Source organism: Tachypleus tridentatus, chromosome 2 (genome assembly GCF_004210375.1).
Source record: "Tachypleus tridentatus isolate NWPU-2018 chromosome 2, ASM421037v1, whole genome shotgun sequence".
Classification (NCBI taxonomy): domain Eukaryota; kingdom Metazoa; phylum Arthropoda; class Merostomata; order Xiphosura; family Limulidae; genus Tachypleus; species Tachypleus tridentatus.
Window position 1 is genome coordinate 78,298,919 of NC_134826.1, and position 61,206 is coordinate 78,360,124.

At 34.8% G+C, this 61,206-nt stretch overlaps 1 protein-coding gene across 3 annotated transcripts; it reads left to right on the top strand.

Annotated features, from left to right (window-relative positions):
• Nucleotides 1-5,559: 5,559 nt before the first annotated feature.
• On the top strand, nucleotides 5,560-50,662 carry LOC143244298 (vacuolar protein sorting-associated protein 29). Of its 3 annotated transcripts, none has more exons than XM_076488697.1 (4): nucleotides 5,560-5,708; nucleotides 8,430-8,621; nucleotides 27,510-27,745; nucleotides 49,575-50,662. In XM_076488697.1, the coding sequence occupies exons 1-4, from the start codon at nucleotides 5,706-5,708 to the stop codon at nucleotides 49,690-49,692; spliced, it is 549 nt and encodes a 182-aa protein (XP_076344812.1). In that variant the 5' UTR covers nucleotides 5,560-5,705; the 3' UTR covers nucleotides 49,693-50,662. The 3 variants fall into 3 exon arrangements, with proteins under 3 accessions (XP_076344812.1, XP_076344811.1, XP_076344809.1); XM_076488696.1 differs by having other exon boundaries at nucleotides 5,644-5,697; XM_076488694.1 differs by lacking the exon at nucleotides 5,560-5,708 and adding an exon at nucleotides 6,049-6,126.
• The last annotated feature ends 10,544 nt before the right edge of the window (nucleotides 50,663-61,206 follow it).

Here is a 61,206-nt window from a genome sequence, read left to right on the forward strand (position 1 = left end):
TGAAAAAAGAATACTAAGATGCTCCATTGTTTTCTTCTTAATGGTAAGCCAATGCAACTTTTTCAGTAACCACCACCTTTTTGCTGGTGATTGCCCCATTTGTCAACCTCTTGTTTCAACACAACAAGATGGGTTTATACAAGCAAAATGCTTAGAACTTCATGATTACACACGATATCAACAATGTATACTAACAATGTTTTTAAAAATTAGTTGCTTACATAAAAAGTTTCTCCTTTACATTGATCCAGTATTGGTTGTATTGTTTTTTGTATGGTAAAGATCCCAAAGCCAAGCACTTTAATGTTAGATTTTAAAACCAAACGTCTCACAACTGCAACTTTTACAATTATTTATACCTTATTAAAACTTAAAAGAAAACTAAGAGATGGTAATAAAAAAAACTTTCATCAGAAATCTAAACACATGTTGATTCCAGAATTTTTTCTTATGTGAGAATTGAAGTTTAAACATGTATATGGGTTCATAAATTTTGTAAAGATAAGCCCATCAGATTTTGACTGTTAATTAATAGTGCTCACGAAACTGAAGCAAGGATTGTACCATGCATCATAAACTCAAAGAACTAATTTCAGCACCCATGTTCAAAACATTATTTTTTTCAGATGTATAGGCAAATTACTCAAAGTCTATATGTACCAGCCATCCCAAATACGAAATGATATCTATAGTTCTGTACCCAGGGCCGGATTAAGACCTTCATAGGCCCTAAGCACTGAAAAGATTATAGTGCCCCATATATATGTAATTTAAAATAAAACAATACTAAACTGCAAAAATAAATTTTCTTTCGAAATGAAACAAAACTTAGATTATGCTGAAATTAAAATAGATTCCTTATAGATTTTCTGATTGCAAAACCCTGGATAATTTCATCGAAGCTAGTCGACGAAACACGTTCCCTTCTTTACATAGTAGGGAAAGTGAATCAAATTTGTCGTGACACATTGCTCTTCCCTGACGGTTTTATTCTTTTCAGCTGAGAAGAAGAGCGTTCGCCAGAGAGTTAGTAATAATCAATGTTAGAAAACTACTTCGTGCGATATCTAGAATTGAAAATACACATTGTATCCTATCTTTCACCAGGGTCTCATGAAGATCAACGTCACTAAATTTCGTTTTTTCCTGTTTTATTAAACTCTGGGCGCATATAAAAGTAGAATTGCACAGTTGTCCATAGAGATTCCTGCTCAAGTCAACAAGGTATGAGTCAACTAGTTTTTCGGAACCTTGTGAATATTGTCTTGATTTTTCCCATCATGACAAATTCCATGCTTTCTTTGAAATAACAGACATTAAATTCTTTTTAAAAAAACTCAATTTTTTTCAAGCTCTAAGCTCGTGCTTAGTCTGCCAATTGGGTAATCCAGGACTGTTTGTAACTAAAGCTGACTCTTGAGCTATTCTTATATAATAGTGAGATTTAACCATCACACTTGTAATACACCTATGGCCGCAAAGTGAGTAAATATAAAACAAGATACCACCAAACATATGTAAAAACACAGTTTATTGGCCAATATTATAATTTCTGTACTGAACATTTGAGATGTTTAAGACAACGCAGTTCAAAGCACGTGTAACTAACATAATTAGAAAGTTGACATATACCTCTAAATTAGTTTGTTTGTTTTTAGACGTTGTACAAAAAACAGAACCATCTTGAACTCATAAATTAGAAAGAAGGTAACTTGTCATCAATTCTCACTCCAAGTTCTTAAGCTACTCTTCTCTGACTGTATAGTGGGGCTTGATTATCATAGTTATAACGTGCCTATGATTTCAAAGTGTGGACTGTATTTGCATAGCAACTGGGCATGACCTTTGATTCACGGTTTGGATATGCTAATGACCATAGTTATGCCTGGCCATACATGTTGATCAAGAGAATCTTTCTCTTGATACAATCAAGTCTAACTGCACTTACGTAGCTTGACGTAATAGGTGATGGCCTACATGGACGTTGAAGACTAGAAGAACTCATTCTCAAATCAAATTTATGCTTATTGAGATACACCTACAAAAGACCTATTTCTTCAGATCTCTAATTAGTAATTCTTGCCCAAATATATTTTTTGTTTGTTCAATATCACACAAAGCTGCCCGAGGGCTAACAGCACTTATTTGATTGCTATTGATAATGTATTTGGCTTTACTGATATCCAACAGAAAAATGAAAATGTTCCCCAAAATACAAGTTCACCGAAGATTAAATTGAACATCTCTAATATGCTGGTACAATACATTTTAATTCTTCGTTATTTAATATAAACTTTTCAAAATTACATATATATGTATCACGTTTTGTAGTTTTAAAATATAATGCTGGTCAAATAAACTATAAAATCCTTTCCATCATAGTTACCAATGTACAGAGTCTGTTTGTTTGTTTATTTTTTAATTTCGTACAAAGCTACTCGAGGCCTATCTATGCTAGCCGTCCCTAATTTAGCAGTGTAATACTAGAGGGAAGACAGCTAGTCATCACCACCCACCACCAACTCTTGGGCTACTCTTTTACCAACGAAGAGTGTGATTGACCGTAACTTATAACGCCCCCACGGCTGAAAGGACGAGCATGTTTGGTTTGACGGGTATTCAAATCTGCGACCCTCAGATTACGAGTCAAGCGCCCTAACCACCTGGCCATGCTAAGCTCCGATTATGGAAGAGTTCATGTAAAGGTACATCTGATTTTCATACAAGTATTAAAGTAAGTCTGCTTGATAAATATCAGGGTTGAACAGTGAATCTGAAGAATAACTGTGTCAGAAAACTTGACTGTGGTTTAAGCTTATGTGAAAAAATACTGGAGACTGGACAAGTTTGTTTACAAACGAGCACAATCTTTATTCATTGACAAACATAAAAATAAAACACAGAGTGCATACTTTTGCAGATATTTACATAATAACCTCTAGTGTCGAGACTGGATTCTGTCGAATTAAACATTAAGGTTACAAAAATAAAACTGAATAATAGCTAAAGTGTTGAGAGTGTAAGAAAGCATTGGTCATTTCTCTTTTTGATTGCGACATAGTTTGTTTCGTTGGTTTCTTTTGAATTTCGCACAAAGCTACTCGACGGCTATCTGTGCTAGCCGACCCTAATTTAGCAGTGTAAGACTAGAGGGAAGACAGCTAGTCATCACCACCCACCGCCAACTCTTGGGCTACTCTTTTACCAACGAATAGTGGGATTGACCGTCACATTATTATGCCCTCATGGCTGAAAGGGCGAGCATGTTTGAGGCGATGGGGATTCGAACCCGCAACCCTCGGATTACGAGTCGCACGTCTTAACACGCTTGGCCATGCCGGGCACAATTACGACATAGAGACGTCGTCTCTCAACCAGCAAAAGATGTAGTCGTTGGTAGTGTGAAACTAGAGGGAAGGCAGTTAATCATCACCACCCACTGCCAACTCTTAGGCTACTCTTTTACGAACGAATAGTAAGATTTACCGTCACATTGTAACGCCCCTACGGCTGAAAGGGCGAGATGTTTGGTGCGATTGGGATTCGAACCTGTGATCCTCAGATTACGAATCGAACGCCTTAACTCACATAGCCATGGCGGGTCTACTTTACTAACAGAAGGTAGAAAATGTATGGTATGTTTACATATCACAAATATACATATTAATACAAAACAGAAAACCCTGCAATAATATATTGTATTTATGTCCCCCCCAAAATACCACTTCCTACTTACCCTGTGGTGTTTTCAGTTACAATATTTTCTCAAAAGAGTAAATAAGGTAATTATACTATATAATGAGAGGCTTCAAAGGAAAAATGTGAATTCGAATTGAGTTTTGTTAAAATTAACTGAGTCTATGCCAAGAAGTAAGTGTACTTTACCAAAAGCGTGACACACAACGAAAGCAAACATTATTTAAACACAAACATAGACAATATGAATTGTTGTGAACTAATCAGATTGAATTAGTTCTTTCTGGATTTGTTTCCAAGCTAATGTATTAATTCAAGTGCTTTTCTAGACTGTGTCAGTAAAGATCTCATAACAAGTTGACAGACCTCATCCTCCTAAGTTCAATCAATAATGTCATACGTACCCAGAATACCTAGCCTATCCACAAGACTGATCAATCCCGTTCAAATATAAGGGAAGCTTTCACCTCTAGATATTACCTGATCTACAAATGGAGGACACTATTAGTAACATTTATGCACAAAGTGCAGATTTACTGACATATTTCCATATGGACAGACCAGAGGTTATCTTTATATGACTGGACTAATACCAAATTTGCTATTTTTTGGCATATATTATGCAGAAATTGCACATATCTAGAGTAAAAGAAAAGAAAAGAAAATGAAATTTTTTACATTAAAACTAAAGGTAGATGATACCTCATATTGCATACCATACCTTCATTGGAAATTTATTTTATGTTTTACGTTATTGTTTAAAGTCAATCAGTTTCTGTCTAAATATATTGCTAAATGTGATATTATATATTAATAACAACAATGTCATACTTTTCAGGATGCATGAGCTATCGTGTGACTGATAGTTATATTCACTTCAAAACTAGGGCTTTTGTGATCTTTGGTTACATCTCGACTTAGCAGGGAAACAAATTATTGTTGATTTCCATTAAGTATGATTTTTTCTTTTAGCACAGGAAAGTATATTTGACACTCTAATTGGATGCCCTAGTTTCATGAATAATTAGAACAAGTTAATAGCTATCTTTACCAACTTTCAATCTTAAGAATGCATACTTAATATGCATAGAAATTAATTTTTATATATATATAAACTAAGGGATACGAGACACGCGGTACGTCTGCACACCACAACCCGAATAAAGATATATTTTATATAATTATAAAACTCGTGAATATTGCAGACATTACTTGAATAAACATATGGTAATTCAAGAAATATAAATACTACGTGTTCAGTTATAAAACTGTAATTTCAATTTTGCCAATTTACCAAACTAATAGTAATATGCTGAAATTTATTCTATAACATTTGAGCCAGCAAAGCTTCAAGTTAAGGATTTCGATCGACCTAGAATTTACTCTCTCCCAAAAAAACGAACAGTTCATCTCTTTTGTGCTACATATATCGATATCGTTATCAATACAGTAGCAAATTCGTCAAACATTAAGCCAATCCTGGAGCTATATAGATGGTTTTATTTGTCACCCATTGAGCTAGAAAAAAGTATTTGAGAGTCAAGCAATTACTATTTGACTAGGAATGTTATTTTAGAACATTGTTCTAAAAGTTATAACCTTAGAAATAAGTTGACTCTTAATCAAGATAGCTTATATATTATAACGATATTTTTATTTTAAAATATAAAGCCCTAGCAGAAAGTATCAAACCCCAATTTTTGGCACTATAAGACACCAATCTTATTGCTGAACCATTAAGTGACTGACAGAAAGTGAAGACATAAGCAAAAACTATGTTGAAACTTGTTGAGGCTTACTCTCTTTTATCGTTGAATTGCAAGTTCATATTCTTATAACCATTTATATTCTAACATGTAGATAGAATCAATGTATCATTATTACTTTGAAGACCTACTGTAATGTTTGTTTGTTTTTTATATCGACGATAAAATGAATGTTTAAGACAATATATTTTCTAATATGCGACAGAGGGCGAAGATTTCTCGTGATTTGAAGAGGGTGAGAAGATGGTATTTATTAATTTAATTTGTTCACTTTGTTTATAAATGTTACTGTCAGTAAGAGTTCAAAATTTGCCCAGTAATATATAATTTCGCTAATAAACTCGTATAGAAACATGTTTAAGTATGTGTTCTTAACGTAGTTTGCAGATAGATATGATATTGAATTTTAATATGTTATTTGTATCCCTGAAAAGTGAAGTTGGTTCCTGATCGTTTGGTGTAGATCTTGAAAGTGATAGAAATTAGAATTGGAGCTGGAAGACTAAATCATCTTAAAACATTTCTCGTTATTTTACGTAACCTAACAAACAAAAACTTTAATCTTCGTGTTGAAAAAATAGAGTTTATTAGTTCATTTATAATGCACCTTAGTAATATTGTAGTTTATACTAACTTAAACTCGTACCAGAATGTATTTATTAACGTGAGTAATAATAATAGAAATACTAATGGTACAGGACATTTCTCTTTAAGTGTTTTTTTTATTATAATAGTGTCTCATTTTTCAATTTTTTGTAATCTTATTTGTGATTTCATGACATTGGTCAATTTGCTGAGCTATAGTGTTAGAAAAACCATTATGTTGTAAATATTTCTTCAGTATAATAATTTTAAAATTCTTGACATGTTCACCATTTTTATTGACTGTTTTCTTTTTTGGTATATTTAATGTTAACTTAAACCATACTCTTAAAGCTTCCCAAGAAAACATACTAAAGTGAGAAAAGCAGTGTATTCTAATTATTTGTGTAATAAGATTGTTTCCTTTTTTTTTTTGGCAGAGTTATTTCATAATTTATGTTAATTTCAAGGATAAAAGAAAATGTTGAGAAAAATTAGTATTGTACAGTAATCACATACAAACCTGATCCTGATTGAAACTGTGTTTTGAAACTCTTTAGCACATATGTTATAAAGTATACGAGGTGTATGAAAATGTGAATACTTAAGTTGTTTAAAGGCAGCAGAAATTAATTTTGTTACCTGTCATGGTCTTGAAACATAACCACTGGATGAGTACAGCCAATAATTTAATTTTCTTTGAACAGTATATATATAACATTATCAATTTCTTTAGGTTCATCAATACTAATTTTAAAATTAAGTCCATACCTTTCTAAACATTTACTGACTACTTATTTGCTTACAGAACAATTTATGTTGCAGTTAAATAGCAGCTATATTTTACTATTCTGTAACTAGAAAAGAACAATAATCATATGTATTAAACTAAATTGATAAAAGTTGTATAATCTGTATTTAGTTAATTGATATTTTTGTAAACACTACATTAAAGGCCATACACCTGCATTAATAGTGGTCATTCTGGAAAGGATTATAATTGATCCCATATCTGTGTAATTGCTCCCCTTCATTGTTAAGTCTTGTCCAAGATGATCGATGGGGTTGGGTCATGAACAACTTAGTATGAACAAGGGTTAATTGCGTATATAAATGGGAAACATAAAGAAATGTGGAATATTGCACTAAAATACTGTTACATATTATCACTACTGCTCTTGTTTTTATTTAACATAAATATGCTTTATTCTCTCTGCCTCATCAGCTAGATAATTTCAAATGACTATTGAAGCCAGCCAGAGTAAGGAAGAACACCATTGTTCTATCATCAGATTTCTTCATGAGTAAAAAGTTTGATTTTTATTTGATCACTTAAGATTTTATTTCTTGTGCTATTTGAGATGCTTATTTCAGATTATTTGTGACTCAACTGTTGGAAATCATTGTGTCTGAATATTGCTCATTTATAAATTTCAAGAACTGTTTTGATGTCATCATTTGGTATAATTTAAATAAACCACATAAACCAAGTTTAGTTTTTACAAACTAAAAACTCATACAATGAGAATTCTGAGTTTGATTTTGTAAATTGGATCATTTTAGTTCCTACCAAAGTTCTTTAAGTAGCAAGTAAAGACAACCATGTTAGTTTTAATATCATAAGTATCTGTACTAGAAATTTCTCTCGGTAGATATTCATGTTGCTGGCATTCATTTTTGTTGCAAATTCCTGCTAGTCAATGTGTATGCATACAATGCCAAAATAATATGGTAACAATTTTGTTTTCAGTCTAATTTTATTCAGGTTCATATATTTTCACATTTTTCTCTTTTTACATTGGTTGAATGTTGATTTAAATACTGATTGCTTTTTGCAGTTAAAACTTTTGTATTTTAGAATGATAACACTAGTTATTGAATTTTTGTGCCTAATTAAAAACTAAATCTTACTTAAGAAACTGTAACTTGTAAAAAAAAAAAAAAAAAAAAGTGTTTATGTGGCTATATACTCTGTAATGTGTTACCAGCCACAGCTGAACACATGCAGTTGTACTTCATACAAAATTTGTGCAACTTGTCTACTACAGACATTTTAGTGACAGCACTTATTAGCCAGTTACAAAAGCAAAATTTGTTTTCAGCTATTTTGGTACGAACATTTATCTTGTACAAAGTATCTTAAAAAAAAAAGGACCAATGAATATTTTTATAGCAGTTCAAATTTTCAAGTTCAGAGTTAAGTATATTACTGTTGATGAAGTTGAGGTTAGGTGTCAACATTATGCATGTAGTATGATTGTAATGCTCTTTTGAGTAAAGATCTGTTCTAGGATACTAGTCATTTGTCCGAGTTGAAATATGGTATACAGTACATAAAATAATGAACAAGTGTTATATATTTATTATTTACTCTATATCCTTTAGTTGGTGTTAGTTCTTGGAGACTTGCACATTCCACATCGGTGTCAAGGTCTTCCTGTCAAATTTAAAAAGTTGTTAGTGCCAGGAAGAATTCATCATATTCTATGTACAGGGAATTTGTGTACCAAAGAATCATATGACTACCTTAAGACCTTAGCTTCGGATGTTCATGTTGTTCGTGGAGACTTTGATGAGGTACAGTATGTAAAAATCATATTTTTTAAATTAAATTTGTTCATAGAGGCATTTTCAGTTAACATATAGAAGGATTTTCTTTGTTTCTTGAAGCTTTTCATTCACACTTTTTACCCATTTACTGGTGATAAGTTACATTTAAAGAAAATGTATGGCAGAGCAACAAAAAGTTTGGTTGAGACATAGATAAAAATGCAATTGAAATATGTACATTTTTATAGCTTTTTTAAACTTTTGTTTGCTTTTATCTGAGCTAAATCTGTCCAAATAAAGGTAGTAATTTCTGGACACAAAAGTCAATGTATTTACTTATTCTGATTTTTGTTTTATAGCTGTTAAATAGGATCAGTTATATTCTGATCCTTATTTTGTTGGTAAATGTAATATGATGTTATAAACAAATTTATAGTGGCATTTCAAACTGGAATAAAACTATAGTGTTTTCTCCTTATAAAATAGCAAAAAAATATAGGTGCTAGTTATCTTCAAAAGACGTGTAACACCCATGTAATTGGATGCTTACGTCTCTTTTTCTCCGTCCACACTCTTCTTACTTTTACATTATAATTTTAATATTCTGTATGATAGACATTCTCATAAATTATAACTACTGTTTCAAGGAGCAAATTGAAAGTTTACAACTAATGATAAAAACATAATTCCACCCATTTTCTTATCAAATGGTATTATAATAATACATATGAAATTTTACCCACCAATGATTAATAAGAGAATGCCATTCAAATTAAATAAATTGAAACCCAACTTTTTGTAGTTGATAAATCTATTTGTTCCTCTCAGTATTTAGGTAAGGGGTGTGTCATGATATAAAAAGCTGTTTAGTGTAGATATTATTATTTTATTTATTTTGTGAATGAATATTTTATTATTGTTTAGTTTTGTTCATAATGAGAGTTAGCAGCAATTATTTTAAAGTATATGTTACGAAAAGTTTAGTAGCATAACTCGGTAAGAGTTGTATCTTGTATTTGTAACTCATTGGTGTTGAAGTTATGAAACATTGTGTGAAATTTATTGATATTGAGGATATAGTGAGTAGACAATTGTTATAAATGTACATTACTTTGCAAAATTGTTAGGGCAGAGTCAAAAATTAGATTTCAGGTTACTTTCAAAGAACTGGTGAAACATCAAAATGTTATTAATCTTCACATTTTGAACAACAGAAACTCAGTGAAAATGCTTGAGCTCAGCAAACAGATAATATTTTGTGTGTTCTCTTTTGTTTTAATAACTCTCAGGTGTTGTTGCAACATATTTAATTGAAGTGTCCTTTGGAACTTTAATTCAGATGTTTTTAATACATTTCCATAAAGCTTATTTGGAAGTAACTTATGATTTATCAAGTTTTTGATTTGCTGAATTGGGTTCAGATAGCAAGTCTGTAGAGGCCATTGCATCAGTTGAATGACTCCAGCATCTTCTTTCCTTTCTTAGTTAAGTAATGACAGCATAGGTTGAATGAGAGTTTGTTGTTATCTTCTTGGTAGAAGATTCCTTTACCAATATGCAAACCACTGAAAATACCATCACCAGTCATAATCTGATGGTACTTGCACTGGTTCATTATTTCATCTATTTCACAAATATCTCTTGTTGCCTCAGCATAAAAACATTCCTAAACCATCTCACTGCCTCCCACATGCTTCATGGTAAGTATTATGCATTGAGGGAAGTATCTTTCACCTTTCTTCTGCTGTGTGTACAACCTACACTTTAAACCAAATATTTCAAACTTGGACTCCTCCATCCATAACATCATTTTCCAATCATCAACAGTCCAATTTTTGTAGTTTTTTAACAAATTTTAGTCTGTTAACAATATTTGACGATCAAAGTAAAGGTTTTTTAACTGCTAAATGACCAAATATTCCATTCTTATTGAGTTTTCTTGATATTGTTGATGTTGACACTTTCCTGTCATTTAGTACATGGTTGTTTATCCCATGCTTGAGATCAGTGACATTCTTCCTTCTGTCTCAAAGGCTGTACTAATAAATATACTTAACATCAGTATCATTGAGTTTTAATGTTCTATGTCTTTCCTATTTTCAACTTTATCTGTCGTATGATCTTGAGTGTACTTGACAGTGTTTGGGGAGCATTTCAAATCTGCAACAATTTGTTGAGTCCAAACATCATCACTTAAAAGCTTATATGCAAACTCTCTGCTCTGCTAACAATTATGTTTTTTTGGATTGTGGTATGACAACAAAACTTTATGTAGTGTAACTAAACACTGTTTTTATCAAGGTTTATTTATAGAGTACTAATAAATTGATTTTTTCTAGCATATATCAGTACGATATGCTAGCTTTTTGGTAGCATCTTTATGTTGTTAAGATACTGCATGGGATACCATGGCAGGTTTCAGATCCCAAATTTGATCAGTATGTTCATCCACGTGGAACCCTTCATTTGTCAAAATAAATAAGTGAAGCATTACTGTAGTGTTGAAATTTACATTTTCTTATGGCATGGAAGAATGATAAATGTTCTCTTGTGAAGTGAGAGGATTTGATAAACAAAGACAGCAGATAAGAAATAGTCACATAAAAGAGATATTTGGACAGAGAAGGAATGTGTAATGATTAATATAAGCTCAACAGTTGATATGTATTAGAGTGAGACTAATGGTTTAAAAAATGTACGAATAATCGCTTATTTTTTCAAAGAAAGTTGTAAAGTAAATGAACCTGCTGTTCAAAAAGCAGATGTTTATTGAAAGTAAGCTTACGTACGAAAAAGTAACACGATCTTAGAAGTATAAGATACAAGTGTGATAACTTAATGAAATGTTGGAAAACTGTATTCGGATAATTTGGTGATGGTAATAGAGAAAAATAGTTTGACTTCTCAACTGAAATTCTGTAGCAGTTGCATAGGCCTAAGTGGACGTTTGACAAAAAGAAGAGAACTGAGATTGTCTGTAGTGCGAAGAATAGGTTGTATGTACATTTAATACACACACACAGCATTTTTATTTTGTTTTGGGCTTGCTTTTGAATTAAAATAAATTTTATATATATACATAAAAGAAACTCTCAAACATTTTAAAATAAAATTTCATCACATTTTCCAGTCTTAATTCACAGGACATGACATTGCCGCAGACAGTAAGAGATGAGACATTGTGGGTGTAAGCACTCAACTCTGTACCCTTAATTAATTTTCCTTAACAGTTGACTTCTAATCTGCTTTTTGGATTTTGTCTGATAGTTGGGATATCCTCAATGTCATAGGCAATCTCTGTCATGACCTTTGCATTATAACTGGAAAGTGCAATGAAATTTTGTAATTAAAAAAAAAGTTTGAAATTTTCTGATGTTAAGTTTATTATTGTTTTATAATGCTATTTTGGATTGCCTATTGCAATTGACAATTAATGTAAATACTGTAATAGTTTGGAAGCTATTCCTTTCATATATATTATTTTGAAAAGAAATGAAAGGAGTGCTGCTCATTTAATTATTTCAAATTTACCACCAAGTTAGAGACACCTACTGTAGAAGAATCCTTATCCCAGTAATGGCACACAGCATATATTTTAACATATTATAACATAGAAAAGTAAGTGTCCTGACAGTTGGTGAGCTACAGCCAAGTTTATACAGTGGCAATAGAAGAAAATGTGAATGACAATTTAAGTAGGTCTGTATATGCACAGCTGTTGTAATATTGCAAATTATGTGAAGATTAGTCATGCTGTTAACCTTGTCAACTTTTGATAAATTGGTAGAAATTGATAAACACCTTGTGTTAAAAGACAGAAAACTATGAAAGTTTGGTAAACAAAAAAAACTACAGAGAGAAGGAAAAGACTAGAAATAGAGAAATATTAAGAGCACAAATTGAGAGAGCAAAAATTACTCAAACAAAAGAAGGATCCAAGAATGACAGTGGAGGCAGGACCAGCTGATCCAAGGTGTCAAAACTTGAACATAAAGATAACATGTACACTTTCCTGGAGAAGTATGAAAAGTTTGCCAAAGTTAAAACACAGAGTTATAGTGTCTTACATCCAAAGTTTTTTAAATTACTTTTCTTATCTCAGGACGGCTTGTATGGGTATTAACACTTGTACAAATAAAGCAGAGAACAACGTTTCATTCTTCTTGGGTCATCTTCAGGTTTATTAGTTTAGATTTGGTATATCGTAAACAAAAAGTAATTTGTTATACCAATTAGAATACATTGAAATCCTAAATTAATAATCCATATTCTAATACACAATAAGTTTTAAGTTCTTAATTCTTCAATGCACATAAAAAAATCTTGAATATTTCCTAATGTTATACATGACATTTTCTCCATGCATCTTCTCTATTTTATCCTCCACCCCTTGAAAAAATATGAAATTAAACAAAAATTACTCATTATAAAACTGTTAATGCTCAGACAAACCATAATTTTTACAGCCTTCAATTTTGTTTGGTTACACTCCTACCAAGTAGAAAATCAGACACCTACTGCAACGTTCTCTCTCTTTCAGGATTTGTTAAATGTTCTCTTTTAAATTTAATTATATATATTACCTATAAATAATAGAAAGGCAACATTGTACCTATAAGGGATAAATTTAAAGCTACTTAACATAAATGAATGAATTTTCATGCCACAATTTGAAGCCACTAAAGAACAAAAAAAAAAATGGGGAATTTAAATTTATTTAGATCATTTGTTGGTTATGAGATCTGTCAACTTAACCAACCCTGTTTTGGGAAAGGGTAGAGAAAAATAACAGATAATATTATAAAGATTTACTGAACAAAAATATTTGAAATGTATTCAAATGTATGAATTACACAAATGTTTGATTGATTGGTTGGTTTGGTGTTTTATGGCACAAAGCAACTAGGCTATCTGCACCAAACATCTGATAAAAAATTAAAATTAAAGTAAAAGTATTAAAATTCAAAAAGGAAATTAAGGTAAAACAAGTGAAAGTTTAATTTTTGAATTAAAAACATAAACAGCATTAAATCCAATTCTTACACCTAGTCTACAGTGGTAAGAGAAAAACTAAAGTAATACAAGTTGTAAAGGACTTTCAATAGCATAACTATAATTATCATAATTCACCAGGATGACTAATGGGTAAGTTCAAAAATCACCATTGGTAACCTGAAGTTGGTCTTTCCTGTCCTGGTTTTGAGTTGTTTGTTATGGTTATTTTATAATTTCAAATTGAAGTAGATGTACTTTGATTCTTAGAAGGGAATCACATTAAAAAAGAATAAATTAATTAAGAAGCTTAATTAGCATTAAAAAGGTTAATGGCCTTTAAAAAAACTAAAATTTGTAAGGTGGACAGTGTTACTATTGCCAATAACACTGTTTAACGTCACGAATAAACCATGGGAAAGAACATGTTTAAAATGGCGCTGTCGTTGAAAGTCGTAAGGATGGCAAGACAGGTAAATGTGGCTTATTGTGGCCTGAGTGTTATACAGGTAATACATTCATGCATCAGTCCCAGATAAAAGAAAACGATGAATTTAAATCCTGTGATCAATGCATAGTCTAATTAGAACAACTTCCTCTTTCCGAGCCTTACGGAAGCAAGGTGGCCAAAGTCCAATAGGGGGTTTTATTCGGAAAAGCTTGTTTTCACGTTGCTCACTCCAAGTTGACTGCCAACTGGCACAGAGCAAAGCCTTGAATACAGGACCATAGTCCATGTATGGAACAGGCACAGCAGTGATAGTGCCAGAGCAGACAGATTTATCTGCAGCGTCGGCAAGCTCATTCCCGCAAATACCAACATGGCCTGGTATCCATAAAAACTAGAGAGAAGTAGATGTTAAAAAGAAATGAGCCAGTCAGTTTTAAATATTGGCGAGAACAGGGTGTGAACTAACATGAAGCAATTCAAGGGCAGCAGAGAACTAAGAGAGTCAGAATAAGTAGTGTAATTTGAGTACTGCTTAGCTCATATGTTATTGAGGGCAAAAGAAATGGCATACAGTTCAGCAGTGAACACAAAAGCTATAAAGAGGATTCTGCATGCAACCACTCAATGACAACAAACCATGGCAGAGCCCATACAGTCACCTGATTTTAAATCAACTGTATAAATAGGAATGGAAGGATGGTTCGAAAGATGTTCAGTAAAAAACACACTGTATTTCCAATCGGGAGTGTCTACTTTTCTCAGATGACTTAAAGATAGGTCACGTTTGTGAACTGTAATAAGCCATGGTGGTATTGGCTGACCAGTGGATACATCAATGTTATCCAAGGACAGACCGAATTCATCCAACTGCGCCTGGATACGAAGGACAAAAGGATGATCTGAAAATCCATGGCCTGCTGAGGAAAAAATGCAACCCCATGTAGGATGCTTTGGTAAGGAATAAAGTTTTGAAGTATATAATAAAGACAGCTGCAAATGGCAGAGGTGCAAAGAAGGTTCATGAGACTCTGTGTATAAGCTCTGAAATGGGGAAGTGTGGAAAGCCCTGGTGCAGAGTCAAAATCCCTGATGATGAATGATGTCCAGCATCTTTAAGGCCAAGGTCCTCCCAGAGCTATAGCCTAGTGATCCACAGTCTAGTTCGATCGAATAAGAGCACAATACGTCGTTAGCACAAAAGATCCATCTGCTCCCCAAATGGTGAAAGAGGGGACACAGAGGATGTTCAGTGCTCTTGTATATTTGACTCATAGCTGCTTGATGTGTGGTATAAAAGTCAGTTTACAGTCAAAGATAAGCCTTAAGAACTTTGTCTCTAGGGACCACAGGCAGCACAACTTCACCAATACAGAGTTCAGGATACTCTGTTGGCAGCAAAAGTGCATGCAAATGGTTTTAAAGAGAAAAGTTAAAGTTGTTTGCTGTGGTTCACTTCAGTAAATTATTGAGGGCAGTCTGCAGTTGCCACTTAATATATCCCATGTTCATCAATGACTGACATGAGATGTGAAAGTTGTCAACATAGAGCCCATTAACAACAGTAAACTGAAAAGTGGAACACCCAAAAGACAGCCTTGAGGGACTCCAAATTCCTGTAGAAAAGAATGGGAAAGTGTTGAACTAACATGTTTAAAAAAGGCTTCCCTGATTGACATTTCAAGTCGAGTCAGGTGGTCCAAGATGGACTGACGTCATTGGAACCCACACTGGGTGGGCGAGAGGAGGTTGTTTGATTTGAGGAACCAAATGAGATGAGCATTAACCATCCTCTCTTAGGTTTTACAGAGACAGCTCGTTAAAGCAACTGGATGGTAGTTTGAAAGAATCCTGGGATCCTTCCAAGGCTTGGAGAAAGGAAGGGCAATAGCTTGGCACCAGGCATCAAGAAAACATTATCCTGCCAGATCCAGTTAAAAACAATCAGAAAAATAGCAAGAGAAGCAGGAGATAGATGGCACAGCATTTCATAGTGTACATCATCAGATCTGTCTGATATACTGCCAGACTGATGAAGGACCAGTTCAAGTTCCCCCAGTGTAAAGGGACGATTATAGCCATAGAGACAATCAGCTCAAAAAGAAAGAGGTGATTGTTTTGCCAAAGTCTTAATGGCTAAGAAGGTGGAGGAAGAAGCAAAAGTGCAAGGTACTTGGCAAAAGTTTACACCTACAGTATCAGTGATGCTCCAAGTATCAGCTCCTTCCTTGCCATCCAAGAGCAAGATCAAGAGGGAGGCAGAATTATATTGCCCACTGACCTTTCAAATCTTGTCCCATATGACTTTGGAAGTGGTGGTAGAAGATATTCTGGTTGTGAACTTAATCCAAGAACCCTTCTGGCTTTGACATCTTACCCACCGAACCTGCTGGAAAGCAATGTGGTGTGAGAGTGTGGAATACCTACAAAAAGTATCCCAGGCCCGTTTTTCAGCCTTCCATGCCATGTGATAGGCAGGATTCCACCACGGACGAGAATATCATGGAAACGTGTTGAGTTTTTAGGAATATATTGAGCAGCTGCCTGTATAATACAGTCAGTTACTGCTGCCACACAGACCTCTACTGATGGCTGACAGATGATGGTGGGATCAAGTTCTGTGAGAGCAGTGAAAGAGGGCCAGTTTGCTTGATACAGCTTCCACCAGGGCACGCAGGTTGGGTGGCATTGACCACAGTCAGTCTCTCTTAAAATTGTAGGAAAATGATCACTGTCTCGTGAGTTATTATCAACCCTCCTTGAAAAGTGGGAGAATAGAGAAGGGGAGCAAATTAAGAGGTCAACAGCAGTAAAGGACAGTAAAAGAGAAAGGTTGTGATCAGAGAGCACACTCTCTACAGAGTGACCCCTCCCATCAATATCAGCACTTCCCCAGAGGAGATGATGTCCTTTAAAGTCCCCCACGATTAAAAGGGAGATGGCAACTGTTCAATGAGAGCATCTAGTGCTGATTGATCATAGATCTCTCCAGGTGACAGGTAGAGAGAACAAACAGTGATGGTATGACCCAAGGAATCACAGAGGACTACAGCCTCCAAGGGTGTGTTGAGTGGCATAGACAGGGTAGGCACATGCCGATCAACCAACAGTGCCACCCCTCCATGCACTTGTTCATCACTGCTGAAAGGTGACTGAATTGGAAGGTTTCAGAAATGTTTCCTGTAAGAAAGACATGCAGGATGGTAGGAAGCACTCAGTGCTTTGATGTCACTCAGATCAGAACATAAACCTCGACAATTACATTGTATCAAGGTAGTCATTTTTATTTATTTATCAGCGAATTGGGTGGAGAGCCCTTCTGCTTACAATCATGTCTTTTTTCTATATTGTCTTTATTCGATGGAGGTCTGCAGACCTCCATGGATCCTGCTCTGGATCAATTGGACAGGTCTTTGTTGTTGGAAGAGGATTCCAGCAACTGAAGATGTGAATGAATGACCATTTTGCAACTTGGGGTGGGAGAAGATGTACCTGAGGAAATGCCTGTACCCAGAGCCAAAGGAAATGGGTCTCTGGGTTTGGTGGAATGTATGTTGGGGACAGAGATGGGTGTTGAAGTTGATTCATCAACTTTTTTAAGCAAGGAGGTCATAAGACTTTTCATGTGATTTGAGAATGATTCTTTAGGAGGGACAGAGAGATCTGTCTGCATTCCCTCTGTAGTAATGGAATGAAGTGCAACAGCATACGTCCAAGATGAAGTGGTGGTCAACAACTTTCAAGCCTCAGGGTAAGTAATGTTTTGAATCATTTTCAAACACTGCACCTCTTTTTCTTTCAACCATTCAAGGTGAGAGCAGAAGTAGGACAGATGAGAACCATTGCAATTAATGCAATGAGGGTCTGTTTCACACTCGTAGGCATAGTGGTCCTTGCCACCGCAACAAGCACAGGTCAAGGAACCACGACACAGCATCTTCGAATGATAAAACTGCTAACACTGGAAACATCTGAGAGGATTTGGTATGTATGGTCATGCCTTGCAATTAAGATAACCTGCCTTGATGGTGGCAGGTGAATGCAGTGATGTAAATGCCAGAATGAGGACATTGTTCAGCATCATAATTCCATCTTTGCGAGCGAAGATATGTCTTACTGCAGAAACTCCTTGGATGGAGAAACCAGTGAGAATCTCTGACTCGGGATGTTTTTCAAATCCCTCTCAACAATAACTCCTTGTGATGAATTCAAAGTAGCATGAGGCATAACCTCAATAGGTGCATCACCAATCTCACCAGAGCAAAGCTTTTTTACTGACTTTGGAAAGCCAGCAAGTTCCTGTAGTCCCCTCTTAATGAAAAAGGGAGACATCTGCCCTAAAGGTTTGTCTGAAAGAAAATGTAGTATAAGAAAATGAGGTACAGGTGTTACAGATGTTGAAGTTTGCTGCTCAGAATCTTCAAGACATGGTAGGTTACCTGTGGACTGTTTTTTTCACTATTTTATTTAAGTTTTTATTTGGAGGATCCATAAAAAAAAAGAATATTTTGGTGCCCACTAACCCCATTCATCATGAAGCCCTATGAGGGGATGCACTACAATGCCAGACAAGGACACTGCAGCAATGCCAGGGTTTTCATGAGCACTGTACACAAACACCAGCATCAGATACAATGCCCACAACACCTGTTGAGAACATCCAACACTGGTATTTGGTTGACCCTAGGGGGGCCACCCCAAGGCTGCACATCTACAGGAATTCAAAGCCAAAGTTGGACCCCTCAACCACCAGGATCCTCTCCTCCCCTTCACGGGTCACCATGCACGGCAAACATGTTGGTGGATGTTTAGATCCCAGAGGAGGTAAAATGAAAAACGGAACCTTTTTTGGGAGATTCCCTCACCACATACAGGAATCCACTCCAAGGGGCACAAAGTTTTGAGAAAAGAAAAAGTATTTTTAATCATAACATGAAAATTACTTTACACACATACTATTCAAAATAAATACTCAAAATTTTCATTGACAAATCTTTGATTTTTTGTAAGTGTAAAATTTATACTGTGAAATTAAAGTCTGCCCAAATTTATGAAGATATATACACTGTACTGAAAGCTGCAAGCATTAAATCTAAAAAGATTTTGAGTGCAAACAGATTACTTGGTTGATCATATTTTCCAAGCCCGTGTCAAGAGAGTTAAAAGTGATCTTCAGACACATGGGTGATGTGCATGTCTCAGCAGCCTAGAATTTATGTATAAAAGGCCATGTTCTTTAAGTTATGAAATTAGATTAAGAAAATACAATAAAGGTCATTGTTTAAATTCATACCATATACCTCTGCTATGGAAAAAAAGGGAAAATCAAAGCTCTTCAGGTAAATATACATAATAGTTCAATATAAGCTGTAATTATCATTCTGTCGTGAAGGGCACACTTGTTTGAACTGTGAATAAAGACAGTACATATTTGTGTTGAATCTTTTAGTCTGAGGGCAAAGAAACTCGGACACCAATTTTCAAATAAAGCACCTATCAATCCTTCTATTATCCTATCCATTCTTATTATGAACAAATTCGGAGAATCCGACAGTACCAATGTATCTCAAGACAGCTTGTATGGGTAATAAAACTTTTATTAAAATAAAGTAGAGAATAATGTTTTGGCCTTCTTAGGTCATTCTCAGGTTAATAAAGAGAGTTGACAACCGGCCGTTTCCTGGTACGTCTTAGGGATGGGTATAAACGGGTATGGGATTGCAGGGGGTGTTGCAGTTTATGTTAGGTTATTAATTAGTATAGGTATAAAGGTGTTCCCGTATATTTGTTTAATTTTGATTTGAATTGTTGTACAAGTAGGGTTTCTTTGATTTTGCATTTGTTTCCCTACTTAGTACGTGGGTGTTTTCTGTGGTCATATATATTTAATTTGCAGTGTTCCAAAATGTGTGAAGGTGTTTATCTTTGAATCTAATTTCATTTTTCTGATTTTTTCTCCAATACAGAAGTCGTTGTAGTTGTTACATTGCATTTTATAAATAATGGTGTTGTGTTTGTCAGTATAATTTTTATATAGTATGGACTTCAGTTTTGTACATTTACTGGAGAAAGGCATTTTAACTTTTTTCCAAATGTCAATTATTTTTTCACTGATATTGGAAATATATGGTGTTCAGCAGTATAAAGTTTATTTGTTGTTGACCTTGGTGTGTGTGCATGTATAATTTTTTCAACGGTTTTTGGAGGAAATCTTGTAATGTTGAAGTGTTGTTTCATTTTGTTGACTTCATTGTTAATTTTATTGGGTGAGCATAATTTTGTGGCTGTATTTATTTGGTTTCTTAATACATTGAGTTTCTGTTTTGTTTCATGTGCTGAGTCCCAGGGAATGTATAGTCCACCACGGGTTATTTTTCTGTGGATTTCTGTTTCAAATTGTGTATCGGTTATTGTGCTATTTGGTTAGTTATTTCATGTTCATAGGTGAACTTAATGTTGGAGCATATGGAGTTAACATGGTTGAAAACAACTGAGTGTGTGTTATGTACATGTGAATCCAGCAGTTGTATTGTCAACATATCTGTACCAGTATATTGGTGGGTGTAAGGATGAATTGATCACTTGAGATTCAGTGTGTCATGAAAATGTTGGCAAGAACTGGTGATATGGGATTGCCCATACTTAAGCCATTTATTTTTAGGTGGTTTTGGTCATTGAACATAAAGTTAGTTTTCGTGGTAATAAATTCTATTAAGGTTGTTAATTGGTTGCTGGGGATGTGTATCAATGGGTTAGTATCTTGAATATAAAGTTCTAAAGTTATCTTGCAGGCTTCGGAAGTTGGGACTTCTCTGAAGAGGGAGAACACATCAAAACTGGCTCTTAAGGTTTTATGAATACATTTAAAGTTAAAATATTTTTTTAAAAAGGATCCAGGTGATGCTACATATTTAGAAAATGCCCACACTATGTATTTACCAAGGTTGCAGTTGAATGCTTCATAGTCGACATTACGGGTTGCAGTGGACAATCAGGTTTGTGGGTACTGTACAGTTGTAGTATGTGTGAATCAGTCTTGCATAGGTAGAAATAAAGGTTTTCCCAAATTTTCTGACAGCACAGTTTTCAGCAAGAATTACAAATAATCATTATTTATAGTATAGGTTTAAGTAATTTAGTTTACATCCTCTTGAAAATGTGTATTTGAAAATTAAATATTCTGTCCTAAATGAAGAAAAAGCTTTAAAATTGCAATTTAATAAACATTTGTCCCATCATGAAAGTTATTTTTTCATATTTATATATATTAAGTTGAAATATATATACTGTTTTATTGTTGAGCTAAGAATTGTTCTAAAGTTGGCAGTAAATTTGACACAAGTAAATAACATTACATCACTCGTTTTCAGAATAATGTGCATATGTATACATGTATTTTGTTAGAACTAGTTACATGTATGTACAACAAACTATTTACACTATAGATGATCATAAGCATATTATAAACTATATATGTAGTTCTTGTTGAAAGTCCAGTTAGACCTAGTCAATGGCTTTAGAATTTCAATTTGCAAGCCAACAATTTTCCTCTATTACTATCAACAAAATATTACATTTCATTATGTTATCATAGCTGTATCCCATACTTCTAAAACTGTCTGCTCCTTTTTAGTATTTAGGCCTACTTCCCATAAACATCTGTCTCTCATATATAGGCCTACTTGAAAAATAGTCATCTAACATTTTTCAATGTCCACATAAGCAGGTTCAGTTACTTTAGCTCTCTTTGATGAAATAAACTATTCTCCTTATCTCTTTCAACACCTTCAGTATTACCTTCATATATATCAACTATTGGGTCTATATTAATTGTTAGGCTTTCATTCTTTGTTTGAACATCTCTTTTACATGACTTTATATCTTATCTGTTCTGTCTTTGTATGTGTCCTTCCTGCTCAACTCACTCTGTTTACATGTTTGTTACTTAATGATCTGCTTGTCATATCCTTGGCATCAATAAATTTCATGTGATGTTCTATAATCTTGACATCAGTGAGTTATAAACATAATTTATGACCCTTTTCAAGTTACATAACTAAACTTGTCTCAATATTTATTTTGAAATAATTGATCCTAACTCTCATTACAAACAAAACTAAACAATAATAAAATATTCACACCTAAAATAAATTGATAACATTTATACTGAACAGCCTTTTATTTCAAAGATCCTTTTCACTGTAAGGTGAGTCTGTTTTTGTCTGCAGGCAGCAGAACTGAGACCTTCTGTCCAGTCTTGAAATGTCAATTCTTGGCCATTTTAACATAAAAATGCTTTTAACAGCTTTGAACTGCATGTAAGTTCTGTTGAGCGAGTTGACAGCTCTAATATGTAATCAGTGATGTCGAGAAACCCACTTGTTGAGAAATTTATATGCAAAAACGGCTCGTTTGGGTTGAGAAAATATTTTACATAGAAGGTCGAAACGTTGTTCGCTCTTCTATGTAAAATATTTTCTCAACCCAAACGAGCCGTTTTTGCATATAAATTTAAAAAGCTCCAATATGTGTTCCTTTCATCTGATTCTTCTCCTCCTGTTCATAGCTTTTTCAATATTTGCACTGTATCTCATACTATTCTTTAATACAGTAACTCAAAGGGTAAAGATCCTGTACTTGTTTGTGGGACTTCTCAATAAGCAAATAATACTGCATCCAAGTACTTGTCCCACTCTTTTGCATGATCTTCAAAACTCCAGTTACTCTTTCACAAAGTCCATTAGATTTAGGATTGTGTGGGGTGATAAAAAGCTGCCAAGTACTGATGGATCTACTCATTTCCTGCATCAGCTCTAAAGTAAATTGGGTTTTTCTGTCACTCAGGATTTCTCTAATAAAGCCTACTCTACAAAATATCTCCAGAAGGACTTCTGCTACTCTCTGTCTCTATCCTTTCCATTGCTATTGCTTCTGAATATCATGTTGCACAGTAGAATACAGTCAGCACATACTGTTTGCCCCTTTCAGACATAGGCATTAGTTGCCCAATCATGTCTACAGCTACAGGAAGGAAGAACATTTCAATCTTCGTAGGTCATCCTCAGGTTAACCTGTAATATGTTTTTTATTTCAAGTGGGTGTCTCGTCATCAAGGATGAACATTTCTTTCATGCAAAGCATTTTCCCTAATGGTACTTTGGCTACCTTCCCTTTAGGTATCATTTTTTGGCAGATGTTGTATGACCTGCAGAATTTACTCACATCTCTGATGACTCCCAACCAATTGGAGTTATCGATGAGTCTATCTGCCATTTTCTTTGTTACTCGGTGTCCTCTCACAATTAACTCATGAACTAATGTCATCTCTTGAGTCTGGTATTCTGTTGGTACTATGATCTGTTTAACTTCCCTGTATGACTGCCTTGATAGATTTTGTATAGCACTCTCTTCCATCCATCTTTACAATAAAAGGTTTTCCTTTTTCTCTTGTGCTTGACTTTCTTCCTGGCATTATCTTAGAGTTTCTGCAGAGAAGAGTCTTGCTTTTGTGGTTCCTTCAGTTCCTGCAAACTTACATTTGGAATGTTGCCTTTTGACATTTGTAGGTGCTTGATGTCTTGTTGTTCTTTTATTGAACTATGGTGGTATTAACAGATACTTCAATTATTTCCTGTTTAGTTTTTCTAAATTTCTACTACCTGATATGTTTTCTTTCACCAGGTCATGTATTGATTCCTTGATACACATGGCCTCAAGGTTTCCTACACAATATAAAGTATCCACCTTTATTTTTACTTTAGGAAACTTTCTTACTACCCCATCAATTAGCAAAACCAGGCATACCTTTCCTGTCATATGATCATTGGATACTAGAATGGTTCTCACTGCTGTATTACCACATCCACTGTCTTGTAGAACCTTCACTTTCTTGTCCCAACAGTCTTCAATATTGGCATATTATGATTTCTTGGCACTTCTTGATAATTGTCACATGCTTCCATCACTATTAAAACTGTCAATCCTTTTGCTAACTTGAGCCAACCATTAGTCATGAACTGATCAGTCATGTTGTCTTGTATTAAATTTGACAAGTAGTCTCAATTCTCTTTCTTCTGGCAGCAGTATTTATAGTGCCAGTCGCTTTTTTTCTTGTTTCTGTCTTTGTATACTGCTCCAGCTGCTTTATCTTGAGGTTTCTGCTGTTGTTTGCAGGTAACAGACTTGCACTCCTTTGAAGTCTGTTCCATTTTATAACAAACATAATCATTTCTTCTTCCTACTGTCCATTAACCTTTTATATTACCTTTGGTCAGCCATCACTGGTTTTGAATTTAACTGAATATTCTTGGACTTGCCAATTATATTACCACCATGGATTTCCAAGTACTGTTTTACCAGCTTAATCATCTTGTCTGTGTTTTTTGGTGTTCCCTTCTTTAAGAACACTAACATTCAGTTGCATCAGTGACTGTAAACTATTCTCACACAAATATCGCTGCCAGTTCCTCTAAACTATTTTCACATATAGCCATCTGGTGAAATATTGCTGCAGATGTGCTACACACTAAAAATGTTTCTCCCATGCTGGGTTTGACTTTTCTGAACTTCTGACAAAATCTTTTTTAAATAAATTCATATCATTCATATCCATTTCCTCCTCATACTGCTAGTTTCATAATGTTTCTTCTCTGCTTGAGTTAATCATGATTTTTTTCATCATAATATGGGGTGCAAGATAACTTGGTTCATACAGTTTAGTTGAGGCTTAGACATAGTCCTTCAAGTCAGAGTTTGGTTTATTATACTTCAGGGTTCACACTCTTGATTTGGAAGTTCGTCTGGTGACTACTGTTTGCTTAATCCTGTTGCTACAGGTCATGTCACATCTTGTTTCTTGACTCTGATTTAACATTTTATTGAACAGAATGCCAGTAAGTTTGATATCAGATTGTAGATTATAATTCAAATTTTATTATGATCCATTAGTTAATTTCTTACTTAATTTAAAGGTAAATATTAAAAAAAATATTCTTAATACCAATTTTTGTATGTTATGTCGTATGTTGAATGCAGCATTTTATCAAATTATATGTTTGTGATGTCCAAATACAAAGTTTTTGTTTCTTATGAATTACAAATTCAAATATCAATATTTACAAGCCAGAATCTAAAATAAGAACCGCCTATCTCTTCTATTTGCTGAGATGTCTCTTAATATACTGAATAAAATACAGTGACCCTGCCCATCTTTTTCCATTTTTGAAAACTTGATTACTTATGCCTACTTCTGTGTATGATGTCTAAATAATCAATCTAAAGCATAAAATATCCCTACATGATCCTCTGAGACTATGCGAAGTATTTACACAGCAAACTTGTTTTTTTCTTGGTAGATTTCAAGTGATGAAAGTAAGCCTTTAGTGAGTTCAAAATTTCATATATTTTTAGACCCAAATACATCATAGCTGCTAAGTTTCATAAAGTGTAGTGTAATTCTGTGGCACGTGTAGTAATTTATGATTTTTGGTTATTTCAAAATGTATATATAACCAGATTTTTTTTTATTTTTCTTTATGAAACTATTTGCTAACAAAAACAGTTTTAATTGAAATTAAACAGGAAACAATTCTGTATTTTAATTTTAAGGAAGTTGACTCATTATTTGAAGTTGAACAGTATCTATTTCAACTCCAATCTAATAATATTCATACAAACTTAAACAAGGCTGCTCTATAACTTGATAAAAATCAACTTGAAGACCTGTGGCTTCATAAAACTTTGTATAACATGTAATTCATGCTTTTTTTTGTGTCTGAATTTTTTACCATAAATAATCTTGTGTGTGAAAAGTAGTGTATCTTACACTTTCTCTCTTTCTATATATATATATAAAATCGTATTTTAATTCAAAAACAAGCCAAAACAAAAACAAACAAACAAAATGCTGCATCAAATGAAAAGATTCCAGGGTATAAACTACTGTGTGGGGATTTTAAAATGTACCCTAGGTTTTGGAGGTGACTGGAGAAGTAGGACCTTCATAGTGGTGGGGATACACCATCTATTAGTCTTAACCTCCATTCACTAGTCTCATGTAAGCAATAAAGAATGGCAATAGATAAAGAATTAGAAATAAGTAAATTTGTTATATTAATTCAAAAACAAGCTGAAACAAAAACAAATTAAAAAATGCTGCATCTATTTCAATTTCTATTTCTAATTTCTAATGAGACTGAAGAGTGGAGTTTAAGACTGATAGATAGTGTATCCTCACTACTATGTTGGCCCTATTTCCATATTCACCTCCAAAACCTAGGGTACATTTTGTAATACCACATTTTAGCTTGTACACTAGGATCTTTTCATTTGATATAGCATTTGTTTAATTTGTTTTTGTTTTGGCTTGTTTTTCTGTTAAAATAAATATAACTTGGCAGAGGTTTGGATTTTGTTTTTAATGCAGTCCTTCCATATGATTTTACTTATTTTACTATTAACTTGATCAAAATGCAATTATTTTCGCTAACATATATATATATTGTTTAGATTGCTTTTTGTTATTTATTCTGGCTTGGAATATATCTTAATTAGTTGCTATGCCTTGTTGCAAAATAAAAGGACACATTACTTTGAGCTCCTGTGATTATTATATTTAAGTACTTGGTCAGTCACCTTTCTTGTTTCTTTCCAACAGGATCCTTTTAGAGAATATTCTTCATTCTGATATGGAAATTTATTTTCTTTAACTTTCACAGTGTTGTCAATTAAATGCATCTGGATTTTGTGTACTTCTGGTTGCAACTTTAGGATAGGCAGAGGTTTATTCCATTGTATGATTAATTATTAAGTAGGTATATTTAAGGAAAAGAGCTAAAAAGAGTTAATTTTAAAATGTAAATAAAAAAGCTATGATACTGTGTAGAAATACAAATGTTCTTTGTTGTTGTTTTCTAAAATTAAAATTGTTTATTTGTGACAAATAAAATGTAAGACGTGATTATGCTAATTATATGCTGTGATGTGACTAATTTCAGTTTATTAAGTTACTAATATAGGTACTGACAATGCTGAGCTTAAAAATAAATGATATAAATGAGCTTGCTTTTCCTTCATTGTTTAGAGTATATAAACTGTTTGATCAGTGCAAAGGCACCCATTATAGTGTCATTAAACATAACTTTTGTTTTGACATTAGTTGCTCCATATGTTTTGCTAGCAACTCTCCTGCACAGTTAAGCCCTCTTTACTGATATTAAGACCTTATCTATTTAAACTAAACCTTTATGGAACTAGCCACAGTTCCTCTATCAACTATCTTCAATTTGATTCTGTCAGTCATTCACAAAAATTTGTGATAACAAACAGATTGACAGTTCTTTATATGTTTATAAAACACGTGTGAAATTTCCTTAATTGTATTTGAAAATACAAACATTACTTGTATTGATTGCTGCAATTCTAGATATACACATAGGTGGGTACAATCTAAAAGTTGATTTACTTTTTTTGTGTAGAATATAAATTATCCTGAACAGAAGGTAGTTACTGTGGGTCAGTTTCGAATTGGGCTGTGTCATGGTCATCAAGTTGTACCATGGGGAGATCCAGATAGTTTAGCACTTATTCAGCACCAACTGGATGTGGATATTCTGATCTCTGGCCATACTCACAAGTTTGAAGCATATGAACATGACAACAAATTCTATATTAATCCAGGTTCAGCAACAGGAGCCTATAATCCTTTCGAGAGGTAAGTTGTTTTTCTTTTTTTCCTACATTTATATTTATTATCTGTGTTTTCTCTTCCAGATCATGTCTTGTATCCTTTATTTTTTATTCTAGAATAGTTGTCTATCTGTTTAGGTATTTTTCCCCCTTTTTCTTGCAAGAACAACAACTATTTTTTAAACTTTTCTTCATTTAATATTAATATGGCTATACCAGACTGTAGTTGTTTTTTCTGTTAAGCTTTCTGTACAAGTAGTTTAATTTTGTTGTTGAATTATTTTCATTTTCCAATAAACTATAATTTGTGACTGCAGCTCTCTGGTGGGTATTTTGAAGAGTGAATTTTAACTTCTTTACTTAGTACAGTTTCACTAGTTAAAGGCAATGCTACAGTGATTATATACAAATTATACTGAATTTTTTTCTGTTTATGTTGATTGTCACATCAAAGATTTTCCTCCATTATTTTACAACGTACATTAACTCTATCACAATGGACATCCTTTACTGCACATCGCGGGGTTTTAGTGACTTTCATTCAAAATTTTATTAATCTACTTTTTGTTTGTTATACCAATTAGCATACCACAAAATGTTAGCTAGTAATGCATATGTTAGTAGTATACAAGCTTTAAGTTCTTAATTTTATAAGGCAATATTTTTAAAAATTCCTGAATTTTCCCTTGTGTGACACAACATATTCTCAAGGTATCTCTTCTTTTCCATTTTGTCCACCCCACCCCTCGGTGTGGATTCCTGTACGTGGTGAAGGGACCTCCCAGGGAAGGTTCTGTTCTATCTGGTTACCTTCTCTGGGATGTAAACATCCACCCACGTGTTTGCCGTGGGTGGGGACCCGTGAAGGGGAGGAGAGGATCCTGGTGGTTGAGGGGTCCAACCCTAACACACCACTTTGGCCTCGAATTCCTGTAGACGGCTGCCTTTGGGTGGCCCCCTTGGGTCAATCGGCTGGTCCACTTGGGCTAGAGTCAACCAAGTACCAGTGTTGGAAGTTCTCAACGGGTGTTGTGGATATTGTGCCTGATGCTGGTGTTTGGGTATAGTGCTCACGAAACCATGGCGTTACTGCATTGCCCTTGCATGACTTTGTAGTGCGTCCCCTTGTAGGGCTCCATGGTGGGTGGGGTCAGTGGGTACCGAAATTTTTTCTTTTCCTATGGATCCTCTAAAAATTTAAATAAAATTGTAAAGAAACAGTCAATGGGTAGCAACCACGCCTTGAATACTCAGAACAGCAATCTTCAACATCAGTAACACACGCATCCTCATTTTCTTATATTACATTCTCTTTCGAAAAACCTTTAGGGCAAATGTCCCCTTTTTTTATTCAAAAGGGACAAGAAGGTCTTGCTGGCTCTCCAAAGTCAGTAAAGAAGCTTCGATCTGGAGACATATTGGTTGAAACATCCACATCCCAACACAGTGAACTACTCTTGAATTCAAAGGCAATTGGGGATGTACCTATTGAGGTTACCCCTCATGCTACCTTAAATTCATCATGAGGAGTTATTGTTTAGAGGGATTTGTAGAACGTCCCTGAGTCGAAGATTCTCGCTGGTCTCTCCACTCAAGGAGTTTCTGCAGTGAGGCGCATCTCCACTCGCAAAGATGGAGTTACACTGCCAACAAATACCCTCGTTTTAACATTTACTTCACCACGTGCACCTGCCACCATCAAGGCAGGTTATCTCATTTGCAGGGTTCGGCCATACATACCAAACCCTCTTTGATGTTTCCAATGTCAGAGATTCGGCCACTCAAAGACATCTTGTCGTGGTTCCCTGACATGTGCTCGTTATGGAGGCAAGGACCACGATGCCTATGACTGTGACATGAACCCACATTGTGTAAACTGCAATGGTTCTCACCCCTCTTACTTTCATTCTTGCCCAAAATGGTTGGTGGAAAAAGAGGTGCAGCGTTTGAAAACGACACATAACATTAGTTATCCTGAGGCTCAGAAATTGCTGTCCACAACTCCATCTTGGGCATATGCTGCTGCACTTCATTCCACAACTACAGTGGGAGTGCAGACAGATCTCTCTGTGCCTCCAAGAGAATAGTTTTCAAAACAAATGAAAAGCCTTTTGACCCCTGTGGTTAAAAAGGTTGATGAATCGACTTCCACACCCATCTCTGTTCCTCCCATACCTTCCAACAAACCTCAAGATCCACGTCCTTCAGTTTCAGATACAGGCATTTCTTCTGATACATCTTTTTCTCCCACCACAAGAGACAAAACAATTATTCGTTCGCATCCTCAGTCACTGGATTCCCCTTCCAATAACAAAAACCTGCCCACCCAACCCAGAGCAGGATCCATGGAGGTTGATAGACCTCCTCCGACTAAAGACAGTAAAGAAAAAAGACGTGGTCGTAAACCGAAGGGTTCTCCAGCCACTTCACCTACCCGTTCTTAGAAATGGCCACCTTGACACAATGGAACTGTCGAGGTTTACGTTCCAATCTGGATGATATCAAAACGCTGATTGCTTCCTACCATCCTGTTTGTCTTTCTTTACAAGAAACATTTCTCAAAACTGCTGATACTGTCTCCATTCGGCAGTTTTCTCTGTATAGAAATGACAGGCTGTGTGATGGACGAGTACATGGAGGGGTGGCATTATTGGTTGATCAGCATGTACCCACCCTATCTTTGTCGCTCAACACACCCTTGGAGGCTGTTGCCATTCGTGTTTCCTTGGGTCATACCATCACTGTTTGTTCTCTGTACCTTTCCCCTGGAGAGACATATGATCAATCAGATCTTGATGCTCTTGTTGAACAATTGCCATCTCCATTTCTAATCCTAGGGGATTTTAATGGACATCATCCCCTCTGGGGAAGTGCTATTATTGATGGGAGGGGCCGATCTGTAGAGCGGATGCTCTCTGATCACAATCTTTCTCTTTTCAATACTGGTTCTTTCACTTACTTTTATGCACCTAGTCAGTCCTTTACCGCTATTGATCTCTCAGTTTGCTCCCCTTCATTATTCTCCCATTTTTCATGGAGGGTTGACAGTAATCCACTAGGCAGTGATCATTTTCCGATCCTTTTGAGAGAGACTGGCCGTGGTCGATGCCACCCTACCCGCATGCTCCAGTGGAAGCTGGATCAGGCAGACTGGTCCACTTTCACTGCTCTCGCAGAACTTGATCCTGCCATCATAAATCAGCCATCAATAGACGACTGTGTAGCAGCGGTAACTGACTGTATTACACATCCAAATGCTCAGTGTATTCCTAAAACCTCGACACGTTTTCCACGATATCCTCGTCCGTGGTGGAATCCTGCTTGCCACTTAGCACGGAAGGCTCAAAAGCGGGCCTGGGATACTTTTCGTAGATATCCCACACTTTCAAACCGGTTGCTTTCCAACGGGCCGTGCACGCACGCTATGTGGGTAAGACGTCAAACCCAGAAGGAATCTTGGATTAAGTTCACAACCAGCATATCTTCTACCACCAGTTCCAAGATCATATGGGACAGGATTCGAAAGGTTAATGGGCACTACAATTCTGTCCCCCTCTCGATCTTACTCTCTGATGGTCAGGAGGTGACTGATGTTCGGAACATCGCTAACACTCTAGGTGAAAGCTTTTGCCGGGTATCTAGCACTTCTGCTTGTTCCTCCACCTTCTTGGCCATCAAGACTCGGGCAGAGCGATCACCTCTTTCCTTTCGAACTGACTGTTTCTTTGACTATAATTGTCCCTTTACCCTGGTGGAACTAAAAATGGCCCTTCATCAGTCTGCCACTACGTCTGTTGAACCTGATGATATTCATTATGACATGCTGCACCATCTATCTCCTGCTTCTCTTGATGTCCTTCTGATTGTTTTCAACTGGATCTGGCAGGAGAATGTTTTTCCTGATGCCTGGCGCCAGGCTATTATTTTACCTTTCTCTAAGCCAGGGAAAGATCCCAAGATTCCTTCAAACTACCGTCCAATTGCTTTGACGAGCTGTCTCTGTAAGACATTAGAAAGGATGGTTAATGCTCGCCTTGTTTGGTTCCTTGAATCAAACAACCTCCTCTCGCCCACCCAGTGTGGGTTCCGTCGACAGCACTCCACCACAGACCACCTAATTGCCTTGAAACATCTATCAGAGAAGCCTTTCTCAACCGCCAACATCTTGTATCAATATTCTTTGACATAGAGAAGGCTTACGACACAACATGAAGGTATGGCGTTTTGCGAGACCTCCATACATATGGGTTCCTTGAATCAAACAACCTCCTCTCGCCCACCCAGTGTGGGTTCCGTGACAGCACTCCACCACAGACCACCTAATTGCAAACATCTATCAGAGAAGCCTTTCTCAACCGCCAACATCTTGTATCAATATTCTTTGACATAGAGAAAGCTTACGACACAACATGAAGGTATGGCGCTTTTCTATGAGACCTCCATACATATGGGTTACGTGGCCATCTACCCATGATTATTAAAAATTTTTTAATGGACAGGAGATTTCAAGTTCGTGTAGGTTCGACACTTTCCCGTTCTTTTGTACAGGAACTTGGAGTCCCTCAAGGCTGTGTATTGAGTGTTACACTCTTCAGTATAAAGATAAATGCCATCACTGAACAACTCCCTCTCACTGTTGCGAATGGGCTGTATGTCGACGACTTTCACATCTCATGTCAGTCATCAAACATGAGATATATTGAGCGGCAACTACAAACCGCCCTCAATTGTGTAATGGAAGTGGACTCTGGCGAACGGCTTTAATTTCTCTCTCTCAAAACTGTATGCATGCACTTTTGCCATCGACGGGGTATTCACCCTGATCCTGAACTTCATATCAGTGAAGTTTTGCTGCCAGTGGTCCCGGAGACCAAGTTCTTGGGGCTTATCTTTGATCGTAAACTGACCTTTATACCACACTTAAAGCAGCTTGGTCAAATGCACAAGAGCACTGAACATCCTCTGTGTTCTCTCTTCTACCAGTTGGGGGCAGATCGCTGTTCAATGTTAAAGGTATATCGTGCTCTTATTAGATCGAAACTCGATTATGGATCAATGGTCTATGGCTCTGCCAGACCCTCGGCCTTAAAGATGCTGGATCCCGTTCATCACCAAGGACTTCGACTCTGCACTGGGGCTTTCCGTACCTCTCCAGTTCAAAGTATATACATTGAATCTCATGAACTTTCTCTACACCTTTGCCGTTTGCAACTATCTTTACAATATACTTCGAAACTTCATTTCTTACCAAAGCATCCCACCTGGAAATGTGTTTTCCTTCCTCGTTGGGCAGTACTTTTTCAGAACAGACGATCTGTCATTGCTCTGTTTGGCCTTCGCATCCGGGAGCAATTGGATGAATTGGGTCTGTCCTTGGATAACATTGCAGATTCCACAGGTCAGCCCATCCCACCATGGCTTATTACAGCCCCCAAATGTGACCTTTCTTTCAGTCACCTAAAAAAGGCATATACTCCAGATTGGAAGTACTGTGTTTTATTTAATGAATATCTTTCAAACAATCATTCAGTTCCCATTTATACAGATGGTTCCAAATCAGGTAATTCAGTGGGCTTTGCTATGGTTTGCTATGGGTCAGTAGTTGCACGCAGAATCCCTTCTACAGCTTCTGTGTTCACTGCTGAACTGTATGCCATATCTCTTGCCCTGGATCATATTGCAGCTGATCAGTACTCCAACTGCACTATTTATACTGATTCGCTTAGTTCTATACTTGCCTTGGAATCGCTACACGTTAGCTCACATCCTATTCTCGCTGATATTCGAAACCGACTGGCCCATTTCTCATTAGCAACTACTTCAATCCAGTTTTTCTGGATACCAAGCCATGTTGGTATTCGCGGGAACGAGCTTGCAGACATGGCAGCTAAATATGTCTGCTTCAGCACCATAACTCCTATGCCTATTCCGTACATGGACTATGGTGTTGTCTTCAAGGCTCAGCTCCGTGCCAGCTGGCAGTCCACTTGGAATGAGCAACGTGACAACAAACTTTTTCAAATCAAACCCAAAATTGGCCTTTGGCCATCTAGCTTCCGTAAAGTTCGGAAGGAGGAAGTTGTTCTCACTAGGCTACGCATTGGTCACAGTTTTTTAACTCATCGTTTTCTTTTATCTGGAACTGATGCACCAGTGTGTAGTTTGTGTAACGCTCAAATCACTATAAGCCACATTTTACTTTCTTGCCATCGTTACGATTCTCAACAACGGCAATATTTTAAACATGTTTTTTCCCAGGGTTTATCTGTAACATTGGACAGTGTTATTGGTGATGGTGACACTGTCCACCTTGATAATGTTTTTAGTTTTTTAATGCCCATTAATCTTTTTAATCTCATTTAAGTGTTGCATATTTATTCATTACACCTTTTTAATTGTGGTTCCTTTTTTATAGTTTCATTCTCTGTAGTTCAATTTGACATTGGAAAATGGCCAGAACATTAAATAACTCGACACCAGGACTGGAAAGGCCAACTTCAGGTGATTGACGCTGCTGTTTGAACTATCCGTTTGAACTACTCGTTAGTCGTTCTGGCGAGTTGTTAGTACACTTTTGCTGTATGTCATTTAACACTTTTATTACTTTACCTTTTAGTACTGACCATAATGACACATAACTCGGAACCAGGACTGGAAAGACCAACTTCAGGTGACTGACGGTGGTTCTTATACTTACCTGTTAGTCTTCCTGGTGGGTTATGATCATTACCATTCTGCTACAGGAAGTCCTTTACAACTTTGTGGCCTGGATGTCAACATTGGTTTTACGCCATTTTCTGTTTTAATTGCTGTTTTGTTTTTATCTTCATTTACTTTTACAAATGTTACTTTTTTATGTAAATTTTTTATGTAAATTATTCTTTTACATTTTGATAATAGCTGCTATGACACATAACCCGGAACCAGGAATGGAAAGGCCAACTTCAGGTGATTGACGGTGGTTCTTGAACTTACCTGTTAATCTTCCTGGCGGGTTATGATCATTACCTTTTTGCTAGAGTAAATACCTTACAACTTCTTATACTCTGCCTTCTATCTTAACATTGTAGACTAGGTGTCAACATTGGTTTTATACTTTTTTGTTTTACCTTCATTTCCATTTATGTCTATTACTACATTTATTTTTTTTTATTTTTTTTTTTACATTTTTACCGAATGTCTGGCGCAGATAGCCTCGCTGCTTTGTGCCATAAAACACTAAATCAATCAATCAATCAAACCCTATCAGTGTTCTGATACTAACATTTACATCATCTCATCCTCTTGCCACAGACAAAGCAGGTTATCTGAACTGCAAGGTACGGCCTTACATTTCTAACCCTCTCAGATATTTTCAGTGTCAGTGGTTTGGTCAGTCAAAAAACATCATGTTGTGGTTCTTTGGTATGAGCTTGTTGTGGTAGTGAAGGCCAAAATGCTTACAAGTGCAACCTGGAACCACACCCCTCTTACTCTATTTCTTGCCCTAGATAGGTAGAAGAGAAAAAGAGGTGCAAAGCTTAAAGACTATTAATAACATCAGAGGCTCGGAAATTATTGTCTCCCACTCTATTTCAGACGTGCTCCTGCTCTCCATTCCACTACTATAGTGGGAGTACAGACAGATCTTTCTGTGTTTCCAACAGAATCCTTTGCTAAACATCTTAAGAATCTTATGCCCTTCATAATTATAAAATTTGCATCTCTGTCACTACCACGTCTTCCAATGATTGCCTAGTTTTGCTTCTTTCAGGTTCAAATGCTTTCTCAGGTCCATACTCTGCAGCCCCAAAAAGTAAATCGACCATTCGTTCACGTCTTCAATCATTGGAATCTTTTTCCTCTGACAGAAACCTGCCTATCCGACCCAGGACAGGATCCATGGAAGTTGATAGATCTTCATCCAGTACAGAAAAAATGTGGTTGTAAACAGAAGATATCCTTACCAAATTCTCCTCCACAGAAATAACAATGGCCACTCTGACCCAGTGAAAGTGTTAAGGTTTTCAATCACATTTATATGATATTAAGGATTTGACTGATTCTTTCTGAAACCTGCTGATACAGTTATCCTTTGGCAATTTTTCTTGTATAGAAATGATAGGTCATGTGATGGATGAGTGCATGGTGGAGTGGCATTGCTGGTTGATCAGCATGTGCACACCCTGTCCTTGTCACTTGATACACCCTTGGAGGCTGTAGCCATCCATGTTTTCTTGGGTTGTATCATCACTATTTGTTCTTTCTACCTGACTGCTGAAGAGATCTATAACCAGTCATACCTTAATGTCCTCACTGAGCAGTTAGCATCCCCCTTTTTACTACTGTGGGATTTTAATTGACATAATCCCCATTGGGGTGGTGCTACTGTTGATGGGGAAGGGTCATGCTATAGAGCATATGCTCTTGGACCACAACCTGTCTCTCTTCAATACTGATTTTTATACTTATTTTCATGCACCTAGTCAGTCTTTTACTGCTATAAATCTTTCTTTCTGGCCCCCTTCACTTTTCACTTACTTTTCTTGGAAAGTCAATGGTAATCCATGGGGCATTGATCACTTTCCTATTGTTTTGAGAGAGACTCACCGTGGTCGATGTCATCCAACCCGTGTGCATAGATGGAAGTTTGACCAGGCTATCTGGTCTTCTTTCACCACTCTCTCAGAACTTGATCCTGCCATTGTGTGTAAGCAATTGATAGATGACTGTGTGGCAGCAGTAACTGACTGTATTGTCCTGTGTATTCCTAAAACCTTGACACATTTCCCACAGTTTCTTCATCCTTGGTGGAATCCTACCTGCCACATGACAAGAAAAGCTCAAAAACGGGCTTGAGATACCTTTCATAGATATCCCACACTTTTAAACCTCATTGCATTTCAGCAGGCCTGTGCACATGCTTGGCAAGTCAGATGTCAAAGCCAGAAGGAATCTTGGATTAAATACATCTTTAGCATTTCTTTCACAACCAGTTCCAAAGCTATATGGAACAAAATTAGAAAGGTAAATGACCAGTATCCTTCTACCCCTCCCCTTTCAATCTTGTTCTCTGATGGCCAGTAAGTTGCTGATACCCAGAGCATTACCAATACTCTCAGCAAAAGATTTTCTCATGCATCTAGCACTTCTGCTTCAGCCCCATCTCCTTAGCCATCAAAACATGGGCAAAACGATCACTTCTTTCCTTTCAGTGACTAAAATCACCTCCTTACACTGGTGGAAATTAAACTTGCTCTTCATTGGTCTGGAAGTACATCAGTCAGACCTGATGATATTCATTAAGAGATGGTGTGCCATCTCTCTCTTGCTATTCTTCTGATTGTTTTTAACCAGACTTGGCAGGAGAATGTTTTTACCAATGCTATTTTTCTAAACCTAGGAAGGATCCCAAGATTCCTTTGAACTACTGTCTATCTGCTTTGACGAGCTATCTTTATAAGATCTTGGAGAGTATGGTTGATGCTCATCTTGTTTGGTCCCTCAAAATCAAACAATCTCTGCTCACCCATTCAGCATGGGTTCTGAAGACAGCATTCCACCATGGACCACCTGCCTTGACTTGAAACATCAATCAGGGAAACCTTTCTCAAACAACATCTTGTTTCTGTATTTTTGATCTTGAGAAAGTTTATGATACAATGTGGAGGTATGGTATCTTGTGAGACCTCCACTCATATGAGTTGCATAGCAATTTACTGATTTTTATTAAACATTTTTTAATGAATCGGCAATTCCAGGTCCATGTGGGTTTTACACTTTCCTGCAGGAACTTGGAGTCCCTCAGGGCTCTGTCTTGAATGTTACACTTTTCATTATAAAGATTAATGGCATCAGTGGACAACTACCACCTACAGTTGCAAATGGTCTCTTTGTCGACAACATCCACATCTCGTGTCAGTCGTCAAATACGAGATATGTTGAGCAGCAGCTACAGACTGCCCTCAATCATGTACTGATATTGACCACAGCAAACAGTTTCAACCTTTCTCTCTCCAAAACTGTTTGTCTTCACTTCTGCCATCAACAGGGTATTCACCATGATCCTGAACTCCATATTGATGAAGCTGTACTTCCCGTGGTCCCTGAGGCAAAGTTCCTGGGGCTTATATTTGAGCATAACAGTATCCATAGATCAGCTCATCCCAATGTGGCTAATTACTATTCCCAAATGTGATATTTCTTTGAGTCCTCTGAAGAAGGCGGATACTCCTGATTGGAAGTATCACCTCCTATTTACTGAACTTCTTTTGAGCCATCCTTCCATTCCCATTTACACAGATAGTTCAAAATCAGATGACTCTGTGGGCTGTGCCATTGTTTGCTGTGATTCGGTTGTTGCACACAGAATCCCCTCTACAATTGCTGTGTTCACTGCTGAATTGTACACCATTTTTCTTGCCATGGATCACATAGAAGCTATGTAGTACAAGAACTGTACTATATATACTGGTTCACTTAACTCTCTGTTAGCCCTGGAATCGCTTCACATCAGTTCTCATCTTATTCTCGCTGACATTCAAAACTGATTGGCCCATTTTTCTTTAGTATCTATTTCTGTCCAGTTCTTCTGGATACCATGGGAATGAGCTCGCCAACACCACAGCTAAGTCTGTCTGCTCTGGCACTATCACTGCTGTGTCTGTTCCATATGTAGACTGTGGTCCTACATTCAAGGTTAGGCTCTGTGTCAGTTGGCAGGTGACTTGAAGTGACCAGTGTGAAAACAAGTTTTTCCAAATAAAACCCTTTATTGAAACTTGGGTGTGTTGTTTCCATAAGAATTGGAAAGAGGAAGTTGTCCTCACTAAACTACTCATTTGTCACAGTTTTTAACTCACCGTTTCCTTTTATCTGGGACTGATGCACCAATGTGTTGTCTGTGTGATACTCAGGTCACAATAAGCCACATTTTACTCTCTTACCATTTTTACGACTCTTAACAACAGCACCATTTTAGACGTTTTGCCCCAAGGTTTACCCATAACCTTGGACAGCATCATCAGCAATGGTGACATTGTTCACCTTACAAATGTTTTTAGTTTTTTTAAAGGCCATTGATCTTTTTAACACTATTACTTTGCACACTGAAATACCTGATATATTCACTGACAATTCTTTTTGTAGGTTATTCAAGGTACTTCATAAACAAGTATGATTTTTTGTGTGTGAAAGATATTCTACATTACGAGGTCGTAATATCAAATCTATAAAGACTTAAATTAGTACAATGAGGCCATGTGGTCAGTCAAATCGACCCTGTTTTGAGATAGTTAAAGACACAACACATTTTCTGAACATATACTGTGGGTGTTTCTTCTCTCCACACAAACATTCCCCATGATGAAGTCCTGAAATTTCTAGAATCTTTGATAAAACTAGACAAACATAACACACAAATTATTACAGATTTAGTTGAACTAACACTTACACTTAATGGTTTTGAATTTAATAACAAGTTGTATATTCAAACAAAAGGGACAGTTACTGGCATCAAACTATGCCAACATTTTGATAGGAGACTTAGGGATGAGATTTTTGGAAAGTTGGATTGACATACTAATGTTTTGGAAATCTATAATGATGACATATTTTTCACTTGGGTTAGAGACAACAATTCATCGCTGTCATTTTATAGACATGCCAACATCTTCTATGGTTCTATTAAATTTACTCTAGATTACTCAAATACCCAAATATTTTTTTAGATATAAACCTGACATTGAAAGGTGGTTTTCTTCATATTGATTTGTACCAAAAACCAATGGATAAACCACTATATTTACATTATAAAAGTTATCACCATCCACACATGAAATGCAATATCACATTCAACTAAACACTTATATTGAAGATATGCTTTGGCAGTAAGAACTATGACCATCACATTAATTCTTTCAAACAGACTATGACTGAAAGAGGTTATAAACAAAACACTATAACCCAAACACTTGACAAAGCTAAGAATATACCACATGAATATGCCTTGAAACAATTACCTAAAACAAATTCTTTTATATTCCACTAATTATCTCCTATCACCCAAACCTACCCCAAATACTAAAAAACACTAACTCCTTAATGATCAACTAAAATCCATTTTTACAGAATTTCCTTTTGTTTCTTTCATAAAAAGTAAAACTTTCCAATACCAAGTAATGCCAAATTTCTAAGGTTTTGCAGGAAATGGACAAATTTTTCCAATAAAGATAACCAAAAGCAGTTCAAAGTCACTAAACCTGTAACCTGCTCCACAAAAACATGTTATTTAATCCAGTGCCAAAAATGTAACTTCTAACATGCAGGTCAAACTAAAATAACTATACAGGAACATTTTAATAACCACAAATCAAAATAAAAACAAACAAAACTTATGGTAAAAAATTCTTTAACATGCCTGGACACTCTTTGAGACAAATTTTACATTTAACAGAAACAGGGAAATTAAAGAAGCTTACTGGATATTTCTAATAAATACTATCAAGTGGCATCAGTCTCATTCCTAGGATTGTTGACCTTCATATTCCTCTGAAAATATTTTCAAAATTAAATTCATAATTAAACTTATTTTACAATATTAGTATTATTTATGCTTTAATTTCTCTACATTGGTATTATTTCCCATATACTGCATCACATTATCATCTCTATCTTCCACTGCAATTTGACATTATTTGTATTTTTAATTTTATCTTTATAAAGATTGATTAACATTTCATATAACTATTATCAAACTTAAGTCTTTTTTTCCTACTGTACACACCTGTTTGGTGCAAACTAAACCTGACACCAACAGCTCTAGGTCATGACTGGCTAGTTCTCAAGACTAACTCGTATTGAACATCCGATTCATGTGATGTAGACATTTATGCCTATATGTTTTAATACACTTGTTAAGTATAACCTTTTATTCTCCTGAAAAAGAACAGTGAGCTATTTGAAAGCAGTTGAGTTTTGAGTCTTATTTGAAAGGCATACTCAAAGAATAATATACCAATGTATCTACTCTGATTTAAACTGGCCGTTACAGGATTATAAAATCTAATCAAGAGGATATTATTAACTAGATTTTCAAGAAATATCATAGAACAGAAACAGTCTGTTATTATTACAAAGCATCAGCTTCTCATGTGTTTATGGCCAACCAAATATTCACAAAAAAGCCACATTTTCTATCCAGTCAATACTTACATCATAGCCAGATATTTTGAGGATATATAACATCACCTTAGATCAAGTAACACAAATAATAAAAGCAATTGTAAGATACTATGATAATTTTTTTGTCTCCAACCTCTTCAATTGCTCACGAAAAATGACGTGGTCAGCCAACAGCTTGAAATTGAGATAATTCTGAAAGTTTGTGTTCAACTGACAACTTCTATTAATATAATTTAACTTTGTTTATGAAAACAACTTATTTACAACATGAGGAAAAATATTGTCAACAGCAAAGAAACTTATCAATAGTCTCACCCCTAACACCACTACATAGTAATTTCTTTCTTCAAGTAACATTTTGAAGATAAAGTTTTCAAAACATCTGCTCCAAGACATACTTTTTGGCTCAGATTTGTTGACAATACTTTAAAAGCATGACCACTTATTACTAGAAAAGATTTCCAATTTTATGAAACCACCTGAACAGATAACTTCCAGTAATGGTGATGGAAAATCCCAAAAGGCTTCCCTTTCCTAAACATAAGATCCCTAAGCCACATAATTCATAAACTACAGGTGTTTACAAAAACAGCACCTGTTCTGTTTGTTTTCTTTCACTATGCTATAATTTGTGGCTTAGGCTGTCTCTGTGGTGGGTATTTTGTTGTTTATTTTGGTAGATCTGTATTTTCAGAAAGTGTTTGAAAAGGTGCTGCATAAAAGGCTTGTACAAAAAATGTCTTTATAGGTATGAAGGATGAGTTAGCAAATAGGATAGAAGAGTGGCTGGATGGAAGAAAGCAGATGGTTATTACATATGAAATCCAGTCAAACTGGATTAATATCACAAGTGGGGTACCTCAGGGTTCAGTCAGAACCATTACTCTTAGTGATTTACATTAAATTTGCAGATGATATTAAGGTCTTGGATATTGTTAGCTGTGAAGAGGATGCTGCTGATTAACAAAAGGATCATTTATCAAGTTGGGTAAATAATTAACAGATGGGTTTTAATTATAATAAATACAAGATAATACATGTGGGTATCATAATTTGGATTATAAATATAACTTGGATCAAGTTTCATGAATGAAAAGTATTTTGGTGTTATGGTTGATCAGCATCTTAAGCCATCCTAGCAGTGTGCTATTGCTAATGGTAGGGCAAATGGGATATTAGGTTGTATCTATAAGAATGCTGGATACAAGTGTAAAGAGGCTATGATTTTATTGTACAGGTCACTGGTAAGGCCATATTTGGAATATTGTGTTCAGTCTTGGGCTCCTTACCATAGGAAAGACATTGAATTGTTGGAAAGGGTCCAGAGAAGGGCTACTAGAATGGTACCTGGGAAGAGTTATGTGGTCTTGGAAAAAGAAAAGTATGATGGGATCTAATTGAGGTGTATAAGATTGTAGAAAGAATTGATAGCATTGATACATCATCTTTTTTTAATACTTAACAGTGAAAACAGTATACTAGGAGGCACAATTATAAATTTTGGTACGGTGAGAGTTATCTTCAGCTAAAACAGATTTATTTTTTAACAGGATGCTTGGCCTTTGAAATTAGTTGCCTTCAGATGTTTTAGAGGCATTATTAAGAAAAAGCTTGATAATTATATGAATAATAAGGGTTGGCTTTAGGAGTTTTTTTTTGTTGTTTTTTTTAAGTTTATTGCATGGAACAGTATAAATGGACCAATAAGTCCCATATCATGTTGTTTAGAACCATCTTTTCCATTTCTTTTATTTTGTTGTTGATGATGGTTTAATTTTATAAACTTTTGAACAACCTCTTCTTGCTTGTTATTCTTAAGAAATTTAGGGCTATGGATGGTTTTATCTAACTTTGTTTTGTTTTTTTGTTATTTTAAGGAATAGAACTTTTGTTGTTGTTTCATATTTTATTATATGGGTTGTGTTTAAAAATATTTATTTTAAGTGGATGTCCTTTAATAAATCACTTACTGATATTGTGGGAGCTAGTTGTAGATAGATTTTGCAGGGTTGTTATGAATTGCAAAGTTTCACTTTTCACTAAAAATATGTTTCGTCTGTCAAAAATAAATGGCTTAAGTATGGACAGCCCTCTATCACCTGGATTATGCAAATTATTTCTCAACAAAATAGAAAGGCTACTAACACAGCTCTACGCTCTTGTATGCACACACTAGTTCAGTTATATCAATGATGTAATATGTAATTTTGTAGATCACAAACATTAAGTCATTTGTACAACATCTAAAAAACATTCATTCTAACATCAGATTCACTTGAGAAGAAGAGAATGAAAACAACATTGTAAATTATATGAACATAACAACAGAAGGAAACTCGCACAGTTTTAATAAGAAAATCTTCCACAATTCTAGTAATAACTATATAAAATGGGACTCAACTGATGTAAAAAGTGGCATGTTATCATGCATTTACGACACAGCACTTCACATGTGTAGTAGCAATAGCCTACATCATGAACTAGAATCAGCATCTGATACATATATTAACAAATGTCACTTTCCTAAACACAATTGTCACTAGAACCTTAACCAAGTATAAAAACAAAATGAATAACAGAAAAAAGAAGGGAAAAACAACACAATACACAAACTCAGACACAATAATAGGAATACTGCCATATCATAGCTGTATAACTAAAAACTTAATAAACATTTGGAAGCAAACATAAAATAAACAGCAAAGTTAATTTTATTCAAAAATCAAGCAGTAAAATCAAAAGTCATGTAATGAAGATTTATGTGGTAAGTACAACAATGGAGTCATCTGTAAGTATCAATGTAAATGATCAAATAGCAATTACATAGGCAAAATTGAATTCAGGATTAGGATCAAAGACCATAACAATTCCCCATCATACATTTATGAAAACAGCACAACAAATCAGCATCCACCTAACATTAATAGAAGAAAAATAAAAGAAGCATTCAATGTGCATGAACTAAAACTTAATTTAAATCGAAACATCTACAATTTCTGAATTGGAATGAAGTGTTTATGCAGTATGTCATAAAATGAAGAGAGTTAACTGATGATAGCCACACAAGTGGTCAAAATATCATTAAAAGGTAAATAAAAATAAACAATCTACCCTAAAGTTGTGTCTTTAGCCTTCTATTTAAAGTGTGTAGTGGATTTTTTCTCATAACAAAACCTGAATATAAAATTAATCAAATGAAGCTTCAGATGTGTGAGAGACTTAAATGAGTGAAATAGCCATATTTTAGACAAACATTTTCACAAGCTTTAAAAGGGTTTTTCAAAACTTAAATTTTTCTTTTCACAGAAGAGGAGGAAGGAACAAGAAAACAAAAATAACTTTCCATTGTTTGTTGATCTATGTTAATTGCATCCTTCTCTCAGTAATTGGTTCAAATATACATTTTTTTCTTTGTTTACTGAAGTTTCGACTTCTTTTCAAGAGAATCAAGCTCTCCTTTCTCCTACTTTTCTTTCAGGGCTATTTGACATCATTATAAAATTAAAGTAGCACATGTACTCAGCTTTCAGTGAATAATGATCTGCAGATTCAGTTAATTATGTAGTTTCTTTCCCCAAGGTGACACAATTTATCTTAATTTCTTCACCAACTTCCTTGCACTTGATTTTACTATATATTACTGTTCCATCTTGTCATCAGGTATGTGAAATGCACTTCTTGTTGCCATAAGTATCTTCTTTAGAATTTCAACTTTGTATACATCCCTATTGAACACCTTGAAGAACAATGCACCTTTTAAACTCCTTTCTGTGTATGTCACTGAAATGCATTTAAAATTTAATTAAACCACTTTACTGTTAATTTATTTTAATAAAATTATTATTATCAAGTATATTATATCATCTCAATTTTTATTTCTTTCTTTCAAAAGAAACATTTAAAGTAATAATGAAATCTCAGGTTTGTGTCACATAATATATGAGCTGTAGGCAATGTTGAAATTTGTTAAGTATAACTTGAAACATGATGAGATGGGACCTTACTTGCCATTTATACATGTATAGTTCAAAGTACTGAGTGCAGTTGAAACATGAAACAATTCTTTTCAACCCCATCTTCTGTAGTTGATATTGAGCATTAAAAGTTGCTTGTACTTTCAATGCGTACATGTGTATAGTCATTAGGGCTTATTTGACACTATAATCTAACTACAGTTATTTTAAAATTGGTGTCAAGTTGTCATCCTAGAATAGGTGTAACAACTTTGTGCTGTTATTGGCTGGTTTTTTTTATTTTTCACAATAGCACTTCAATTGTTTTTTACTGGAGTATTTTATAGTAAGAGAAACAGTTAAACTGTATTCAGGTTTTACTTTTTTAGTTGGTTATGCCTCATTTGTTTTAAAATTCATATTTAAAAGATATAACAATTTCATAAATTAACCAAAGCTTCCCCACTTTCTGCAAGATGTACATTGTCAAACATGTACAAAGTAAATGGCTTCCAGAGGCTAAGGTATATCTGCCGTTCATACCTTTATATTGCATGCATGTACCCATTGATATGTTAACACAAATAATAAACAGTAAAGAATAATAATAATAATAAAAGCAAACTACAAATAAAAAGGTAAAGATGTGAAATTATGCATATGACCCAAAGAATATATTTGAAGATTTAAAAGGTGTGTACATATTTTTGTTTCTTAATTTTAACCATTTCATTGCACTATATATTGATAGTAATAACTATAGTTAGTGATATGGTAGAGAAAGTGGAAAATAGAATATTAAAATGTACTTTAACCCATTCACTGTAGCTGGGATGCAGACAAAGGGTTAAGGAAGTTTTTTGATATTCATTTTGGAGGTTCCAGAGATTATGGAAGTGAAATGTGAAAACTGTAAAGTAATAAATAGAATTTTCATACTAAAAATGAAAATCACTTTGTGGATGAACTATTCAGAGTATGAATGGAAATAACCCATTAACAATCTCTCAACATGTCCTCAGTCAATTTTACCAACCACATGAACTCTTTGTACTCATATAAGGTCTTTATAAATTTAATACTCCTAACTTTAAATATAGTGTGTATACCCTTACCAAATTTGGCAGTCTTTCAGTTAACATTACAAATTTTTCACGTACAAAAAAAAACAACAAATTTTTTAGTGAAGTACTTTTAATAAACTAAAATAAAGATTTGTCCATGAATATATTGGGTATTTGTTTTGAACAGTACATATGTAAAGTAATTTTAATATTAAAATTAAAAATACTTTTCCTTATCTCATAATTTAAAATTTATTTTCTGTAGTCCCTTAAACTTCCCAAATATATTTCATGTATTTTTCAATTAAACTTTTTACTTCATCTGTTATTTTCTATACCTTAAGTCAAAAAAGGATTAGTCAATTTGACTGATCTCATAACTGCCAAAAACTAAAATAAATCATTTTTTTTTTTCTTTCTAGAATGATTTCAAATTATAATGTGAACTACACTAATTTATCCTAAGTATCTTTAAGCTATTTATAATTTAAATTTCATTGTTTTATTGCCTTTTTTTTAATAGTGTCTGACTGCTGTCCATGCCACTATGAGTTGTAACTCACTTGGGCCACATGCAGCTAATTTTACACCAACAAATTACATAACCCATATGTTGGTCATGTACATGCCTTGTGAAGTACTTTTATTATATATTTTACCTAATCTAATCTAAAGTAACTTAAAAAGATCTCTATTTTTTATATTTTACTTTTATAACAATAAGGTATAAATACGAAAAACAAAGTATCCAATCTTTTGCTATTGTCATTGATTGTTGAGGACATTGAAGCCTACTTTTTTTATACCGATGCACAAAATAGTTTTTCTTTAATTAAATAATGCATCATGGAACATAAATTTATAAAAAGTAAAATGCAGACAATTTCTCCTTAGTCACAAAATTTTTCTGGCTTTCTAACTATATGACAAGAGTCATTACAAACTCATCCAATTTAGTTTCTTACTGGAACGTTGCTTGTATTCTGAGTGAAATTGACTACTATCTGTTCAGAACAAAATATTATGCAATATGTCATTTGATATATGAGAACCCTGATTTTCTGTCAGTAATATGTAATGCATTATTAAACATAGGAGAGAACTATTCATATATCCTGAAACAGAGGATGTGATAGGAAGAGTCTGATTTTCTGTTGATAGTTCTTTAGCTAAACAAAATTGAAGGATATTAAATTATAGATATTCTGAAAAATGATGACTCTGCAGTGAGTAATTTCTTACTCTTTTTAAGGAGTGGTGTGAAAAATCAGTACCTGCTGCTGAGATAGGGGTTTTCTGCGAGACTGCTTTGTAGTGTTTATATATGTAGTGAAATTAAATAATTATATCTAAGTAAAGTTAAATGAATAAACAAATCATGAAGAAGGACTGTGTTAAAAACAACAAATCTCAATCTCTGATTAACTATAACCATAAAATTTCCAATCCATAAACCAAAACAAATTAAGGTGAAATTTTTAAAAATGTGCAGCATATTTTGAAAAATTTGATGTTAATGTGTTTTGGTTTATGGCTTGAAAATTTTATGGTGATTACACTTGAAAGAAAAAACTACAGTACCTGGTGTGTCCCTACCCTCGCACTTGGTTTGTGCCTGATGGTTCAAACATTTTCCCAATATTTTCTTCCACTTTAACCTCTCCTTCCCCAATTACTTCTAATGTAATAATGGAGAATCTTTGCTTTCCCAGTCTCAAGCTGCTAGGGCAGTTTAAGGGAAGATTTCTTTATTGGATAGTGCAGTCCTATTGTCTTGAGACCAAATGGACACATTCATCTTTTGGGAAGTAAATCAAGGGATTATCTGGTGATGTAGTACAGGACAACCCACTGTGTTTAGAATCAAGCCATTCCTTGTTGTTAGGGCCAGTAGGATGTGTTTTGGGTGATACTCCTTCCATATGATTGTGGTGGGTATTTCATTTAAGTATTTTTATAATATGGAACTGCCTGATTTCTAGCCCAAGCCACACCACACACACTAACTCAGCTGGTTGCCTGTGAGATAATGGCTGGTTGAGCAGTCTTACATTCTGCCCACTTTACTGATACTTTAGTATCTTGCAAGTGATTCATGTGATACTTCCTTTCTTCTGTCTTCTCTTTCTAAAATGGATACCAGAATAATATTTGGGATAGAGTATTCATATTCCCTGCTTGAGAAGGATGCTGTCTCATACTGCTACTTCCCCATTAGGTTATTCCTGCGTTGTGGGTGTCACACTCCATGGGTTTTCTGTTTCTAAATTTTATTCTTTCACAAAAGAGCTTGCATATCTAATTTCCTTCTTTTCTTCTCCACCATCTTCAGTATGGAGTTCTAGCTTTTGTTGTTATTGCAGAAGGGTGAGTAGCATTTCTGAATTTAACATTTTTCTTACCTAAAAATGGACTTCAGATAAATACTGAACACTCCATAGTACTTCCTACCCTTCATCCCATGTTTAATGTATTCTGTTTGCCTTCTTAAGAATGAGCCTTTGCTGAAGTGCCAGTTCTCATGGGGATAACTGTACATGAAAAATATATCATCCTACAGTTAATGGCAGTTATATCATACACTGGTGCAGTACACATAAATTGGATGAAGGAATGGGTGGGAGCTCTGGTTAATGCTTGTGGTATACACAGGAAATTACAAAGTAGTGAATGAAGTAATAGCTATTTGTGATGCAGAGAGGTATTTAGGTGAAATAAATTAAGATGAGAAACATTTTAACACTTTAGTGTTATAGCATAGCATATGAGTAGGTGTTGCAGATGCATCAAGAAATGACACCTTTATTGAAGCCAATTTTTTATTGCCTCAAACTTCACAAGTCGTTTTTGTAGACTGGCTACCATTGTGGATAGGTTCTCTTTTTTTTTTTCTTTACATAACTCTAAGTTTTGATTCTTTAAATACTAACTTTCCATTTTAGTTAACTTTTAGTCTTTGTTTTCATGTCTTTAATTTCTAAATGTTAGCACTTTCCTATTGGTAACTTAATCTTCAACTTAACCTTTTGTTTTTGGTTAAACATCTTGATTTTCTAAATGTTAACATTTCCTTTTAAGTGACTAGTCTGTTTTAACATCGAGGTCTTTTAAATATTAACACTTCTTTTCAAGCAGGTTTTAGTCTTTAATGTAAAATCTTGAATTATAACATATTTTAGGTAATTTCTGTTCTTTGTTTCAACATCTTAAGTTTCTAAAGTGTTAGTATTTATTTTCAGGTATCTTAAGTCTTGACTTTCTAAGTTGAATATTTCTGTTTTTTAGTTGAATTGTAATGTTTGTGTTTATACAATATATAAAGACTATTATACAATAGCTTTGATAAGTTACAATTAGTTAGTTTTACAAGATGAGCAATACTGTAACATTTATTTTGTTCCTGTAATGTTTATATGCAAATTATTGGTACTAAAGTGCAAGTAATAGTAATGGTTTGAGTTCTCAGTTCAGATTCACATATGAGCATTTGATGAGTAATTTCACTGTGTGAGCAGTTTATCAAACATTGAAAGATCCAAGAAAAATTCTCTCCTCCCATTTTTATTCACCTGAGAACATGCATGCACACACAAATCATACTGCTCAACTTTGCCAGTTTTTGTGTTATAAGCTTGTGTGTGTGTGTATATATATATATATTATTTTATTTTTCCAGCAACATCATTCCATCTTTTGTTTTGATGGATATCCAGTCATCAACAGTGGTAACGTACGTTTATCAACTGATTGGGGAAGATGTCAAGGTGGAAAGGATAGAATACAAGAAATCATAAACATCTATTGTGTTATTTTGTAAATTAGACTAGTATTATATGAATACAAAGAAGAAAACATCCCCCTGTCATAAACTATTATTTTGACCAATATTATATCAAATAACTCAAATAAAACTGGTGAATGAAAGGTTTGAATTTCCAGCCAGTGTTTTTTTATTTATTGGATTGCTTTTGTGTGTATGTGCACATTTAAACAATATTCTACAATAACTTATTTACAAACAATAACAAAACAATACATCCACTTGTATACACTGAATATAAATGTAAAAATTATGCATTCCTTGTACGAAAGAAAAGTTTCCAAGAAACTATTATTTAAGTATGTTTTTTGTCTGAATCTACCCTTATTTTTCATAAAGCTTATCCAACTAACCTAATAACTTTCAGCTTGTTTTAAAACACACATATTTAGGTGTATTCATGTAAACAAGATTTTGTGCACTGATAAAGCATACATATGAATGAAATATTCTGCAATCCTTTTTATGTACATTTATTTCACTATATCAGCTGAAGTTTTTCGGTTTTTTTTAAATTTAAGTAAAGTTATAATAATCTGTACCATAGCTCTTGTTTTTATAAGAATTAATGGATGTAAAACCATATTGTGATAAAGATAAAATTAGTCTTATATATAACAGGAATTTCTTATTCAGTTGGTGCAAATAATAAAATATCTTGCATTCCCACAAGTGAAGCTCTTTATATCGTAACATGATTGGTTATCTTAATAATTGGTTTACATTATAAACATGTTCTTATTATATTGCAGCTTGTCTTAGTGTAATCAAATTTCATTGATGATATGGCCTTTATTATTTATGATCATGTATTGTAAATGTATCTTAGAAACTGGGTTATGAAAATATCAAATCTCATGCTCAGAAATATTTAAGAATTAAATAATGCAATAGGAATCATGCACATATATGTAAATCTGGTCAATAAAACATCTTCAGAGTAATGTGGAACATGTGGTTTGTTCATACTATACAGATTATCCTGAGAATAATCTAGAGAAGGTCAATAATTATAATTGTTTATAAATGAAGAAAATAGATTTTTAGTTATTTTCAAATGAATCAACATGAGATGAATATGTAATGAAGAAAACTATTATAAATGTACAAGATTTTGTCATCATTAAATACAGGTAGCTTACGCAGACACAGGAGTATATATTTGGTTTTTAATTTTGTGCAAAGCTACACGAGGGCTATCTGCTCGCGAATATATATACAACATGGAACAAAAGAGGTCACTTGACTGAAGATTGCGTAACACCTTAGTAAAGGTATCTTTGTATATCTGGGCATTATTTTAGACAGGACTGGATTAAGGGCAACTTATGCCCAAAGTATAGCCCAACAATGGTGCCCCCACTCAGCCCCTCCACTGCTTAACTGACAAGACCTTAAAATTCAATAAGTGCTGAAAGTGAAATAAAAGTTTGAAAATTTATAATCCTTCTTCAGTTTTCTTCCATGTCAGACCCCACAACTATATTAAATAAAAACTTTTTTACTTATTTAACAGATTGAGCATGGATCAAAATCAAGCAATGACTGAGGCCTTTTACGTAGAAATGATGAGAGAAATCACTTCTTTAGTTAATGATAATTAAAAAACTATTTTTACTCTATAATTGTTTTCACTCTGAGTTAACAGTTTCTCACTTTTAACTTAAAATCCTATAAGCAAATTATTTACTTATACCTTAATATTTATTTAAATTTTAAAAAGTTTTCTTCTAGTTTTTTTAATTGCAAAGTCTTTGATCAAGTCCTCAAAACTAACTTGGCATAACAAATCTGATTCTGTACTTGGCAGAGACAAAACATCAAGCCTGCCTTGTTGCATAGTTGTTATGTTGGAATTTTTAATGTGCTTGAGTGGAGAAAATGAATGCTCAGCTGTGCAATTTGTGACCATTAATGTTAAAAATATATGCAATGCAATGTCTATGTTTAGAAATGCACACTCAATTTTGCCTACTCAAATGATTTTATAAAGTTCAGCATGATTGAATCTGATTTTTACAGTTTTTGTTGCACTGAACCTATGGTGTACATGTGAGTAAGCATCAATTAACTTCTGGGAACACTTAGAATACCTTTCAGTTTCAGCAGATAAAGTGACATCATTTGTCACATCACTTAGAAAAGAAAATCTGTTTGCTATTTCTTTGTACACCTCTCCAATTTTTCTCATCTGGGTTTCTAGTTTGTCAACAACTGTGTGGTGATATGAAATTTAACTCTGAAATTCAGATCTACTTGTGCATCTCCATCGTTGAGTACATTCTCTCTGACATGCTTGCAAGTTTGAGTTGCATTGTAATTAACCTTTGGTAGTATTTCCTTTGCAACTGCTTCAATTATTTCAAAGTCATCCCATAAAGTGCATAATTGGTCAGCTAAAGATCTGTACAGATTTGCACATGTTTTAAAGTTCACATCCTCATTTTGCAGAACTTGCTTTATAAAACTTTTGCAAAATCTCATCCCACATGATCAACATAAATTCTAGCTTTTGCATTTTATTTGCAATATTGTCTGCTTCTCTTCTAGTGTCTGCCTTTTGTGACTGGTCTTCAACTTGACATTCTAAAGCATTTAAAATCTTAAAGAAAGACTTCAAAATTGCTTTTGTTGCCATAGCATGTGCTTCACCCATCTGATATCAGAGAGGGATTTTGACACACTTTCATTTCCAAGACAAGCTTTAAGAATTTTCCACTGGCTAGTTGAGGCTGAAAAATGTATAGAGCAAATGCATTGCAGAGAAAAAATTAACTGCCACATGACAGCAGTCAACAGCACCTTGGGCACATATATGGCAAACTTATTTTCTTCTAAAATCTTTTGCAGCATCCCCTTATAATGCCCAGACATGTTAGCAGCATTGTTATAAGATTGACCCCTATATTTTGAAAAATTACGTTTGCAAATTTCACATAAGTACCGCAATACCTGTTTTGCAATTTCCTCACCAGTATGGCTTTTAAGTTCCAAAAAGGTTAAAAAGCATTCAATAGACTGCCCATCTTTAAACTATCAAAGTACAACACTTAACTGATCTGTATATGATAGATCTGGCTAAAATAACTGGAAGAATTTACTTCATCAACAATGAACGTGTGGACCTTCTGAGCCATTAGTTCAATGAGATCTTCCTAGATGGTTTTGGACAAGTGAGAAGGATTTCCATATTTCAAAATGTGCCCTGCTAAAAATGGATCAAACTGACTTATGAACTCAAGCAGCCATAAAAAATTTCTATTCTGCAGTGAACCAAATTTTTCATCTGTTCCTCGAAAAGCCAGGTCACAATTAATTAATATATGAATAACGGCTATTACACACTCCAAGACATATTTCCAGTAATTGAACTCTTTTTTTTTTTTTTTTTTAATTTGTTTTTCCAACTCTTGTCACAAGCCTAAACCTTGTCTGCGAGTTAAGTATGTTAGCACAGAATCTTGGTGAGTACTAAACCCTTCTCTTTCAACAAAATTCGAGGACACTTTAAGGGGCAAAACGTTTACAGACAGAGCCATAAATTGACCCTGTTGATGATGAATACAATAACCACTCTCTCTTGTATTGCTCACTATTGGCTTTTACCCCAAAGAAAAGTATACATACAGTATCTCATTGGTTTGCCACTATTGAAAGTCTGGCAAGATTTGCCAAATGGCCCATTGTGTTGTTGACAGTGAGTGAGTCCACAAGCAATTCAAAAGACACATCATCAGCAGAGAAATCAAGCCAAAACCCTGGATCTTTTGCTATTGTTTCTTCATCTTTTGTAGACTGAAGCATTTTACCATAGTCCAGTAGATTTTAATTTTCAGCAATTATTTCAACTTCACACTGTCTTGTAGAGCAGCTTGCATCAACATTAACACTAGAGATATCAGGAGAATTTACAGGCAAAGTGAAATCAGTTGTAAGACTTGTGCCAGTTAAGCCAGCCTGTGACACCATAACATCATCATGATGTTCTGACCTTGAAAGTGGACAAAGTGGTACTTGTAAGTGTGGAAATTGGTTCAACTTCAGTCTTGTCAGAGTCAGATGCAGTACAAGTGAATTCTGTTGGCAGAGACAGGTTTTGATTTGGAAAATCATGTTGCATAAGTTGAGTGAGAAAATTAGCTTTCCAGTCTTGGCCACTAAATCCAAAGCCTTTTATTGTTATTTTTTTGCTAGTTTTTTCTTTCGTGCACCACTTTATTGATTGTTTGTTTGTTTGTTTTGGAATTTCGCACAAAGCTACTCAAGGGCTATCTGCGCTAGCCGTCCCTAATTTAGCAATGTAAGACTAGAGGGAAGGCAGCTAGTCATCACCACCCACCGCCGACTCTTGGGCTACTCTTTTGCCAACGAATAGTGGGATTGACCGTCACATATAACGCCCCCACAGCTGAAAAGGGCGAGCATGTTTGGCGCGACTGGGATGCGAACCCGCGACCCTCATATTACGAGTCGCACGCCTTAACATGCTTGGTCATGCCGGGCCGCAAAGAACAAAGGCCATATCTAAAGGAGATGATTGTTTTCTTTATTTATTGTTCCATATTTTAAGAAAAATAGTGTAATAACTTTTATTTTTAAATATTAATAATCTATATACACATAATGTATAATAATTGAAATGTGATTATATTAGGTTGAGGAATAATTCGTGAGCGTTTTTAAATAATTTCATTCAAGCATTACATGCAAGACTATACAATACTTCAATGCATGAACACATTACACCCAAAACATTTATTATGATACTTTATTTCATGTAATACCTAGGTATATAGTATGCATTGTTTTAAACGAAATTGCAAGAAATTAAATGCGAAAAGCAGATGGTGTCGAAAATGCTCGATTTTGTCCACTTGACATTCCATTTAATGAGCTGAAAATGAAAGCAAAAATTAAAGACATATGAAAACCAAACACACCATCTATTAGAGCAAAAAATTATCTACCAAATGACATGAAATATTTTGCGAAAGCGTTTCATTTATGAATATTTTTTTTAACTTGAAAAAACGCTCACGAATTATTCCTCAACCTAATATATTACAAAATACTAGCCCACTAAAACACGGCCAAGACAGGGTAACTTTGTGAAAACTAAATGGCAGTTTTATGTTGTCTTTCGCTAGTACAACGGTAAGTATACGGATTTACAACGCTAAAATCAGGAGTTCAATTCCACTCGGTGGGATCAGCAGGTAGTTTGATGTGGCTTTGTTATAAAAAACACACACCCACACATACAGTTTTATGTTATTGGATATAGTAACATGAATGCATATGCACAGCATCAATGCAAGTTATGAATGTTAGCCATGCACGACTAGAAGGTCAGTATAACAAAAATATTAAATACATAACGCTGTGAAACTTGAGCTACTGAGACTAAAGATTTCTATTTTCGTGTTATAATTTACAGTCATTCTAGCACGAAAAGGAGCATAACTTATATTTATTTCTAATTTTTTTATGACGGTTATGTTTGTTTTTTTAATTTCGCGTAAAGCTACTCGAGGGCTATCTGCGCTAGCCGTCCCTAATTTAGCAGTGTAAGACTAGAGGGAAGGCAGCTAGTCATCACCACCCACCGCCACCTCTTAGGCTACTATATTACCAACGAATAGTGGGATTGACCGTCACATTATAACGACCTCACGGCTGAAAGGGCGAGCATGTTTGGTGCGACCGGGATTCGAACCTGCGACCCTCGGATTACGAGTCGAACGCCTTAACACACTTGGCCATGCCAGATCTATGATGATTATGAGGTCGGTCAAAGTGACAGATCCCACATAGAGTAGATAAAATAAATAAAATAACAAAGTATAAAATTTTACTGAAAACAGACGTTTGAAAGGCATTTGAGGTTTTATAAATTACACAAAAAAACTGAAATTTTTTTCAAATAAAGAATAGTTTTTTTAATCATAATATGAAATACTTCGCACTCGAACTAGTAACGGAACAGACTATTTTCACAAACAAATCTTTAGTAAAAAATCATCATTAAAAATCTGACTTGGGCAAAAACTTAACCTTTACTAAAAATCTGACCAGTTTTGTGAGAATGCACGTACTTCAAAGGTATATCATAAATACTTAATGGGGCTCAGCATGGCCAAACGTGTTAAGGCGTTTGACTCGTAATCCGAGGGTCGCGGGTTCGAATCACGGTCCCACCTAACATGCTTTCCCTCCCAGCTGTCTGGGCGTTATAATGTGATGGTCAATCCCACTATTCGTTGGTAAAGAGTAGCCCAAGCGTTGGGTGGTGATGACTAATTGCTTTCCCTCTAGTCTTACACTGCTAAATTAGGGACAGCTAGCGCAGATACCCCCCGCTAGTACAGCGGTAAGTCTACGGATTTACAACGCTAAAATCAGGGGTTCGATCCCCCTCGGTGGGCTCAGCAGATAGCCCATTGTGGCTTTGCTAAAAGAAAAACACACACACACAGCGCAGATAGCCCTCGAGTAACTTTGCGCGAAATTTAAAAACAAACAGATACTTAATGTGTATAAATGAGTGTATGTTATACCGAACCCGTTGCGAAAGGGTAAAGGATCTATGATTAATATTAAGGGTGATTTTTTTTTAATACTAAAGGGGTTTTCGGCTTTACAATACTGTTACAGTCTATGCTGTGCTTACATACGAAGGCCATGCACACTACAAATTGATCTACATCATGATTATCATTGCTGAAGTTACTTCTGTGAGGCTCTTATGCTCTCAGTAAAACCTCTCTCCTTGCTCACTTTCCACAATCCATGTAGTTTCTGAAGAATGCAGTTTCTCAGTGCCTATTTCAATAGCGTTATTGCTGGTATGGCTGGACGATTAGCTCAAGTGATTGATTTACTAAAAACATTGATTAAGTCAATTAATTTTACGAAAATATTTCCAGTTATGCTTATTTCAATTATTCGAGTAATCAAAGTATTCTCATTGTGATTTTCCCTTTCTCTTTCGATCGATTAATTCAAGATTGTTCAACTTAATCAAACAGTTATGCCCCATGAGAAAAATCAACTTAGGAAAATTAAAATTTTCCCTCATTTAAATATTCTAGTTTGATCATTAAGTTTAGGCAGCTCACTCACAAGTAGTTAAACATAGCATAAGATGCTTTATTCTTTCCCTTCTAAACAACGTCAAGCATAAATAATCGATTTGAACGTGTTATATAGACTATAGAATCTTCCTGACAACTATTATTTCATTGTAAATCAGGGTATCGCATGACAATGACAGGCTGTTGTATTGTCTGTTGACTTCCAACAAGGGTCAATCTTGGTGCAGTAAAGACATTTGAGAAGGGCAGTCAGTCCAAGCTATTATTTCATTGGAAATCAGGGTATTGCATGACAGTGACAGGCTGTTGTATTGTTGGTTAACCCCCAGCAAGGGTCAATCTTGGTGCAGAAAAGACATCTGAGAAGGGCAGTCTGTTCTAGATGTAGCTACAACAGTTGTTTCTTAAGTATTATATTTCTCCAACAAGTGGATTAAAGATACCACTTCGTAGTGAGTTATGGTGGAAACTGCTTCAGGGTGAGGATATCTCTTACATCCAGTTTGTGCCGCATGGTACTCCTGCTGCTCCGTCCAAATACTTTATGGAATCCAGAGCTGATCTGCATTGGACTATGTTCTACTGATTCTAAACATTTCAAATAGATAATATTTGAATGGATGATCTAAATCTTACTTCAGCACATCATTAAACATTGAAGAGAAAATCAGCTTTATCGACAATGAAAGTTCTTAGCCAATGCCTGACAGAGATGATGAATATATTGTGAGTGTGATGAAGTAGGCATACTCAAGGACTCTAATACTTGGACAAGTAGTTGATTTCTGGCTCATAACAGTAAAACAGCTAACATCGTTCTCCAATGAAAGAACCATCAAACCTTCTCTATAACATGGCGTTTCTTAGTCTTTACTCAATGAACTTCAAGTTTAAAAACATTTCTCGCACTTAGGTATACTTAGTGGCATAGTTACAAAAATGTAACACACCATATATACACTAGGACACATAAGCTGAAGTTTTGTTTTTGTTTGTTTTTTCAATTTCGCGCAAAGTTACTCGAGGGCTATCTGCGCTAGCCGTCCCTAATTTAGCAGTGTAAGACTAGAGGGAAGGCAGCTAGTCATCACCACCCACCGCCAACTCTTGGGCTACTCTTTTACCAACGAATAGTGGGATTGACCACACATTATAACGCCCCCACGGCTGAAAGGGCGAGCATGTTTGGTGCGAACGGGATTCGAACCCACGACCCTCGGATTACGAGTCGAACGCCTTGACACACTTGGCCATGTCGGGTCTATGAGCTGAAGTCCAAACTGAGTGGTTTGCATTAAAAACCGTTCAAGAAGAATCATTAGAAATAACATTTGGAATTTTGTTAAAGAACAAGATTATCATATGTCTGTACCAATCCCAAATACTCTTTTTTTTATATATATATCGGTGGAACTTCATATACATTCGAAATTTTTGTAAATGCTATTGCAGAAAGTGAATATTTAGTAGAAAAGTTGTGAAAACGTTCTGGGTTGAGAAGACGAAAGTATAGAAGTAACTCGCACTATATGGAAAAGCTCTCTAAAATTGCCAATTTTGCTTTATCGATAATTCAGAAATGCATCTTAATACGATATCGATCAACTGCATCAGTGTTTGGTTCATCTTTTGCCATTTCACTGAGCGTTTGTATTCAGTAACGAACTCTCAAATTAGGTAATTCTTTATCTGAATTATGTGCAAATTAATACTGCTTAGCTTCAAGAAATTTTACATCTAAAGAGTTTTCCCTGATTTTCTACATTGTTTACCAAGTGAATCGTTTGTATAATATCTTTTTTTTTTTTCAATTGCAAGTGTTTGTGTATAGGATTACAACTAATAATTTTTTTTTTTTTTACGGAAAATAAAGATTGTCATAATGACCTCAAATGATTGCAACTTATTTAAAAGACCATTTTCATTAGAAACAACAATATTTGGAAACTTAGTATCATTTCTAATACCCTCTAAGAAAGATAGCAAAACATTCAATTATCTTTCCTTTCTTATAAAAGAAAATAACACGTATTAATTTTTTTTTATCAGACCACCACCTGGTAGTTGAAACTCGCAGAAAGAAGTGAATAGTTTTAATGCTAACCATACTGTGTAGGCTAAAATACATTATTAGGTTTTAGTGAATGACTAAAGAATGAATACACATGGCCTCCTTCACATGTGCTTGCAGACCATTATACATGCCACTGCACAAACTTTATTTCATATCAAAATTCTCAAAGAGTTTCTTAGAATTAATGTTAACTGAGTTTGGTGTGCCATAGCCATCATAGTGTCCAACAGAAAGCTAAAATACTGCGAGACCCTACATCCTCTAAAATAAAATTACGCACTTCCTCGGCAGCGCAATGAATTAATTCATTTTAAAAGTAATATTGTTATCTCAACAACTTTTGTTCTTCTCAGTGGCTTTCAAGTGATCCGCTAAAACGGTTTCATATTTTCAATCAAATATGGTAATTCCATAAAATTATCTCGATGAAACATCTCTAAATTATCAGAGTACCCCTTCAAAGCAAGACCTGGTTTGGAGAAATACTTGACAATAGAAATAAGTCTAAAAATAATTTCTGTTTCTTAATACGTTTTGCTTTCTGCTACTTTCTTGAGCTTGATCTTCAGCAAACAACTGGTCGTCAGTTCCTTTCCTTTTTTACATAAAAAGTAGATGCGACAGCAAATAATATATGTGAATCAATCTTTTCATAACTCATTAAAATAGAAGTTTCATTTTTCCAACTGCATGAACCTGTTAATATAAATGCTATAGCTTTGAAATTCGTAAAAAAGAAAGCATTTGTGGCAGAAAACTGCATCCTTAGTTGGCAAATATGATACCTAATCTCTATGGCCAGTCCCAGTCGTATAGTACATTTTTTGGAATGAACAGGAATCACCTTTTACAATTATTGGAAATCTTTATCTTGATATATCTTCAGCTCTAGATTGACAAGGCCCTGTTTACCAAATTTCATTCTGTCTTTGTCAAAAAATTAAAACCTTTATCACAATACAGACCAGGATCAGATGGAAATGTTTTGGTATTTAAAAACATACAGCTTTATATATTAACGTTGATTGGATTAATCTGACTGAACATTTATACCCGGTTCTGGTTTATTCTTATAAGGATTAAGTTGCTCTGGACCACAAATTGTGGCAGTTTGTTGCACTGGACAATCTGATGGTAGAATCTGGAATATACGAAAAAGCACACAACAAATGCAGGAACAACTTTAAATTTCTGATTTATGTATTAAAATTTATCAAATAAAAATAACACATCTGAGGAACCATCCACTTGAAGAGTGATTTGCTCTTCACCATCTGGCTGAGGAATGACTTGCTTTGGTCTATTCCACTGAGGACTGACTTGCTCTAGACTATTTGGTTGAGTAGCGAATTGCTTTTAACCTTTAATGAAACAGTTATTTGTTTCTGTAATACAATCTGACTAAGAATGAAAATCAAAACTTGTCATGGAATAAAATGTAAATACCCATACACAAAATAAAAAATAAATAGAAATATAATTTTTATCTTAAATTTATACATGTAAAATAAGCTTACTTTATTGACAAATTTGGGCCTTTTTACAAAAAATTTGCCACATAATCTACTCTTTCATATGGAAACTTCTCCGGAGTGATATTTTTTGTTATGTGCATTGCAGAAGTCAAAATTAAACACCCCTTTGGCACAGCATAGTTTTATTTACTTGAATCGCTTTCTTGGAGATGGTTACATTATTATTTGAAGCTTAAACTAGATTACAAATTAAACGGAAAGTTAAAATTTACAAATTACTACTTTAATAAAAAATCTGCATCTACCTGCAGAACAAAACAAAACGAAAGATTAATTAATATCAATATATTATGAGAAATAACAATAATAAAATATATTGTTTCTGTATTAATCAGTGTCAATAAGATTGAAGGTGATATCAGCAAAATTCACAATGTCTTTGACACTGATACACTGCACTTTTAAATCGTTTTCCCAACAAACATGTTTGCCGTTTTAGTCATAGGGTGTTATAGTGTTACGATCAATTCCACTATTCGTTGGTAAAAGAGTGGCTCAAGAGTTGGTGGTGGATGGTAATGACTAGCTTCCTTCCCTCTAGTTTTTCACTCCTAAATTAGTTACGGCTAGCTCCGATAGCCCTCGTGTAACTTTTTGTTTCAAAATCGAACAAGCAAGTACTGCACTTGGTTCAAAATACGGCTCACTTGCATACACTGCAACCCCAGTTATTCCAAAATAGGTAAGAAAAAATCTCAAGAAATGCCAAGGTTCTAAGACACCAATTTACCTAAACACTCGTATTTAATTTTTGGTACAACTAGTTTTAGGTTAGATTAAGTGAG

Bases quoted from the DNA above. Each gene is read 5' to 3' on its own strand.
- LOC143244298 (XM_076488694.1), top strand. From the start codon at position 6,064: ATGCACCTTAGTAATATTGTAGTTTATACTAACTTAAACTCGTACCAG. The intron at 6,127-8,429 runs GTGAGTAATAAT...TATATCCTTTAG, and splicing joins ACCAGAATGTATTTATTAAC to TTGGTGTTAGTTCTTGGAGA. The intron at 8,622-27,509 runs GTACAGTATGTA...TTTTTTGTGTAG, and splicing joins TTCGTGGAGACTTTGATGAG to AATATAAATTATCCTGAACA.